General features: G+C 35.6%; 4 protein-coding genes across 7 annotated transcripts; 2 read left to right on the forward strand and 2 right to left on the reverse strand.

The window, feature by feature from the left end:
- Positions 1-28252: 28252 nt before the first annotated feature.
- On the forward strand, positions 28253-29964 carry LOC145580185 (large ribosomal subunit protein eL22y-like). The gene is made up of 3 exons (XM_081637577.1): positions 28253-28301; positions 28372-28638; positions 29687-29964. The coding sequence occupies exons 2-3, from the start codon at positions 28406-28408 to the stop codon at positions 29829-29831; spliced, it is 378 nt and encodes a 125-aa protein (XP_081493703.1). The 5' UTR covers positions 28253-28301; positions 28372-28405; the 3' UTR covers positions 29832-29964.
- Positions 29965-33441: 3477 nt separating this feature from the next.
- On the reverse strand, positions 33442-45337 carry LOC145580186 (uncharacterized). Of its 2 annotated transcripts, none has more exons than XM_081637579.1 (9): positions 45056-45337; positions 44797-44976; positions 44627-44702; positions 42511-42640; positions 42262-42397; positions 39728-39819; positions 35427-35496; positions 35245-35331; positions 33442-34751 (listed from the first exon to the last, which is right to left on the reverse strand). In XM_081637579.1, the coding sequence occupies exons 1-9, from the start codon at positions 45221-45223 to the stop codon at positions 34638-34640; spliced, it is 1053 nt and encodes a 350-aa protein (XP_081493705.1). In that variant the 5' UTR covers positions 45224-45337; the 3' UTR covers positions 33442-34637. The 2 variants fall into 2 exon arrangements, with proteins under 2 accessions (XP_081493705.1, XP_081493704.1); XM_081637578.1 differs by having other exon boundaries at positions 44797-44979; positions 45056-45336.
- A 5425-nt stretch (positions 45338-50762) lies between these two features.
- LOC145577947 (F-box protein At5g49610-like) lies at positions 50763-53777 on the forward strand. The gene is made up of 2 exons (XM_081635364.1): positions 50763-50841; positions 52620-53777. Exons 1-2 carry the CDS (start codon positions 50836-50838, stop codon positions 53775-53777), a joined length of 1164 nt encoding a protein of 387 aa, XP_081491490.1. The 5' UTR covers positions 50763-50835.
- A 1225-nt stretch (positions 53778-55002) lies between these two features.
- On the reverse strand, positions 55003-59508 carry LOC145579117 (uncharacterized). Of its 3 annotated transcripts, XM_081636390.1 has the most exons (7): positions 59374-59388; positions 58405-58517; positions 56580-56798; positions 56308-56481; positions 55997-56221; positions 55768-55896; positions 55004-55447 (listed from the first exon to the last, which is right to left on the reverse strand). In XM_081636390.1, the coding sequence occupies exons 2-7, from the start codon at positions 58465-58467 to the stop codon at positions 55214-55216; spliced, it is 1044 nt and encodes a 347-aa protein (XP_081492516.1). In that variant the 5' UTR covers positions 58468-58517; positions 59374-59388; the 3' UTR covers positions 55004-55213. The 3 variants fall into 3 exon arrangements, with proteins under 3 accessions (XP_081492517.1, XP_081492516.1, XP_081492518.1); XM_081636391.1 differs by lacking the exon at positions 58405-58517 and having other exon boundaries at positions 55003-55447; positions 56580-56742; positions 59374-59489; XM_081636392.1 differs by lacking the exon at positions 58405-58517 and having other exon boundaries at positions 55010-55447; positions 59374-59508.
- Positions 59509-65966: the final 6458 nt, after the last annotated feature.

Consider the following 65966-nt stretch of genomic DNA (forward strand, 5'->3'; position numbering starts at 1 on the left):
TCGTCAGAACAGCGCTGACCACTTTGTGGTGCCATTGCCTCCACCGGAGTCGATGTTGGACTCACGCTTGCTGGGAGAGCTGCTGAACAGGGGGGAGCGCTATACGTTTCCTTGGCAGGAGCTCGTGCGTATGGAGAGTGATTATTCCCAGGACTTGCTTCCTTCCTTGGCCCCTCCGCCTCGTCTTCCCGAGGTTTGCTTTTCTTTTAGGATTTTATTTTGCTAGTCTCTGCTTAAACCGTCGAATAACCTGATTATTCGATCATGTTTTAAACTACTGCTCGACGTAGGGGGAAGGTCGAGCTCCCTCCTCAGTCTGTTCGTTACCCGGGACCGATTGGCATGATTGAGGAGCATATTGCTGATGCACCAGAGGGTTTCAAACAGGCGCAGGAGTCCGTGCCCGATGAGTTTGAGCCGGTAAGCTTTTTGACATGCCTTTCAATCTTCTTAATATTGCTTGTTACTAATTTTTTTGGTTTCAGCTCACGCACTCGGATGTGATGGGCTTTATGAAGTTGTTTGATGCTTTGAAGCACTGTGTCATCAAGCTATGACGCGGTGCGAGTTGTCAGAGTGGCTCAGACAATGCTTATGAGGTATTTTCATCTGTTTTCTCATGTTTGCCTTTTCTTGTATCATTAATATCTTTTCATTTTGTGTCTTTCAGGAGCGACGGAGGTCTCGCTCGTGCTCGAGGCATAGAGGCTCGGACGAGGGAGAGCCTACTCACCGCAGACGATCCCCTGAGGTTCGTCGACGTTCTCAGACACAGCGGCAGCAGCCTCAGACTTCTGAGCCATTTCAAGGGCTCCAGACTCGGTGGCCACAGTCTCAGTTTTCTTGGCCATCTCAGGAGACTCAGTGGCAGCAGCCTCGGCCTTCTCAGCCATTCCAGCAGACTGAGTCTAGGCCGGTCATTACTCCTACGGACCAGGGTTTATTTTCAGTTCTATTGTCTAGGACGATGCCTCTACCGACGCTTCCTACGTCTTAAAGTCAGCCTACGCATTTTACCAGCTGGAGTTGTTGGTATTAGTAGGGACACTACTCCTCGCACTCGAATGATGCAAGGTCTTTTCTGTCCGCCATTCCCTTACACGCGATCTCAAGATGACACTAATCCCAGCTCTGGATCTGAGCAGTTTTGACCGAGGGTTTTTATTATGTACTTGGTTGATGACACTTGACACCATTTATGTACATGACTCACTTTGTACATTTTATTCACACTTTATGTATTTGACAGTATTTACTTAATTAATGTGGATGTTAGTATGTGCTTGAGAATGATTGTGTGTGGTTGTGTATTTATTAATGACGCGAAAAAAATCGTTATTTTCCGCAAGTGGAGGGAACCGAACTTCCCCAAAAGAAAAAGAAAATAAAAAATGGGACTAGTTTTACAACTTTCCCAAAATAAAATAAATATATAAATAAAAAAATGAGACAAGATAAAAAAATGTAAAAAATGGGACTAGTTTTACAACTTCCCCAAAAATAAAAATAAAAAATAAAAATAAAAATGAGACAAGTTTTACAACTTCCCCAAAAGAAATAAAAAATAAAAATAAAAATAAAAAAAAAATAAAGGGAGAATTTTATTAAGAATAAAACTCTCGAAAAATGAGATTGGAAGATAAACGGTAAAGGAAAAACAATAAAATCCGGATAAAAATAGGTCAAGGATAAAAATTTAAAAGCGCGTGACTACCGTGACACGGCAGAATGTATTGCGTCACGGCAAAAATTGCCACGTCACGGCATTTTGTCCCGTGACACAGTGGAATTTCCCGTGTCACGGCGCGCAAATAATGCAGCGGTGTATTTTGCGTGTGTAGCTGGATAGGTATTTCGCGTTTCTAAGCCCTTTTGGCTATAAATTACGACCAGTTAATTCACGATATGCATAATTACGAAACATAAAATAGCTAGAATTTCATATTTCAATAATACTGTCTCAGAATTTTGATAATACATTGCGTGACTGGTCATATTCTTTGACTAATGTAGACAAAAGAGAGCTAGAATTGTCTCATGTCAGAGGTTTATTAGCATTAAGGCATGTAGCAATTGAACATGATTTTCTGAGGGCAGCCTTAGATTATTGGAGTCCGGAAACTCATTGTTTCAAGTTCGATTATGATGAAATTTGTCCTCTGCCGGAGGAATTTGGTGCTATCTTTGGCCCTGCAAGAAATCTCGTTGCAATGCCTACTCTACGCGAATATTATTACCAAGATTCTGAACGTCATTTGAATCTAACAGATCCAGATTTAAATAAAATTGTGTGCGGTAATGAAGTAGATCTAGAAAAGCTTGCAAATTTATATTTTAATCGTCCTGTCTCTAAGTCATATCATGTATACCGTAGAAGGGCATATATTTTTTGCATGTTTAGCAAGCTTTTATTTGCAAACGGTAGAGTAGGACATGCTTGTTTAGCATCCGTGCTTGAACATGTTGAATCCAGAAGATCTCTTATGCCTACTTGCCTTGGAGAAACTTTGCGTGGTCTCGATGAAGCAAAATCTGACCGGAAAGCCATCAGGAAGGGCTCTCTAGTACTGTTGCAGGTAAAAACGCGCTCTGTCTGACTGCCGTGACACGTGGCAGGCACCGTGTCATGGTACAGTTTGCCGCGACACGGCGCTTTATGCCGTGTCACGGTGCTCCTCTGCTTTTCTTTTCTTTTTACGCAACTGGCCATCTGCGTTTTTTTTTTTTTTTTTTGCAGATTTGGTTGATGGAGCGTTTGGAACTCTTTGAAGCCCCTAACGATATTGAAAAATATGGTCCCAATGATCTAGTTCGTAGGAAGAAAAATTACTCTACAAACATGTCATATGATGATTGGAAAGTCTTCGTTGCAAAGAGGGAATTTTCTATTCGATGGGTGGTGCCTTGGTGGAGACTTACTAGGATGGTTGGGACGAATGATACACCATATTTTCGTGTTCCTAGTATGTCAAAGTTGACTTTTTATTGTCCTTCCCGATTGATGCGACAATATGGACTTGAACAAGTAGTTCCACGCTATAACGATAGTCCTCGTGAAGTATCTTTGCATGAAAGTAATGTTCACAAGTATGAGATCTATTGGATTGGAAAGCCTATGTGGACCGTTTTTGCGAGTAACCAAGCTCCTCCTCTCTTGTCTAGTGCATACAAGGCATGGTTGAATCCTCAAAGAAAGAGGGATCGAGTCGGATCACGCAACTTTGATGTGAAGGGACGACTTGGAAGTAAGAAGGCGCCTCCTAAAGATCGTCTAGGTCCGAGAACACAAGGAATTGAATTTAAAACTCCTATAATGCCTAAAAAGAAAAATTATGTAAAAGGAAAGGGTAAAGAAAAGATGGTTTATAGGGAGAAGCAACCTAAGAACTATAAAAGGTGAAAGGGATGAAAGTTCAACTAGAGGTGTGACGGTTTGGGCTACAAAAGACACACTAATGGTGAAGGCCGACCTAGTGGAAAAGAAGAAAGAAGCTTCGAAAATGAAGAAGGATTAGACTAATATTGCTTTGCTTTTATGCTTTCAATTTAAATTTTTAAATAAGGCGCATGATGCCAATAATTGTAGTCACATTTATTTCAATAATAATAGCATATTTATTTTTGCCTTAATTAAAAATTACAATGACATTTTTTTTAAATATTTTATTTATTATACATCCGAGTCAAGAAGTCGGACGCAGTGGAAGAATAATAATAATCGTCGAATAAACTATTCGTAAAATAATTGAAGTTGCAAAATCCTGCCATGTAGCGCCACGAAAAAAAATCTGTCGCGTCACGCTGGTAAATACCGTGACGTGGAGTTTGTCTGCTGTATTCTGTAGCTGAAAAGACTACCGTGTCACGATGGGAACTGACGTGACACAGTGAAAGCTGTCGTGGCGCAGTGAAATCTGGCATGGCGCGATGGAATCTGTTGTGGCGCGGCACTTTTTTTGCTGCAAGATTCTGCCGTGTCGCGTTTTGTTGCGCCGTGTCACGTCGAAATCTGGCGTGGTGCAGTGGCTACTGACGTGGCACGGTGGCTGCCACTGTGGAATTTCTTGGTTTAGTTGCATTTTGCTGTCTTGTGTGTTATACTTGGTCGACGAAGGAGGGGTTTTATTTTTAAAGTGGTCGGGCCCCCTTGAGGGGTTGCCTACGTATCCTTAAAAAGGAATAAAGCCAAACGCAGCTCTATCAGGTCTTGAACCCTTGCAACTAGACATAGAATTTCTTGAGTTGATCCAAATTGGTTAAATTGTGGAAACCGTAGCCATCCATGTCTACTAATTATGCCACTCTACCCAACAAAATGGACTTGACAATGTATGGACCTGACCAGTTTGGTCTAAATTTTCCTCTTGGATCTAACACATTTTTGCGAAATGCCTTAAGCACTAAATCACCTTCTTTAATATTCCTAGTCTTGACTTTCCTATTGAAATGTCGTGCCATACGCTGTTGGTAGGTTTGGACATGATGCAAAGCTGCCAAGCGTTTTTCGTCAAGTAAGACTAGTTCATCATATCTCGCTCTAATCCAGTCGACTTCATCTGGTTGACTTTCCAACGCGATTTGTAGAGAAGGGATTATGAGCTCTATTGGTTGTACACCTTCAACTCCATAGACCAAAGAGAAAGGGGTAGCCCCCGTTGATGTACACACAGAAGTTTGATAACCCCAAAGGGCGAAATGTAGCTTGCTTGGCCAATCCTTGTAATTTTCCGTTATCTTTTCAATGATAGTTTTCACATTCTTATTGGCCGATTCAACCGCACCATTTGTTTTTGGTCTGTAGGGTGATGATCTGTGATGCTAGATATGATATTCCTTTAATAGTTCTGCGCACTCGGCTTGGAAATGCGTTCCATTATCACTGATCATTTCATGAGGTACACCATAGCGGCATATGATGTTCTTCTCGATGAATTGAGCTACATGTTTCGCTGTGAGTTTAGCATATGAAGCAGCTTCGACCCATTTAGTGAAGTAGTCGATTGCTACGAGGATGAACTCATGTCCCCCTTGTCCTGGTGGCGTTATCTTTCCAATGATGTCGATACCCCCAATAAAGAAAGGCCATGGAGAAGTGTATGTGTAGAGAAGCGAAGGTAAAACATGCTGCAAATTTGCGTAGACTTGGCACTTCATACATTTCATGACATATTCGTGACAGTCTCTCTCCATGGTAGTCCAATAATAGCCTTGACGTTAAATCTTTTGGACTAACATTTTAGCATTCATATGCGTTCCACATATTCCGGCATGAAGATTTTCCATGGTTCTGTATGCTTCTTTCTTAGCTATGCATAAGAGATTTCTCCCTAATGCAGTCCTTTTGTGGAGTTATCCCCTGATGAGCACATATTGTGAGGCTTAGAGCCTCAAAGCACCGTGTGCCCTTTTATCAGTGTTAGGAAGGTGTAGGGAATATTTCAAGCATTATGATCCCAAACTTGAACCCCACTGTGATCATACACTAAAGTACGGTGGCGTTCCAAAGGGAAAGAAAAGAGAGCAAAAGAGTCGCCAACAAGTTTTAGGAACTTGTAAACCCAAAAGACAATCCAAAAGGACCACCAACTCCATAAGGTCTTGAACCAAACAGGGTCCGGGGATGAGGGTACGAATCCAATCTACAAAAGAAAAGACCCGCCCTATAAAATAGGCCTCTACTTTGTTCTGCTCGTATTCATGTGCGCTTCTCGAATAACATACAAACATCATATTAAACCTAACCTGTTTAATCTATGTTGGTTGAAATTAATGCACAAATAATTCTATTATTGGCGATCACTTGAGTTAAAATCACATTAGCCTAAACCAAATTAATAATTATCTTATTAAGCATGATTTCAAGTACAAATTCCCTTTAACAATCATAAAAGGTATGATCAAGCAACAACAATAAATAAAATATCAAGCAACATAAGCATCATAATAATAATATCATGTTAATAATAAAGCTTAAATATAATAGCAAGATCCTAGGCATGATACTAACAAGATTAATAACAACCCCTAGCATGTCACTAAGCAATAAAGATCGAAGCTTTAAACCTAACATGGTACTAACATGCCATTATAATATTAGAAATAAGTAAAGGTACCCTAAACATGATACTATAAAGCATTAAATAACATTCTAACATGATACTAGGAATTAAATACATCCTAACATGATACTAGGAATATAACAATAATAAACATGCTTTCTACATTGAAAGAGAGTAATAAGATTACATACTTTGAAGCCTCGTACCTCTTTCTAATAACAAAATACACAAGTTAGTAAACTTCAATGAAAATAATAAAGAATAATTAAAGAATTAAAGAATTAAATTAAATAAAGTTTTGACTAGTTTTGGACCAAACCCTCAGAAATTATCAACCTTGCACGTCTAGGGCGAAGGCAACTTCGAACTTGGCTAAGTGTTTCAAGATCTTGTGAATGCGGAATATTGTATGTAAAAAGCTAGTTTAGAAAGAGAGAGAGAAAGAAAGCATATATTGCTTAGAGGGAGAATAGAGAGAATTAAGAAAGAATAGATGAGAATTGATGAGAGTTGATGATAATTGATGATAATTGATCATTCTGAAAACAGGGATTCAGACCCTTTTTATAATGAAAATAGTCCGGAAAAACATAGAATTTGATAAGGAATAAAACTACACGTTGTCGCCAGGAATCGACTCTGTCGCGACGCGACAATGTCTGTCGCGCGGCGACAGACTTGTCGTTTGGCGACAACCTGTATTAGCGCGTTTTCTTCACGCGGAATCCGATCTTTAATCAACTTGATCTACGGAATCCGTACAGAAGATAAAATACGTATTTTTAAGATAATAAAATAATATTTTACTCCAAATAAAAGTCTATTTTAAAATAATTAATTATTAAATCTAATAATATTAGAATTAAAAAGAATCTTCTAGAAACTTCTAGGAAATTATAATTAATCCTAATAATTTTAGGAATAATAATTAACATTGGGCCCTCCTCTAGATCATTGGGCCGTATTTAAATAATTAACCGGGCCCAGTTTAGTATATTGGCCATAACTTCCTCAATATTCATCGGAATTGGGCTTATAATATATCGTTGGAAAGGTCTTTTCGAGCCCCATCCAACTACACCATTATTGGAACCTTATCATAGACCAAAATAAACTGAATTGGACGTTTTCATAAAATAGAGTGGGTTTTCGAAAACAGAAAGAAGGATTTTAATAAAAACTAACCGCAACACTTGACTTTTCACACTTTCACCTCATTCGATTATGGTTCGACGCGAAAGGTATTCATCACTGGGTTTGGTTTTGGGGAGACACAAATGGGTGTCTACAGAGGGTATTCTCCTTTGGTCACGTAGTTAAGGATATCTGTATACCATGTCTCTTCATCCTCTTCTTGTGATTCTTGTTTGTCATCAAGTGTATGAACATAAGCCGGCTCATATCTTCTTTCTATGGTCAATGGCATTCTAATTGTGTCTATTGGAATTCTCACCATTGATGCTAACTTAGCCAGCGCATCGGCAAACTGATTTTCTTCTCTAGGCAAGTACGTATATTTCACTTCATCTAGTCGCTCCGTGAGAGTTTCCAGATGAGCTTGATACGTAGCGAGACTTTCACTTATCACCTTCCGTCTCTTGGAGATCTGGTTGATGATCAGTGACGAGTCGCCGTAGATTCTGAGCTTCTTGATTCCTAAGGCCACAGCTGTTTCTAACCCCAAGATGCATGCTTAATAATGTGCGACGTTGTTGGTGACATCGAAGTCGAGCTTCATGGAAATTGGAATGTGCTCTTCGTTGGGTGATACGAGCAAGACTACTACACCACAACCCTTTTGGTTCGAAGCTCCATCGAAATAGAGCGTCTAGCTATCATCTTCGGTCATAAGTAGATCTTCATTAGGGAAATCATACTCTTCTTCTTTTTTCTTAACTTCTTCTAGTGGGAAGTCTGCTAGGAAGTCAGAAACCGCAGAACCTTTGATGGCCTTTTGTGGTGCGAATTTCAAGTCAAACTGAGCGAGGTTGACTATCCATCTTGATAATCTGCCATTGAGTGTTGCTTTTTCGAACAAGTACTTGAGAGGATCCATCTTAGACACAACATGCACTGTATGAGTGAGCATGTAATGCCTTAACTTCTGTGCGGCCCACACGAGTACGAGACACAACTTCTCAAGTGGTGTGTATTGGGTCTCATATCCTTGAAGCTTCTTACTCAAATAGTAGATTGCATTCTCCTTACTTTCGATCTCCTGTGCTAACATTGCCTCCATCGTTTCTCTTGTGACCGTAAGGTAGAGTCGAAGAGGAAAGTCTGGCATTACTGGTGCTAGCACTGGTGGATTTTCCAGGTATTCTTTGATCTTGTTGAAAGCTTTTTGGTAATTGTCATCCCATGTAACTGGAACGTTCTTCTTTAACTTCTTGAATATAGGTTCACACATCGCAGTGAGTTTGGATATGAACCTACTTATATATTGCAATCTTCCGATAAAATCCCGAATCTCCTTCTCATTCTTGGGAGGTGGCATGGCCATGATTGCCTTGACTTTTGTGGGATCTATTTCAATCCCTTGAGAGCTAATCACGTAGCCAAGGAGTTTGCCTGAAGTAACTCCGAATGCACATTTTGCTGGATTCAACCTTATGTTATATTTGCGGAGTCTTTCAAAGAATTTGCGAAGTGCAATGATGTGTCCTGGCCGATCTTTTGACTTGACGATCATATCATCAACATACACCTACACCTCTTTATGCATCATATCATGTAATAATGCTGTGGCTGCTCTTTGGTAGGTGGCACCCGCATTTTTCAACCCGAATGGCATTACCGTATAGCAATATGTACCCCATTGTGTGATGAATGTGGTTTTCTCCATGTCTTCCTCAGCCATCAGTACTTGATTATATCTAGCGTAGCCGTCCATGAATGATAGGAGTGCATGGTTTGTTGTGTTGTCGACCAGAATGTTAATGTGAGGTAGAGGGAACACATCTTTTGGGCTTGCTTTGTTGAGATTCCTGTAATCAACACACATTCTGACCCTTCCATCTTTCTTTGGAACTGGAACCACATTAGCTATCGACTCTGGATACTTGGACACTTTGATGAAACCTGTAGCCAATTGCTTTCAAATTTCTTCCTTGATTTTAAGAGCCACATCTGGTTTCATACGGCGTAGCTTTTGTTTGACAGGCTTCATACCTGGAATGAGCGGTATCGTATGCTGAGCTATATCCCTGTCAATCCTTGGCATATCTTGGTATGACCAAGCAAATACATCAACAAATTCACTAAGCAAGTTAATTAGCTCTTTGCCTTCATCTTGACTTAGTGTTAATCTGATTTTAACTTCTTTAAAAGTCGTATCATTGGAAATATTAACTGTTTATGTATCTTCACTAATTGTCGTTTTATTTTCGTGTTCTTCCATTACTTTTATTATTTCTTTGTCATTTTTATCATTAGCAAAGCAATATTGATCAAGGTTAGGGGAATGACATGCATCGTAAGCGAAGGTACTCATTTTATTGAATTCATTGGTCTTTACATCAAAGAGGGCAAGGTCAGCTGTGACCTCGCCGGAATTATTTGGGATAGAGGGAGGAGACTCAAAAAGAGGCTCAACACTAGGAGGAACTACAGAAGACTCAATAGCAGAAAGGGGGTCGACCTCAGATCCTAAATACTCATCTACAGACTCAGACTCGGACTCGGACCCAGACGATTCAAATTCATCAAACATAGGACCTTCGCCAGTGGTCACTTCCAGCTTCTCTCCACTTGGCGTAGTGATCTTCACCGTCTTGCGTCATCCCTTTAGAACACCATCAGCTGGGACAATTAACTCAGATGGGTCGAAATCTTTGCTCGATATGACAGCTTGAATGAGCTCAGAATCGTCATTGCTGATAGGCTTGGGTTCATTCTTTTCTAGTCCAAAAAGAAGATTAACGTTCATATCATCAGAGCTTGGACTAGCTGGTTTCTCAGCTGTGGAGAACCCATCTCCTTCGTCGATGAAATCACAATCTAGGAACATTTCAAAACCTGGCTCACGCTTCCCGTTGTGGGCGAAAGGCTCGGGGAATTCATAGCATGGGAAGTTTTCCCCTTCTTTAATGTACTGGCCATTAAGAGTGAAGGGATAAGGATCCATGGCCATTTCCATCTTCATGGTTTGAGCATTGTTGTGAGCCTTCATCTTCAGGAGAGCCTGTTTCATATCTTCTTTTGTTGGCTTGAATCCCAAGCAATCCTTCTTGGGTGCACCAAGATGGCCCCAAAGTTCAGCCATTTTCTTCTTGAGTCCAAGGGTCATTCCAGGGAAATGCCCTTGCTTCTTCATAATTTCTTTAATATTGGTATTTGAATAAGGATCGAAGTTGAGGTGACACTTCTCCTCTTCTTCGATCATGAGAACATCATCTAGCGAAAAACCCCAGAGATCCTCATTTTCCTCATCATGTTCGACATGGACAATGGGAGTGTCAATAACTTGAATGCGCATGGGAGAGGCATCAATGGTGATTGGAATTCCTCCAACTATGGCTTTTACCTTTTGGTGCAGCAATTACGGGATCGCCTTTAGCTCATGAAGCCAAGGACGACCTAACAGCAGATTAAAATAAGCCTTAATATCTACCACCTGAAACTTGGTGCGACGTTCAATGGCTTCAGTAGTTATGTTTAGCATGATAGTACCCACGGCTTGACGGTGAGTATTATAATAGGCACGAATCCCTTGAGTAGAGGGGATCAATTCTTCATTTTTTATACCCAACTTCTTTGTAGTGCGCAGTGGGCATACATTGATTACTAAGCCATTATCAACTAGGCTCATGGGAACATTCATCTGCCTACACACCATGGTGAGGTGTAAGGCCTTATTATGTTGATCCCCTTTCGGGGGCAGTTCCTTATCAGAAAAGGAAATCAAATTATTGGTACTTGGCAATTCAGTAGTGAGAAAGCTAACTAGCCCTTGAGGAGTCATGTCACTATCAACTCCTATTTTTACCAGAGCATTCATCACAGCCTTTCAATGCTCGTGGGAGGTAGCCAAAAGCTTCCATACATTCATTTCCACCTTAGTCTTTTGTAGTTATTTGATCACATCGTTGCTCACAGGGTCGATGGGATCAACTATTGGTTGTGATTGCGGTGGAGGTGGAGGTGGACTAGGCTGTTGCAACCGTCCATTTCTGGTGAGAATCTTGACCTCAAGGTCCCCCCAAACATCTTCACTAGTGCCAAGAGATGAACGGGCTATATCTTTGAGATAGACGTCTTCATCGTCACTATCCCAAATTCCATTCACTTCTTCGTAGCTTGAAACAAAGACTACTTCTGGTAGAGGATCATCCACAGGTTGAATGAGTAGTGATGGATCAAAGGAGACTTCATCTCCCATGATAGCCAAAGCATCAGAAAGGGGACCTGTTTGAATATTGGGCTTCTTGCCCCCTGGAGGGACAGGAAGCTGATTAGCATCAATCAGGTCTTGGATCGCGTCCTTCAACCTCTAACATTTCTCAGTAGTATGACCTTTGCCTTGATGAAACTTGCAATGAGCATTGGGATCATAGCTAGCAATTCTGTTCTCTGGTCGAGGTTCTGGAAAGGGTCCAATAGGCATGATTAATCCTTGACTATGCAAGCGATCAAAAAAAAGCATCATAGCTCATTCCCAAAGGCGTGTAAACCCTCCTTTGCATTTGGAATCTCTGAGTGGGAGCATTAAGAGCTAACACATCATTGACGTTGATGTTGTTGGTAGCATTATTGGGCTTGGAAGACGAAGAAGAAGGAGTGTTGTTCTTCTTGTTTTTCCAAGTATTGTTTTTGTTATTGTTGTTGCAACCAGCAGTCTTCATCAACTTATCCTTGATATTGATCCCAATATCGTACACAGCCTCAAAGGTGTTCAAAGGCAGAAACTTCAAGTGCTGCTTGTACTTATGAGTCAGATTTCCAATAAAGAGGTGAACCATCTCCTTCTCCTTGGGAGGATCTACCAAGAGTGCAGCTGTTTCTCTCCACCTGCTTAGATAGGTAGTGAAGCCTTCATTCTCCTTCCGTTTGAGAATGGAGAGTTCACGTTCAGAAGTCTTAGCTTGGATGTTACATTTGTAACGGTTCATGAAGCTTTCAGTAACATCCTCCCAAGTCGCAACATGCTTGGATTCCAGAGAGTATAACCATTGTTGACAGGCATGCTCCAAGGAAAGAGGGAACATAGTAGGGAAGAGTGCCACATCTAATCACTTAAGAGCCATGGTTGCAGAAAAGGCCTTCAAGTGGAACATCGGGTTATCAGTAAGCTTGAACTTGGGAATGTCAGCAATGGAAAACTTCTCAGGAAGCTTGTCCCTTATGGACAAAGAGGTGGCAGGTTGCTCCACATAGGTGAATCTTCAGAGATCTTACTCATTTGCTCTTTGATCTTGTCCATTGCAGCCACAGTGACATTGTTTTGATTGTCTTGCTCTACTGTGTTGACTCTGGTAGTGAGCGCTTGCATCATGGTAGACAATCTCTCAATGGACCTGTTAATGTTCTCAATACCTCCTTAGAAGCCATTGGTTGAAAGTAAACTGGAGATGGACTTTGCGGAGATGATTGTGGTGGTTTTCTTGAACGCCTCTTAGGTATAAGAGGTTGTTGTGGTAGTGACTCAAACCGTAACAATCTACCCCTGCTTCTTCACCAAGTGCTATGACATTGAAACAAACACACCTTCAATGACTAGACTTAACCTTGACCCATCCGGAAAAGAAAAGGCAAAAAAAAAAAAATTCAAAATTTTTTTTTTTTTTAGAAAAAAGTATGTATGGGAGGATGCCATCCGACTTACTCCAAAAAAAAACCGAAAGAAAAAAAATGACACAAGACCATCCTAAAGTACGGTTATAAACAAAATGGTGCACGACTCAAGGAAAAGTGTGTGAACTCGACATGACATGTGAGTGATTAAGTGAGGTTATGGACGCGTGTTATGACCGTACAGCTAGACATCAAACCGAACATACGAACCACATAAGCACGCATAAAGACCAAAAGAAAACTGACTGGACCAGTTTCCTGGGCACCGTGTCACGATGCTAACTGTCGTGACACGGTGCAGTGCACCGTCAGACGGTACAAAGCGTCGTGTCATGGCACTGCACACCGTGGTGCGGCAGAAGTGTCGTGACACGGTACACAGTTTCAGGTCTGGTTTTGTGTATTTTCCAAGTTTTATTCATTTTTAAGTTCGTACTAATTACTATGTGGAAATAAAAACCCTCGGTCATAGGTTAAACAAAATGAACAAACACATGTGGGTTAGCACTAAATAAACCACGTAGCACTTAGTCACGATGATGCAAAAAAAGTTCGCAACTTAAGGTCAAGATCTATGTTCAACTATTGGTCAAGCTTTGGGTGTCAAAAGGGTACCATGGTTAAGAGTTTGGACGCGTTAGCAAGGCAGCCTCCCTTGAGGGTGTATGCCAACGGTCGGCTCTGCGAGTTCGTGATGAAATCGAACTCGACTCCATGGTTTGGGTAGATTTAATAACTCGGATGAACCCTTATTGCCATGAGCGTTTTTGGGTTGATAGAGCTTAAATCCCCCGGGGCTAAGACGTATGTAGAACACACATGTTTTTTTAGAAAAACCGAAAGAAGCTGACTGTGAGAAGAGAAAATAAGCCACTGGAAAGATTTTAGGACTACCGCGACACAGCAGAAAGTACCGTGTCACGGTGCTGCACACCGTGTGACGATGCCCAGCGCCGTGACACGGCAAGATCTGTCGTGGTGCGACAGTCAGAAAATCTTACTGGTGCCCTTTTTTCCTTCGTTCCCAATTAGGTTATTCAATTTTTCCTACCGGACAAACCTAAATGCGACGTTAAAACGTCTATGCATATGCAAAAAATGCCAAGCTAATCACAGGATTATTTTTCAAGAATCTTTCAAGTCTCATCCACTCATCTTCATTAAATACCGATCACTCAAATCGATAAATAACCAAGAATCCTCCCAAGTGGAGTCACCAAATTGTAGGCGCCATTTGAAGTGCGCCTACGTTAAAGGATGTGTGAATGTGCTTGGCACTCTTAGGAAGTGGGAATTAACATAATACGATTAGGGACAAGGAAAGTAGGGAGCCGCCAACAAGTTTTTAAGGAACTTGTAAACCGTTCACGGATCATTTAAGGCAACCACGATTAAGGGACAACGAAAGGCAACAACGATTGACCCGTGAAGGTTACACCCCATTCACAATCCATGAGATTACTAACTCCATATGGTTTGGAACCACGAAAGGAGGATCGGGGATGATGGTACGAAGTGAGTCATGGAGTCACATTCGCCCGTATTGGCCTCTACTCGATTCTTATAGTGAAAAATGATTCCTGCGATCTCAAAGGCATGCAAAAAAAATATTCAATTTGCTCCAAACTATCATAGACTAAATTTTTTGAATATTAATGCAACATATAATTCTAGAATATTGTGACCACTTGATTAAACAACAAGATTAAAAAGGAACCTAAACCGGTTGTCCAAATTATCTTATTAGGCGTGATTTTCAATTACATATTCCCTTTAAACATGCAATATGGTGATCAAAAATAATAATAGAAATCAACATTAATATTGGAAGCAATTCAACAATAAATCCAACAATATAAATTGTTAGAAAAATAATAGAAATAAAAGGAACATAATTCTTACTTTGATTTTGTTTGCTTGCAACTATAAAACAATAAACGAGTTAGTAACTTCAAGGAATATTAATAAAATAATAATTAAAATTAAATTAAATTAAATAGAGTTGATTTGGGGCCAAACCCTCAAACAGTTCTACCTTTCGGGCCTTGGTTTAAGGACAAAACCTCAAGTAAAATATAGACTCCTTGGAGTGCTTAAGAAAGGAATTTTGAAAGAACAAGGTAGGCTAGCGTTTAGGCTAAAGCATAGAAGAGAGAAGAGAGAATTAATTGATGCCCTGTACATCAGAAATGAGGGGGTATTTATAGGGAAAATGAGCAGAGGGAACACACGGAACCCTAAAAAGGATAAAAACCCTAAAAACACTACCGCGACACGGCAAATTATGCTGTGACACGGGAAAAGCTTGTGTGACGCGAGACAGTCTGGAGTGACACGGGAAATAATTAACCTACGGAAGTTAAAAACGCATGAAGGGTTTACGCGGAGAAGACACGGAGCTGTCCCGTGTCACGGTATTGGCACCGTGTCACGGAAGAATATGCCGTGGCGCGGTAATATTTCCCGTGACGCGATAGACTCTGCTTCCTTTTTTCCGTCCAAATACATTTTTACCTTAATTACGTTCAACCTTTTTAAGTGCCGCTTCATAATTTCGAGCTATTTTGGGTTTATTATTTATTAATTGGGCTAAAATAATAAATAATGTGAAATGAATAAAAAGGTTTGGGCCAAAATAAAAATTGAACTATGCTTTGTCTAAACATTAGGACTGATCCGTTGACTATTTTATGAATTGAATTTGATTAAATATGAATTTTAAGCATTCCCGAGATCAAATACTAAACTCGACTAACAATGGCGGTGAAATATTGTTCATCATTGGATTTGGTTTCGGGGAGACATTTTTAGGTGTCTACAATAGTGAATGTCGAAACAATGGACCAGACGGGTTCTTACCTTAGCCTTTATTTCGGCTGCTTTAGCCTCCGCCAGAGCTTTGCGAATTTGGGCGGAGGACCGTTTGGGGGTCTTCTCGTCAGGAAGCATCCTCAAAGCCTCTTCTGCAAAAACAAACAAACACTCAGTTCAATAGCATAATTAACTGGCAGAGTAATAGTACAAACGGCATTTTGCCAGATGTGCAGTAAACATACGCTTTGTGAACATTGTGCTTAACCCGCAGGCGGACAAGAAAGCCTCGTCTCTTAGCCATGCACACATGGGTATCCAATTCTTGGGAACCTTTATTATGTCCCCGGTTAAGAGAGTCTCAGTGTTAAGCTCAAAGAAACCCGGCTCTATAATTTGTCATAGTCATCCTCTGAAATCCGGGGGAGGGCACATTTCTGACCAAGAAGGTCAGGCTTCTTATTATACCGGCAAAGTTTAAGAATTTCACGCCGAGTGGGGGCAGACAGTAGATAGAACCGGCGTTTCCAGTCGTCATACTTGGACACCTTGTCTAGGGTCATTTGATATTTGGGGTAAGTGGTCAGAGTGTACCAAGCCCTCCAACCGCCTAGGCTGCGGCTAAGATAGTACATGTGCACAAAAGCCTCCCAGCCGGGATTCAGACACTGCATCTCGCATGCGGCGACGTATCTAAGGTTGTTAGCCTAGGAGTTTGGGGTTAACTGCCAGACGCCTAGGCCATAGCCTCTCAAGATGGCTTTCACAGCATCATGGAGGGGGAACTGGAGGCCAGCCAGAAACGCCACCTCATAACAGCCAAAGTAGGCATTGGCGTTCTCCTGATCGTCTTTCTAGGAGACGGTGCCCAACGTAGGCGGCACCCGGATCGTATATCCATCCCCCAGGGGCCGTTTGAGTACAAAATTTTCAATCCCCTTCACCATGCTCTCTCTATCTTTGGTAGAGACGTGGATTTCGAAGGGGTCTGCCTTCTTTTCCCATTTTTTCTCTCCTCAACCTCACTATCCTCAAGCGAGGAAAGAGGAGCATCACTGCTATCCTCATAGCTAGACCCTGAGGCAGATTTCCCCCCGTCTCTCTACTGAGAGACTTCTTCACCGTCTAACCCCGAGTGACGCAGACTCATCCCCGTCTTTGTCTTCGGGGCCAACCTCATCAATTTCAACTTAGGAGACAGCTTCCTCGTCGTCTCTACCCTCAACTTCACCTAAAATTGTATCACTAGGGGTCCTAGGGATCCTAGACGGGGAGTACTCTCTCGATTCATCTTGCATCTCTTCCCCCTCAACCGGGGTCACTTCATCAAACGGCACTTCAAATGTACCGTCTCTTCTCCGCCGTCTGGTGGCTATTTGTTTGGTTCTAGCCATTGTGTCCTGCACAGACACAAAGACGGTTGGTTGGGGGGATGTACAAAATTGTTCCATACACCCAAAGCCGGCACTCCCAGTCATAGACTCAGCCGTACCAAGAGACCGGCTGACTACCGACCTAGGTCGTGCCGTGTGTGTTGGTGATGAATCCATTTATTAAATGAAAGTATACAAACGAAAAAGTAAGAATGAGCTGAATGGGGTAAAGACGGTACCTTTAGAATCTGACTCTGAAAGGGGACAAGCGTTTATCCGCTGCAGTAGGCTAGCTGAAGGTGACCTTCCTTGTATATAGCAAATGTGGTTGCTAAACCGGCTGGGCAGGCGGAAAAGAAACGACATTTGTGTTTTAACACTGATGGTAGTCAGACTCTCTCTCTCTAGAAAATTTTGACTTTCTCTCTCTAAAAAGCTTTTGGAAATGTCCAAAATAGGGAGGGTAAAACCTGTATTTATAGAGGGGTAAATACAGGGGCATTCTTGTAATTTCCCCAGAATGTGAAAGGTTAAAATTTCACAGTTAAAAAAATGGTGGCTAAGTGATACGTGTCACAGATGCCACGTGGCGCGCCACGTCACATCTGTGAGGGGCAAATGTTTTGGGGTAATTTTACCCATGCCACGTGGGCCAACCAGGTGGTGACACGTGTTAGACCTAGATTAGTCCAAATTAGACCAATCTCCATTTGACACGTGTTATTCCCAGTATTTGGGAGAAAAGGCGGCCTTCAGGGCCCAAATCCCGAGAAAGCTGTAATTTCGGCGCAGCCCAACAGAATTAGGTCAGAATGACCTAATCAGGGGCACATTTTCTAATGACCCTATAAACAGGGAGATTCCCCCCATTTTGGGGACATCTAAAATTTATTACAGCATACCCTACATTCTCTTACATCAGAGAAAATACCTGATCTCGAAATCTGAGAAGATCTCACTTTACTTTCCGCACCTTTTTACATTCTCTAGCACGTTCTAACTTGATCGTCGGAGGCGGAGCTCCAGCCCGTTGTTTTGCAGGTACAGGCGTAGTCGGACTAGTCTTCGAGCTGTAACTCTCCCAAGGGACAAAAACACCCAAAACAACTGTAGCCATGTGATTAAAGCATCTCTAGAGGTTTTCAACTAGTCATTTTTTAAAAAATTTCTTTTTATATAGTTTTTAATTTGTAATGAATGTTTACTTCATAATTAACATAAACTTTCGTACATAATATAGTTTATATGCCAAATTTAGCAAAATTGTAATTTTTTTTATTTAAAGAAATGACTATTCGTAATTAGCATAGTACTAGGCGAGTTACTAATAGTCTTTATTTAATATAAAAATAAACTATTAGCAGCTAGCCTAGTTCTACGCCAGTTGCAAATAAGTATTGTTAGCAGCTGTCCTAGTTCCACGCCAGTTGCAAATAAGTACTATTAGGGCCAGATGCAAATAAGTATCGTTAGCGGCTGGCAAGTGCCCGTTGCTAATAATATAAGCATTAGCAGCCCCCACAATAGCAGCCTCACATGCCAGTTGCTAATAGCGTTTTTTCCACTGATCCTGTAATATCTAACTTTCAATAATTTGTCAACTGTATTATAATTAAGTATAATTTATATGCATTCAATGAAAATATTTTAACATATATTTCATATATTTTATAATAGGTATTTTTCTATAATAAACAAACATATACTACATTTATAAGGTAATATTATTAGAATAATGTTCTAAACCCATACTCCGTATCATTCTACATCGTATTTTTTCCTTTGAAAGTTTTTGTGCTCCAATCAGGTTTAATACTTTAACTTTTATTATATATTTGTTGATTTATTTATAATAATAACCTTACAATTCAATAACTCTAAATAGAAGAAAAAAAAAAATCTTGATTGTTAATTGTCACAAAAAATTAAATAAGTCACTTAAATTTGTATAAAACACTTGTGCCGGTTAAAGTATGCTATAAAATATCGTGCCAGTCAAAACATGCCAACAAAATAGGGACATATGATGTATATAATAAGTACATTGCACGGGTTATAAATAACATCAAATATCATTCTTATATAAAATCCTTTAATCATGAAATTTGTTTTTTAAATGTTTAATGATCTATGTCAAAAAAAAAATGTTTAATGATCAATACGAGTAACTTTTGATATCAATATAACATAAAACTCAAGTTATGTTGGTTTTTTTTCAAGTATATATTTCATTAAAAATACTTTTTTAAATTATTGTTAAATTAACATAGTAATTCATAATTAAGTTTAGTAAAAATCGTGGGTTGCACAGGACTTAAACTACTTTTGCAAAAAAAATTAAAAAAAAATTAAAAAAAAAAATTCAAGGCTAAGTAAGATATGTACTTCTTATTCTAATAGCTTTTGCTTTCCCATTTTCAAGTTGGTTCTAAAACACAAAACCAAGTAATAGAAATTCTAGATATATCATTGTAGACACCCAAATGTGTCTCCCCAAAACCAAACCCAGTGATGAATGCCTTTCACGTCATTTGATTATCGAACGATGTGAAAGTGTGAAAAGTCTAGTGATGTGGTTGTTTTTATTAAAATATCTTTCTTTCTATTTTTGAAAATATTTATTTCTACACTCTATTTATGAAAATAGCCAGTCCAATTAAGTTTGGTCCATAATAAGGGTCTAATAATAGTGTAGTTGGATAGGGCTCGGAAAGAGCTTTCCAACGATATATTTAAGCCCAATTCCGATGAATAATGAGGAAGTTATGGCTTAAACTAAATTTGGCCCAAAATGAATTTTATATATGGCCCAATGATCTAGAGGAGGGCCTATTAATTATTATTCCTAAAGTTATTAGGATTGATTTTAATCTTCTAGAATAATCTAGAAGGTTCTTTTAAATTCTAATGAGATTAGGATTAATAATTATATTTTAAGAGTTTTATTTTGAATAAAATAAGTGATTTGTCACAAACCTGATTTTAATCTGATCAATGCGGAATTAGCTGCTTAATCGTATTAAGAAGAGGATTCCGCGTGCAAAGCGCGTTTGATTTCTAACTTAGCGCAAGACGACAAAGTTGTCGCCTAGCGCTAATAGCTGTCGCCTGGCACTAAGCCTGTCGTCTGGCGCTAACTCCTGTCGTTGGCGACAAGAGGTATTTTATTCCGAATAGGACTTTATTTGTTTTCAGACTATTTTTTCTATAAATAGGGCTCGTATCTCCCCGTTTTCAATCATTCACAATCATCATTCACAACCATCATCTCTCAAAAGCTAGAAGCTTTCTCTCTCTCTCTCTCTCTCTCTCTCTCTATTCTTTTTCTAAACCTTCCCTCTCACAAAATTCCACATAGATTAGTTCTAGACACACCTAGCCAAGTTCGAAGTTGCCTTCTCCCTAGACGTGAAAGGTTGATAATTTATGAGGGTTTGGTCCCAAATCTCTATTTCAATTATTTAAATTAATTGTTTGATTTAATATTTTCCTTGAAGTTACTAACGTGTGTATTTTGTTATTAGAAAGAGATACGAGGCATCTAATTAAGTAATTTAATTACTTTAATTATTATTCTTTTGATATAGAAATCATGCTTTAATTATATTAATTCCTAGTATCACGTTAGGATGTCTTTGTGCTTCCTAGTATCATGTTTAGGGTATTAACTAATATTTCTAATATCATGTATGTTTCTAGTATCATGTTTAGCTTGCTTCCTATTCTTTTTAATATCACGTTAGTATCATGTTAGGGATAAAGCTTTGATCTTTATTGTTTAGTGACATGCTAGGGTTTGTTATTAATCTTGTTAGTATTATTCCTAGGATCTTGCTATTATTATTATGCTTTATTGAGATTGAATATTATGATGATGATGATTATTATGATATATATCGTTGCTTTATTATTATTTTTATTGCTTGATCACACCTTTTATGCATGTTAAAGGGAATTTTTACTTGTAATCACGCTTAATAAGATAATTAATAATCTTGTTTAGGTTAATATGATTATAATTCAAGTGATCACCAATAATAGATTTGTTTGTGCATTAATATTCAACTAACATAGATTAAACAGGTTTAGGGTTAATCTATTGATTGTATGTTAGTCAGAAAGCGCACATGAATACGAGAAGAATAAAGTAGAGGCCTATTTTTAGGGCAGGTTCAATCTCTTTTTGGTTGGATTTGTACCTTCATCCCTGAATATCCAGTCATGGTTCTAAATCACTATGGAGTTAGCGATCTCATGGATCGTGAAGGGGTGTAACCTTCATCCTATGAACGGTTTACAAGTTCCTAAAACTTGTTGGCGACTCTTTTACTTTAGCTTCCTTCCCTTTGGACGCCACCATGCTTAAGTGTATGATCACAGTGGGGCTCAAGTGTGGGATGCTTGAAATATTCCGTACAATCATATAAAACCTTAAATGTAATATTATTTCTATTATAAAAATATTGTAACGTTTGCACTTTTAATACCATTCACATACTCTTATCATAAGTGTTATGTAACCATATATTGTGCTTTATACATCATGTATCTTCGCATCAATATTATAATTATTTTATTATTAATATGATTAAAGTTCTCTTAAGGTTTAATTTGTGCAATAAGAGACGATGAAATTACCTAATTTCCTCATGTTGCAATATTAAAGGTGTAATGCCTCGTATTTTTTATACGTATTTTAATTAAAATAAGTATTTTGAGAAGTATTTAATTAAATTGAAATATTTTATTTAAAGTATTTTAATTATTTATTTTAATAAGTTTGGAAATATTTATAAAAGAAAAGTTTATTAATTAATTAATTTAATTGAGTTGGGGTTTAATTTAAGGAAAGTTTTATTTTAGTAAAGTTTTATTAGGGATAGGATTAGGAAAATTAAAAGAGGAAAGTTTAGGGAGAAGGGTCTTAGAGAAGGGGTATAAATATCCCACATATGAGGCAAATCAAACTTTGCCCAGAGTGGAGAAAACCCAATGTAAACTTCTCTCTCCTTTCTCTTTATTTTCTTTCTTTTTCTTTCTCCTTTTTCCCCTTCCCCTTTTCTTTTTTTCAGCTACCCTTCACCACCACCGGCCGACCACCAGCAGCGGTGGCCGCTAGCAGCCAGCAGCGCCAACTGCCGGCAGCAGGCAGCCACCGGCACCGGCAGCAGCCAGGTGGCTGTCGGCTGCCATGGTTTCCGAAAAAAAAAATTAAAACTTTATCTTTTTTAAAAAAAAAACCTATTAATCCTAGATCTAAATATTAATTATGGGTTTTGTGATTTAATTTTTGATGTTTGATTATGAGTATTATGTTAATTAATTTTCAGATTATGTTTTTAATTAAAAAGCCCCAATTTTTAAAACCCTAGGTTCTTGATTTGTAAATTATTGAAGGATTATGATATATAATGGTGTAAACCTTTGATTAAAGTGTTTAAAGGCTAAATTACAGCAAGTTTTCATTAAAATATAGTGCTGGAATTTTTGGTTGTGTATGAAAAATCAAGTTTCTTTAAGGAATTTTAATTACCCATTAATTGGGATTAAAGTATGATGTTTTAAATATAATTTCAGCTTATTTTAAATAAATTATGAGGGGTTTTATAATAGTATATATTGTTGGAAATTTGTGTAGAGTGGATTTTAATACTCTTTTATGATTTTAAATTGTAGGAGACTTTGAAGTGAGCGCTTTTTATTAATTGTGGCGATATTAAGATCGTATGCAGGGTACGTTCGCGTACTTAGCATAATTATATTGATGTAGTAGCATGCTAAATGTGTTTGATTGATTATAAGTAGTATCATGCTAGGTCTGGAATGGAATTTATGATTTGGATGTTATTGGTGAATGGATTATGAGGCATGATTTATTTGTGATGGATTATTGATTGGAAAATAATAGTTTGGAGTATTATTTATGAACCTCATATTTATTTGTGGCATGTTAGAGAGCATGTTTAATTAAACTAAATGTTTAATTTGGTTTGGAATATTGAAAAGGAATTTTATTATGGTCATATAATTTTTATTGATGAGAAAGGAGCTATTTAAGTATCTTTGTACACGAGGAATAAGTTGTATGTTGGTGTCTTAGTGCACCTAAGGTGTTTTTAACACCGAGGGATAGGAATTGTGGCGCTTTATGCGTTTAAGGTGTCATTGGCACCGAGTTAGAATTAAAAAGGGTTCAACATTAAATATTATGTCACTAGTTATTCAATAATTAAATTGGTATATTGAATTGTTTGATTAATTATTGTTGATTGAATGATTATGGTTTGAGAGTCGTCACCGAGTTTAATAATCTGTAAATAACGTAAAGTGAAAGAGATTACGCACCAAAACTCTTGGAACGTATATACCTTGAGTATGAACTTATGGGGGGAGTTATGGGGTTTTATATTTAACCATAACTTCTACTAGAGTACAGGACGTTGTACATTCCTTTTATTATTATTATGCGCAGGAATTCCGCCACTTACGAGTGGTTTTGATGCTGGCACGGTTAGCTCCCGTGTCAGTAACCTCAATTTATTGGGGGAGGTTAGTGGGAAACCCGTTCGATGCGTAATCAACGCTAAATAAATTATTTTAGTGTCTAGTGAGAACTTTTATTGATTGTTGTAAGTTTGAAAAACAGGTGCAACGAGGTAAGTTGTGTATTGATAGGGAATTGTATGCTAGTGTGTTAATTACGCTTATGTACTCAGCTTTGCTGATTGTGTGTTTTGTGTGTTTGTTGGCCTTGTCTTTATCTTGGCCCTATGATGACCCATTTTTGATGAAGAGCAGTGGAAATAGGTAGAGATAAGCTTTTCAGGTGATGAAGCATTTTCATGAATGGGCATGAGTGAAGAGCGAATCATGCTAGTTTCTATAAGTATATGATGTGTTTATTGCTTTAATTATTCATGATATTATTATTATGCATGACTAATGGAAAGGTTTTGAATTTGGTTTGGTTTTAATAAGGGCCTATAATGGTTCCAAGTTGTAGGTTGATTTTATTTTACTTCGTTTGACTTTGGTTTGACTTTACTTTCGTTGATTGTCTTTTCAAGTTGACTTGTTTTGAATGGTTTTGAAATTTTTCTTCTGCTGTCTGTCTTTGATAGTTGCCTTAGCCGTTTTCACGGTGGCAGTAATGTCTTAGATATTCCTATTGAAGGTTTTAAAAAGGGCAAAACATGTATTTTAAAAGAAAGGAATTTCTAGGGTGTTACAAAAGGAATGCATGATGTGGGTTAACTTAGCTATATAAAATAAGAACTACAGAGTAAAAAGTCAAAACATTTCGCATGCATAATTAAAACTTGAATAATATCAATCGGCATTTGATTTTGTAAATAATATCCAATTTTTCAGTTATATTAAAGTTTAAAAAATTTTAGACCCCCATTTTGAAATTTCTAGATTCGCCACTGATAATAAGGCTAAAGTATGGCTAATGAATGCACAAATAGAGGATCTTGGAATCACTTAATTAAAAGGGACAATTATTGTATATAAGTAGCCTATATTATTTCACTTAAGTACTTTTATTAAAGATAAATTGAACTTTGCCTTATATTGTTTGTAGATGAGTAGTAATATAGTACCAACAATATGCCAACTTATAGATTGGAAACAAAACTCAACATAACCACCTTCAAAGACTAGGAAACTGAGCTTAGAAATCTTCTAAAGCAAGGCTCATGAATTGGAGCATGCTTTAGATACTCCAATGCCCAAGAGGTTTGCAAAGGGTATGACAACAGATTCTCATGCAAAGATTTACTCTTACTAAGACATATTGCCTTGAACTTCATGTTGAACTCCATTCCAAAGGGCTGGAGGAGAAGGTTTGCAAGCTATGAACCATACATGGTTCTCAAACAATTGTTTGACACATGTAGAAGAGTGTTTCGGGCCTATGTTAATGAAAATTGTGATGCTAATGTCGAAAAAATTGTTGCTTCAATAGAGAGAGCTGGTGATACATAGAATCTAAACTTAAGACTTGAGCTTTAGGAAGGAGACTCTATCCAAGCACATGTCGTTGAAATGATGATGAGATTGTTTGAGCGTATGAATATGCTTGAGGAACCATTAGAGTCAAAGAGCTCATAATTGCTTGGTTTTTTCACTTCATAATGGATTTGATAAAGTCAAGCTACTACTTTAAAAGAACTTCTCGAATTAGTTAAGGTCACTGTGTAAACAAGAGCTTAAGATTGATGGAGAGGGTGGTGTTGACCACGATGGAGACTATCCCATGATTGAAGGTAAGGAGTTACCAAATATCTATGTTGTAGAAGTTAATATAACCTTGTCCTCTACTTGGCTATTTTATACTGGTTGCGGTACTCACATTGTTAATGATGTATAAGGAATGCAAGTGAGTAGGAAGCTAGCAAAAGGAGAAGTAGAGGTTCATGTGGGGGATGGTGCAAGATTTGTTGCGCTCGCCATTGGAAGCTACAATCTACGACTCCCTAATAGGCTTGTTTTAGTTCTTAATAATTGTTATTTTGTTCCTAAGATTACCAAGAAACATTATTTCAGTATTAGTTGTAGACACCGAGGGTTATAATTTTGAGATAAGAGCAAATGTTGTTTTATGTAATAAAATAACATGTTTTATGCTAGCGTGAAGCTAATTAATGGTCTATACATTATAGAAAATTCGACACATGTTTACAACATAGAAAGCAAGAAAAAGAAATCGTATTGAATGATTTAAGCTCTACCTACCTATGACATTGTAGGATGGGTCATATTAACCAAAGCGCATCCATAAATTAAAAAAGGATGAATTATAGGTCGTTCTACGTATGTGAATCATGTTTGTTGGGTAAAATGACCAAATCACCTTTTTTATTGGAAAGTGTGAAAGAGCCAATGATCTCTTAGGATTTATACATACAAATAGTTGTGGGAAAATGAGCTCTAAAGCTAGAGGTGAGTTTAGCAATTTCATTACGAGTACTTTTATTGACGATTTAAGTCGATATGATATGACAAATCTACTGAATGAAGCAAAAGTCTAAATGCTTAGAAAAGTTCAAAGAATTCCAAAATGAAGTACAAAATTAACTTGGTAAGACAAGCAAAGCACCATGATCTGATCGTCATTTGGGTAAATATTTGAGCCAAGAATTCAATGATTATTTACGGAATTGTAGAATTTTTTCAAATTAACTCCACCGGGAACGTCACAAACAAATGGTGTTTAAAAAAGGAGAAATCGAACATTGTTAGATATAGTTCGATTTATGACGACCCCTTGTTGATATTCATATATCATTTTGGGGATATGAATCATATGCTCACATACTAACAGCAGTCCGTCAAAGGCAGTAGAAAATACTCCATTTCAACCATAACCCGTTATATCCAAATCGTTAACAACCAACAACTGATCTAATCTAAACCAACTCGACTCTCAATTTTGACCTGACTCGTTTTTACCCGCTACTCAATTAATACTACTTGTTTAAAGCCCGTCTCAATTTTGACCCAACCTGTTTCATCCTACTACTCACTCGATAAACCGAATTTGTTTAAGAATTAACTCAAATATACCTGACCCATTCCTATGCATTATTTACCTGACTTGATAATGATTCAACCCGATTTTAACCTGATACTCCCTCCGTTTTTATATACTTGCTCCACTTTTTTTTTTTTTTTTTTTTTTTTTTTTTTTTTTTTTTTTAAATATTTGCTCCATTTCTTTATTTGGAAAACTATTACAATATTGAATTTATTTCTCTCACCAGTGGACCCAACACAAATCATATTTTATTAATTTCATATTCTCTCTTTTAATCCTATCAACTACTTTTACTTTTTATAATTTTTTTTCTTTCCACATACCCCCACTACCTCCATATTTTATTACTTTCTCCAATTTCTCCTAAAACTCCGCGCATAGAGAAGTGGAGCAAGTATTTCAAAATGGAGGGAGTATGATTTGGACCAAAACCTGCTCCAAATTAGGCAAACTCGTTTTCAAACCGACCTAGTTCCACCCAAATCAATAATGACCTGACTAGATTTTAACCCGATATGATTTGGACCAATACATGCTTCAAATTAGGCAAACCCGTTTTCAAACCTACCCAGTTCCACCCAAACTGATAATGACCTGGTCTGATTTTACGCGGTCTGTTTTGAATCGAAACCTATCTTCAAACCGACCGATTATGAGCTGAATTGATAATGACCTGACCTGATTTCACCCAATCTGTTTTGAATCGAAACTCATCTTCAAACCTGTTTTCAAACAAACCAATTTCAACATACTGATTTGTTTTGAAACGAAACCTGTTTTCAAACCAAACTAATTTAACCCAAACTGATTATGACCCGAACCGATTACTATCCGACCCAATTAGTCCCAAACCCAGATAGAAATTGCAATTAAAAGAACCAACCAAACCGACTCGATAATTTTCTAACCTAAGTTGACTCGCCAATCATTTCAACTCGTTATAAGCCAAAATTAATTTGATAAACCTAATTCAGAACTAGTTATAAACTTCGTATGTAAAAATTAAATACTACTTCAGTAGTATTTATAATCGACGATTTCAATAAATACTGAGCAATGACAATCTTGATCCAAACCCGCTATCCCGACCCGAATTACCCGACCCATGACCCAAAATTAACCTAAAAAATCGACCCACAAAATGACTCGAAAGCCAAAATTGACCCGACCTGAAAATGAAGATTGATCCAATCCAGACTCGACCTAAAGTTGACCCGAACAAACCCCACATCCAAAATTAACCCGAACTGATCTGATATCCGAAATGTCCCAAACTAAAATTACTTTTTAATTGAATTAGAAATGTTTGGTGCCAAAAATAACTCAAAATTTTCATCATCAATCGTAGCCAAGCTTATAAACTGAATTGATAGTTCTTATTATATCAACAACAAAATATAAAATTGTTGGTTTGAGCTTGATCCACAAATGGAACAACCCGAACATGACTTAACTTGATTTTGACTCGACCCGAAGATGACCTAATACATAACCCGAAATGACCCAACCCGAATGTTTAACGACCCGAAATTGACCTGTACCTGACCCGAATGACACATTTGTATATTTAACTAAAATACCCGTGTAAAATGATCTGGGTCAACAAGTCGGGTTACCCGGATCGGGTACATTTGAAGTTTTGAACGCCCAATTCCCTCAACTTATAAAAACCTAACCCTACTTTTGTTCCTTCTTCTTATCTGGCCGCTCAGAGCTTCACTTCCGGTACTCTCTTTTTCTCTCCTCCCTCTCTTCAATCCTTGACCACCGCTTGTACTGACGCTTGTTATTGCAGATCGACGATAAAGCAGAAACCTAGGAGAGTAAAAATGAGTCGAGGAGCAGCAGCAGGAGGTGCCAAGGTCAAGAAGAAGGGAGCTTCCTTCACCATCGACTGCGCTAAGCCTGTTGAAGACAAAATCATGGACATTGCTTCCCTTGAGAAGTTTCTTCAGGAGAGAATTAAGGTCGGTGGTAAGGCCGGTGCTCTCGGTGATTCCGTCACTGTTACTCGCGAGAAGAACAAGATCACAGTCAATTCCGATAGCAATTTCTCCAAAAGGTTTCATTTTTTCCTCTTTTATCTGTGCTATTGATTGATTTTGATTTATTTTTTTTTTTTTTTTTATTTTGATATTGGTGAGGTTTTAGCCTTTTAGGGTTTTAATTGATTTTGATTTTGGTTTTAGCCTGTTAGGGTTTTATGGTTTCGTTATTGTTAAACATGTTTATATTTATTGGTAGTTTTCTGAAATTGGTTTAACATGAAGTGTTTGTGATGCAATGTATCTTAATGTCCTGTTATTCAGCTGGTATACATATTTGAGAAGTTTTGAGCTAATATACGAGCTACTTTTGACTTGATTTTATTTCAGGATTTATGCAATTGGTATGTTAGGAATTTTTGTATCAACTTTTGCATTTAATCTTATTAAGATAAATTGCTGAGAATATGCTGCTTTTTAAGCTTGCTGAATATATGCTGCATTTTAACTTATTAAGATTGCTGAATATATGCAGCAGCGAGCCTGGTCATTTAATTTAGGTTCATATCATCAGCTGTACCATTTTTATACATCTTCCTTACAATGAGTTGTGTAATTGATGCTGGTGTGTTGCTCTTTTTCTTTTCTGTCTAGTTTAGCGGTTTGAAATGGTATTTAAGTATTGAGATACATGAACTTGAAATATGGTTGATGTATTTCCTGTGAGTGAGAAACATCTTTTTATTCGTTTTTATGTTGATCACCTGCTATGTTGTATTACCTTGAACTTCTTCTTGACCCCTGTGCTTGGTATTTTATGAGTACGGGTGCTGCTCTTTTCGCCTTCTTTCTAAACCAGCTGTTTGAAATGGTGTTTAAGTATTGTGATAAATGAACTTGAAAGATGGTTGATGTATTTTATTACCTGGAACGAGTACGCGTCACATTGCTTGAGTTGTTTTTGCATTCTTTTTGGGTCTGCTGTTGTAGAGTTTACACTTGAATGAACTTATTCTGTATTGTAAAAGCCTTTGTTAGCCTATATTAAAAGTGGTGTATGAACCGTGATAGGTGAATGTGTGTTTTAACTTTTGAGTAATCTTGGTTTGAATTTTTTATTCTCAGGTACTTAAAGTATTTGACAAAGAAATACTTGAAGAAGCACAATGTTAGGGATTGGCTTCGTGTCATTGCTTCTAACAAGGACCGTAATGTGTACGAGTTGAGGTACTTCAACATTGCCGAGAATGAGGCTGAAGAAGAAGATTAGATCTTTAGAAACAAGTTTTGAGCTATGGTGATTTTCCTTATGTGAGATCTTATCTTTTTTGGGAGTAAAAAATGACTATGCATTTGACACCTTATCACTTTGAGATATATTTTCAACACATTTTTTGTTTTTATTTAGACTTATCTGCATGTCTTAAGTTTTAATTTCTGGAATCTCCCATCTGCGCCATTCTCTGTAGTTGGAGTTAATCGTCTAAAGCATATGCTACTTTCAGTAATGTCCCCTACGCAATGTAGCTTTGTTCCTAGAAAATTTACAGACAATATCATAAGTGTCCAATATATGCTTCATATTATGTGAAAGAGGCAAGGAAAAATTGGGTATATCCGTATATGGCAATTAAGATTGACTTTTAAATAGCATATGGATGATTGTACCGGTGGAGTTTTGTAAGACATGCCTTAATGGAGCTTGGCCTCTCCCAAGGCATGGTGGACTTAATTATATGCATTGTGCAACTTTGACTAGTCTTCAAATTCTTTGGAATGGAGAGCCAACTGGTAGTTTTACACCTGCACGAGGCATTCAACAAGGTCCCTTTCACTGTATCTATGTGACTAGTACGGATAGGTTAGCCCATGTAATTTCAAGAGACCCGAATTCATTCTGCAAGAGCGTTCCCCTATATGCAAGCCATGAGAATTCTCTTTTCCCTGAATATGTTATGGAACATGTCTTTGTTGCTACATAATGTTTCCATTTTATATTTAACTAGGCCGTAAACTTCTCTTGGGAGAGCCAGACAGCCTTGTAATTTTGGCTTTAATCCATTAGTAGCCTTTTTTTTTATTTGGTTATCAATGGTAGCCAACTAGCCATCGATGACGGAGGAGAGTGTGTTAGGAGAGTAAAGTAGAAATCTTAAGAAATGAGGTAAAAAATAAGAGTCTTTGAGTCTTGACAATTATCCTCTTGTGTTACCGTGTTAACTCCTTTTTTCTTATCAGGGTCAGTGTATTATGACTACCTTCGTTTCTTATTATGTATAATAAAAGAATGTTTTATACCTCACAAACAATATCTCTTTGTTGCACATAATAAGAAACAAAGGTAGTATTGACAAAGAGGCATTAAGTTACGTACTGTGCCTAGAAAAACATATCCGGTTCACTGCTTCTCTTAAAGATTTTTAACAGGACAAACAATAATAGGTGTGATTGTTGAATTGAAGAATGAAGCTAAACGGATTTGATTTTAAACCGTTTTGGAGTAGTATTTATAACGACTCACTTCTGCCGCAGATTTGTTTTAGCGTGTAAAGATCTAATCTGATTTCAATGTTGACATACAAAGAAGTGAAACAGTTCGAGAAGAGGCCAATCATATGAACTGAATGAGTACAATTAACCACAGAAATACATGAACATTTTATAAATAAATCAAAGTTAAAATTTTACAATTTCGACCAAAGAAATTGAAAATATTTCACACGATGAATTAAGTCAACAAGACAAATATAAAGTCTTCGACAATAATCACACAATAAGGCCAGGAAAAGAGAATGTGTGGCAAGAGCTACACATAGCACACAACAATGAGCTCAATCTACATACAACAATATGCATATGTTGGGAAGGACTCGCATGCATATATAGTAGAGTGGATAGACGATAAATTGTATATTGCGATCCAATCACATTTAGAGGCATTGGTAAACACCTTCAAAAAGAACGCAATTAAGATTACTCTTTGGGCAACATTCAAATAGACCAGGATAACACTCATGCCCGATGTGGTCTTCGCAAGGACACTCAGGCGTGATTGGATCACAGGGGCCGTCTTTGCATTTGTAAACCCCAGGCTTAACTTCGGTGCAAATAAAATTTGGATCATTACAACAAAGCGTTCCAGGAGAGAAACACGGATCATCATATTTGGCGGGACAACCTTCTCCCGCATGAATGTGTTGCATCATCACTTATATCATACAAAAAAAAGAAATGAATTAGCATTGTTAGGACATATATAATATCTAACACAGTATTTAATGATACAGTAAAAATGTAGATACACACGATGTACGACTGTAAGAATTTTGAATGATAAGATGACAAATCTAATGCAAAAACGACAAAGGATACTAGCATGATTCTTTTGGAGGATGCCTTGTTTTCCATTTTTAGCAAGTGTGGAAGATTGGAAGGTTAACTTGGATTATTCAAATTGAACCTTTTTTTTTGTTGTGTTCAAACACTGACTTCTTTTATGAGTTTCCATTACTTGTTAAGTTTCTTGCTATTTATACTACTATAGCTTTCTCTTCTTATCTGATATTTTTATGTTTTGATTTATTAAAATGTCACCACAATGTGTACTTGTAATGGATATCTTATTCACTTTGCTTATTATTTATATAATTTACTATTTATGGTGATTAGGCGCAATAAGTATATGGTTGGATACACGTATATACACTCGTTTAATACTAGTAATAGTTAAGGAAATTTTCTCTACTTTTTCAATATACTATGTATATGGTATGCTTTCATTATGTTGATATGAAAATATGAGATATTGCTAATGGGATGATACAATACAGTTTAATACTCTGCTTTGACTTTTGTTTACAATTTAATTCCCCCAATAATCAAGTCACCTTATATATCTAGGTCTCGTCTCAATGAGTATTAGAAAATGTATCAAGATAATTGACATTTAGTATCGAATTCCGGATGTTTAAAGTGAAAAAAAAAAAAAAAAAAAAAAAAAAACACACCAAAAATCCCTTCAATTTTTGTAAGGTTAGTGCTAAACTTTGATCAGCGTGTAATTAGTATATTTACTTAATTTAATAAAATGTTATATAACGATTCAGTTTGACATATATAGACATAATATAACATTACTCAAGTTTGAAATTGATCTTATCCAACCCGATTTTACCAAATCCAACTCAAACACCAATATTCATTTGGGCTTCTTATAGGCGTTTAACACTAATGTATGAAATCATAAAAGCCTATAACCAAGTAGTTGAGATTTTCAAAAAATATGTTGAACTCGTTCAATTCGTAAACAATTTCAACGGCTTAAAAAAAAATAATAATACACAAATCAAAATATTTCTTAATACGCAAAATGAGATAATTAGTTTTATTTTTTTTATATATTTTTTTTTTAAATTTAAGCTCAATTTAGATCCATAAGGGCCAAAATGGCTCTCAAAACTTATAACGGAACATTTTTCAACACACATCGAAAAAAATATCAAAAATAGGTAGCAAGCTCCTTGACGGTGATTAAACAATATAACAGAATTTGTTAACAGTAGGATTACGACAAGGTCAATGTGTTATTACCAATTATACCCGAGGGTTACAATGTTTAAATTTCAAAAAAAAGAATCACAACGTAGAAAATGCAAAACTGAAGGGTTATAATATAGAATTTCCCAAAGAATTAATAACAAAAAAGGAAGTATAATATATATAGTCGTATAGAAATTTACACAAACAACTCGTATATGTTATAATTCATCTTTATTCCAAGTTATCCTTTTAAAAAGTGAATAAAAAACACCGGAGTAGTTATTTGTCAAGAATTGTTCGCTAGAGTTTAGGAATCTGACTTTAAGTTTAAGACATCAATATAAGAGCCCAGACAAAAGAATTGGTATTAAGTTTTGAGAAAAATTAATACGTCAGAGAAATTTCCAGGAATGTGAATGTGAATAGACCAATATAATACGTGATACGTACTTATGCCTTTGAACACATGCACCATGCTGAGGCTTGCACTCACACCACCCCAGTCCAAGCGCAACATCCGACATCTCAAGAGTTTGTCTTACCTTTCCATCAACAAAAATGAAAATACAAAACAATAGTTGTAGAGTACAGTTCTAACAAAAATAGCAGCTGATCCTTTAGTTCTCTCTCGCAGCTAATATACAGTTTGCTTACAAAGTTGAAACTACAACAATTAATCCTAACCCAAAAGAACTTCCCCAACAAAAACAGCCTAACAGAAGCCCGCAAGACCATACGAGTGCTTTAACTTCCTATTCAATGTGCTTTTGCATAAGGAAACTTGAAAGACGATATATCATCCCAAAAAAAACCCCAAAATGATCTTACCTAGTGGGGCTGATTTCCAGAAAATGAGCTGCAGCGACCATTCAAACACAAAGCAAAAATATCATTAGTCACTGATTGGAATAGCCTGCATGATAACAAGAGCACATTTTCTTAAATTTTTCCAGCAAAAAAGCTTTCGTCGAAGAACCTAAACCCTGAAATATATAGCTTATCTCCTGTTTCAACCAGTAGATATGATGGATTGATAGGTCGATGATAAATGAAAGATGAACCCAATGATAATGGCAATGGATTGCAGAAGCAATCATGATCAGTGACGTGAGCTCCTATGCTTCCTTTACAATATTTCATGCCCATGAATGAAAAACATGACTACAAGAATATAAGTTTCAGCTACGTGACTTCGCAGTCCATCTATATTATGTCAAATTGTCAATCAACAGCATGGTCAGTATGAACATCAAACACACACATCCATAATACTACAGCTGGAATGCATCAGTCCTAGATAACGGTATGATATTTATGATGTCATCAAGGCAATTAGAGGTATGCTTTTGCAATGCATAGCTTGGATGTCAAGGCAAAACATGGCCCAATGGTACATTCATGATGTCATTATGCGCACTCATTCACATAAGAAGAAATGCTAATGCTGATGAAATGGATGTGTGCAACAGCTGCATGATGCATCCTATCATGTAGTTGCAAATTTGGACCATTTAAAATAGAGTACATCCCCTTCAGACTACTGGTAATTCATAGGTGGGGCAGGTCCACTCATGCCATTCATAGGGGCAGTGGCGGCGGCAGCAGCAGCAGGGTGATTGGAATCCTTCCTCTTACCAAAGGGATTCTTTGAATATGTGTCAAAAGTCAAGAAAAACAGTTATATGAAGAACAAATTACAGATAACAGAAAGCACATGACATAAGCAGAACAAATTACAGAGCAGAAAGTACGTGACATAAGCAGACTAGTGAACTAAAAGTACTAGCAAAATCGAGTGAAGATAGTCTATTTTAAACAAATTATAAAGCACTAATTGACATTAGAGAGAACAGAAACTTTAGGGGGAAAATGTGGAGTAAGTTTTCAAGCATTCAAGTAAAAACTTAATTTATGATCATGGCAGTGCAGCCATGCCTTCAAACAGAAAGACTTCAAGCAATCAATTGGCCTAACCGAGTACAGAAATAAAGTTGCTACAAGCAAGCTACCAAAAAATACTAAAGATTCCACACAGAAACAGAACAAGCACAAGGTATTAGTATAATATGCATGAAAAGACCAAAATTGCAGAAATGATAATGTAAGATAATCAAGCATTGTATGCATGATCAATAAAAGAAAGGATATTGTATCCGCATGCCAACAGAGCCAGAACTAGGAATAACTGCCCCTTGCAGATTATGATGAACATGAGAAGCGCTATTTAAATCCTGCATAGAGAGGAAAAATGAAAATTATTTCAAGTAGTGAAACAAAAAGAAAATGATGAAACAAGAAACCAATTAACCACTAAATGTACACTCACTTCAAATTCAATAAAGCAAACAGTGTGTCTTTCCTGTCTCAGGACCTTCATTTGTTTATAGCCTGGTTGACTGCATCATGTGAACCCATGATCAAAACAGATCAACATCATAATTTGAGCAAACACACATTTTACAGAAAAAGAATTGCAATACTTAAAAACCACACAAGATATCAGCAGCAAAGATAACCTTAACTAAAAGTACGAAAATCAAAGCAGCTAAAAATAATGTGATTCTCACATTGTCAGACCCCAAGATCACTCAATAATGAGAAATAAAGTTAAGATTACATCATATTGGCAGATTGGGGAAGGAGAGGGGGGAGGGGTGGAAAGATCTATTCCATCGAAAAGGAAGAGCTTCACAAGTTGCAGAAACAAGTAGTACATACTCCATTCCCTAATGTTGCACCTTGGATGGGATTTACGCATCCCAATGCACATGTTCGACCTTAAGTGTATCTCTCTGTTTCATAATATTTGCAACAAATGTTTTCTTTCCTTTTTAAGTTGTCATTTCTCTCTATCTCTCTCCTCATCACATGCATCTCTATCTTTCTCTTTCCATTAAACAATCACACACAAATTTGACTAGGAGTCCGTGTGACCCTCTAAAGTTGAAAATAATAAGAAACAGAGGTAGTAATACAAGAGTACAAATTATATTTAAAAAAAAAAAAAAAAAAAAAAAAAACTTTATATAATGGAAGTGTATACAAAGACAAATCAACAAGACCCCACATAACTTTATATTTTCTTCTATATAACCACGATATGAGGTTGAATAGTAATGTTTGATGTCAAAAGTGCAAAAGTTGCAATATTTATACATCAACAAGAGATCTTTCAGGAAGACAAATGAAAGCCTCACATTTAATGAAAAGCCACAAGTACCAAATAACAGTAAACTCAGCTTTTTTTTTTTTTTTTTGAGAAAGAGTAAACTCGGCTATATATTTAGTTCTATCATAATTAAAAAATTAGGCAGAACACACAGAAATTAGCTACTTTCATTCACTGTCTAAATTATAAATCTATTCAGGTACTTCATTTCTTTTATACAATAGGTTCAGACAAATAAGTCATCCATAACAAAGAATCCTGAATACCAGAAAATTAAAGCAGTTTTGGATAATCTATGGGCATGTGCCCATTGCTGCCACATTGCTTTACTGATGGAGTGTCATGGATCCTGTGTATAGATCTTTTATCAAATCTTAATTCTACTTCGTCACTCACAAAGAAAAAGGTGTATATCCTTTGAGCAAGATGTGATACCCGAGTGTAAATTGTCCAGCTAGACAAAATATGCACAATGCGGAGATTGGCACTGAAAGTAACTAAATTCATGGGGTAAGGAATTGAAGAGGTCCTTGTAAAGAGTACAATGATTCCCAAACATCATGCAATATGCATGTGTAAGAAGGGAAAAGCAACGATTCAAACTCTATTTTTCCTATAATACAATAACGAATAAACTAAGAATATCAAAATATGATAGAAGAAAAACAAAGTGATCAAATCTTAAATAACTGAGCACCCAGATGAGGAAGCTGAGAGGAAAAGGAAAAAAGAACGATAGGAACCACATTAGGTGGAAAAAATGGAATTGGGATACTAAAGACAAAGGATATTGCTAGATACTGTCCATGTAAAAACTAGTGTGTTTCAACTTCCAATATAGCATAATTAAGGAATAAATCATTAAGTTTGATTTCATCTCTCAGATAAAGCCCAATATTAGACCAAATTCACTGTCCCAAAATCAATCTCACTGTCCTCCTCTTATATATGGAGTACATTATTTATATGAGATTACCTGCTATTGCTCCCACACCTCAAAAGAAAACAACAATACCCACTGGCAGATCTTGGATTAATAAATTGGGATTGCACAACTTATAAGGACCTTTTTCTGACAAAATACATTGGTCATTGACCATGGGCTCAATGGGTCCAGTCCAGCAGCCTTTAGAGTTTACACTTCCAATCCAAATAGTTAAAAAGAGCAAGTTGCTGTCAAGTTCGGGGCTGGCAGGAACCATTTATCACAGAGGATTTACAGTTTTGCACACGTGAGGTAAAAGAACAAGTTATTTTTATGCATGACAGCATGAATAAATTGCTTATTATAGGTTATGACCTAATGGAGTTGGAATACATAAAGTAAAGGATATTACAGGATATAGCCCCTGTAAAAACAACTACAGTGTTCCAACTTCAAATATAGCATATAAAAGAGGCAAATCACTAAGTTTGATTTTTATCTCTAAGACGACCTAAAACCAAATTCCTCATCCCAATATAAATCTAATCCTCCCATTTTACAGAGCATTCAAACACATGGGAAAACCTACTACGGCTCCCACACTCCATAAAGATACCTCAAAACCCATTGGCAGATCTAGATTTACGAATTGGGAATGCACAACTTTTCAAACCTTCCTCTATGACACACATACATAAATTGGTCATTGGCTCACTAAATCCTGTCCAGCAGGTTTAGAGTTTAGAATAGCATAAGATTAGAATGGTAAGTTGTTGTCAAGCATTGGGCAGGAAGGCACACATATTTGTATTTCAAAGTGTTTGCACACGTGAGGTAAAAAGAACAAGAGCTTATTTATGAGCCTGAATGCATCAAAGCATGGGTAATTGAGTATTAAACTCCTTCCATCCCCAAATGAAAGTCCCATGTGCCTTCTGAACATGTTTTTAGGAAACTGAATTTACAAAACTCTGATAGTGAGGCTTGGAAGCTTGGTTGATTAAAGGTACATACTTCAATAAACTAGATATTTGTGATTCCATAACTTTCAATGATGAATTTAAAATGATGATTAGGTGAAAGAAAGAATGATATAGCAATTATTTGATTCGAAAGCTGAATCACAGGGTAAATATACAATGTAAGGTCCTACAATGCAAGTGAAGTAGTAACTCTGCTTCATTACAATCATGTAGGTTTACCTCTCCCTTAGATGTTTTTCTACTCCAAAGTCCGTCCACATTCGAAAATGAGATCACTAAACATGGCATTATATGCCCAAGAAGTAGAAATTGCTATAATTTCTATAACATGATACTTGAAGTAGAATGCTTCCATTCTTAAAATTTTTACCTTGATGCAATATTAATTAATCTGCATGATTAGATTATGAATTTTAATTGATAAAAACACTAAAATATGATTTATTGCTAATTAGTTCGAAGATATTAAGTTTGCAAACATATATGCTCCTTCCGTTTCTAAATAATTAACATGGTCAAATTTGGCACACATGCCAACGTACTGGTTTGACCTTAAATATATATAATTAAATATTAGTAAAAAAAACTGATATCATGACTCTTTATATTAATACCTATTTAACAAAATACTTCATGATAATATTTTTTTTTTTTAACGTTACTAAAAAAACAATGGTCAAAGCTAGTATATGAATATTGAAAAGAAGTCAGACGTTTCAATATTTAGGAAAGGAGGGAGTAATGACTTTCGAGATTATACAAAAAAAATAAAATCAGATTTCTTGTATGATAAGATCTCACATAAACTTGTTTATATGACAACAATATTAGAATCATTATGTTGACCGAATTATATGTGCTTTGACATAAATAAATAAAAAATAAATAGCTGAATAATAATAATTAAATAAAAAGCTGAATAATAATAATTAAATAAAAAATATGGGGTTTGGTTTAGTATATGTGAATAAATATAAAGGTGGAATGAAACTTAAATTTAGGGACAAGATTTTTGGGCAAATAGTAGCAGACAGATATTAGCATTATCATTATCATTATCATTATTATTATTACTTAATATTTATTTTTAAATATTAATTATTATTATTAAATGTTAATCATTATTATTATTATTAAATATTAATTATTATTTTAGAGCATAGCAGAACAACTCAAAAGAACAGGGCCTAAGAGGGTACAAAAACAGAAAAATAATTTATTTTTACTTTTTTAGGGGTCTTATGATTAAACCTTTAAAGGCATATGCAATTAAGCATAATATGTCTCGTATAGGGTTTCAACATGAGAGAAGAGTCACCATTGGAACTGACACAGACATTGATCCTCATAACTCATAAAGACCCAACCATAAATCGATAAGCTTCAAAGGGAAGAATAGAAATATAATTATTAATAGATAGATAAAATAAACACCAATTCCCTTGTCATAACTCCGCAAATGAAATAATTCAATGGCTAAACTAAACTACTGCTAACCCCACCCACCCCCCAATAAATATTGAAACAAACCAAGGAGGAGACATGCTTACATGCTAAACAAACCCCTCAGCTCATCCTCATTGATGTTCTCCCCAAGGTTACCAATGAATAGAGTATTACAAGGAGGGTTATCCTTTGTGTTCTGCACAACAACAACAAAAATATATACATTAATGAGAACAAGAGGAATAAAATTCAGTGCTGAACTATGCAAGGCAAGATATACAAAATCAAAGAGATTAAAAAACTTTAATTAATAATAATAAAAAGAAATAAAAATACTAGGTAGTTCCTAATTTCAAGAAGCAATAAATAAAAATGATTTGCATAAAGAAAAGTAAGAAATTTCATATTTTTGGAACAAAAAATTTAGGAATATAAAGCGGATTGTATGACAAACAAAGGATATTCAGCACAAAGACAACCCTTAGTCAAAAACTACAAACCGTGACATGTGGCGCCACAGAAATAAACAAGGTCAATCCATTATATTATGGCTATTCAGTAACGAATTCTGAACCTGTCAGTCCATAAGGTAGGTGTGAAATGAAAATAATGTTACAACTTCTATTATAGATTTTTGGTTCACTATACTAGCTTTTGTAAAACATTATTGAACCAACATTTGATACAACTTTGGGAGTGAGTAATAGAACAAAGGTTAAGGAGAAGTTTAAATATTTTAATAAATGGCTATAGGAGATTTTGAAATATTTTGCATAAAAGAATAAAGATTAAACCTAAAAGTTTAGGTTTTGACTTTACACTCACGAAAAATCCTATAAATACCTTTAATGATCCTCAAATCATCTTGCCAATGAATCCATAAGGCTAAACAACCTTTGCTCTTGATATTCGTTTGTTAAACTAAAACCCGATAACCTAAAATTTTGGAACAATATTCTGATTGGATTGCATGAAGATCAATATAACATAAAAGGTAAGACTTGAAAGAAATTTAGCACAAAGATAACACCTATTCAACAACTAAGTTGAATAATCAAACAAACAAAGTAGATTAAAGAGGCCAAGGGTTTGCCAGCAAGGAAAGATCACAAAATTCTGATGTTTCCACGAAAGATAGTTAACAAAGTACCAAAGAGAGGAGTTTTCGTATCTTAATTTAACAAAAAGCATAGGGGCATGTTCCCTCGTAAATTATAATTACAGGAAGCCTAATATAACCAAGAAGTGACCTCAATATAAGGGCCATTAGATTACAATCAAAAGGCTAGGATCAAAAGCTAAACAATAAATTATCATTAAGAAAACGAAATCTTGATTGCTAAATAACAAAGGAGTATATATAAAACAATCGAGTAATATACACAACCGTAGGGTGGAACCTGAGAATATTATTGGTGTGTTGCTTAATCATGCTGACTGCTCATGCAGATTTAGGCACGAGCATGCCATCTTTCATGACCATTTGGGACTAATGTTGAATATAAACCTGTCCAATGACTTGCATGACTAGCACAAGGCTGAATGTGTTCATGTTAGCTTCAAGATTCATCCTTAAGATATCCGATTATCTTGCTAACTCACAACTAAGCCTTAATGCAATTTGGCCTCACGCAAAACATGAAAGTAGACCTAATTAAGGGCAAAGTATGGTAATTGGTAACCATGGAAATGTGGAGCTTCTATCATCTCATCATCAACTAAGACTTATTGTTTCTGCATCAAAAGAATCCCATAAAGTCCTACAGAAATTAGTTGTTTCCGCATCAACGATCACATGTAGCCACAAAGGTAACAAATAACCATGATATGTAGAGCTTGTACCACCTCATCATCAACTAAAGGAGATTGTTTCCACATCAAAAGAACTCCATAAAGTCCTAAGGAAATTAATTGACATTCCAAAACAAACAAAAAGAAAAAAAGCTTAAGCATTAAGATTAATACGTAAGAACTAAGAATACAAAAAAGCGTTTCGTATGACTTTAACATCAAAGCTTTAACATTTTTGAGTCTTCAGTTTAGATAGTTGGATAAAAAAATGTATATGCAAAGAAACATTACTCCTAAAAAATTAAATAAAACAAAATAAAATAAAATAAAGCAACAAACCACATTTAGACTCTACAGTAGTATTAAACAGTCTACATATTCACCTAGATATGTCAATGACATTAAATTAGGCACCACAACAACAACAAAAATAAGTTTTTTTGTATTCAAGCAAGATAAACAATGGTCGCCGTTCAAGAAGTTCAAAATTCTGATTAGCATTGCATTTATATGTGCAAACTTCAATGTTACGGAGTACAATCATGTGTTCGTCCATAATTCATACTGCATAAATATTTCTTTTGGGAGAGAGGGAGGGGGCACATTTGACATTCCATTTGTCTCAGCATTAAATTATGAAAAAAAGACATTTTTAAAAGTTTACACAGCTACGCATAGTTATATACATTGTACTTAAAAGGGATTAGTAGCTAAGAATATTCTTATACGTGAAGTTCAATATTATTGGTAAGCATATTTATTATTGTAAAGACCTTAACTTGAAAATCCATGCCACTGTCCATATTATTCAGTTTCATTCATGAGATAGAAGTCAAGGAGAAAGTACCTGCACAGGAACATAACTACTTGGTGCAGGTACAGGAGCAGGAGCAGGAGCAGGAGCAGGAGCAGGCATTGGCACTGGAGGTACAGGATATCCCCCATACGCATCGTATGGTGGAGGAGGAGGGGGAGCCATATACCTAAAACGTAAAAATGAGTATTATTATTGTCTCCTAGCAATAAGAAAACTTTCAGCTGAACTAGTATGTTATTCACAAGACAGTGTTTTCACTGAGAATCAGAGAAACTATACCCATGTGGTCCCCAAACAGGTGCTGGAGGAGGGTGAAATGGTGATGGACTGGCATAACCAGTATGCGTAAAGTCACCACCAGTTCGTAAACGTTTACTTTGGTCATAAGCATTTGCATCTGTTACAATGCCTATTACAATAAGAGAGAAGAAGACATGAAAATTGTTATACATCAAACAGCAGTCCTCCAACCAGACAGGAAGATAAAAGGACAAAAGACGCAGAAAGATAAAAGCCTGAATAAGGCAAGTAGTTAACAACTATAGCAAGTAGAAATAATTATAAATGAACAGCAATTAACACAGCTAAAAGCCAGTACACTGCACAGTCTGCATTCTTAAGTAAAATATGACACAAACAAGATGTATATCTATGTTGCTCAGACTCAGATTTGGGTGTCGTTTCTGACACGGTGTTGACACTCAAGATGACTAGATTTAATAAAATTTCATACAAGGCCACTGTATATATGGGTGTCATGTCGTTTCGTATCGTATCAAAGGATCTGACTCACGACACCTGAAGTACACGTGCGTCGAATTCATAATATCAACTCTTTATAATTTATACTAATATACAAAGTTACAAATATTAATGGTCAAAGTTATTTCTCAATAGATGTGGCAGTCGAATGGTTGCATTTAAAAAGAACAAAGGTAGTATAATTTAATGCTAATAAGTAATAACTGCAATTTTGTCTAATAATCAGATTGACTAAATACCTGAAATAGAAATCAAGCATTCAAATATGCTCCTAATACCTCAAAAAATAAGAACATTAAGTTTTACGAAAGAAGAGGGGGGGGGGGGGGGGGGGGAGGAATGAAAGTGTAACTAGGTGTTGGGGCATAATTTAGGTAATTTGTAAGAATACCAAGCCCAAGATGGGAGCTAAGAATAATTTTAGGTTATATAAATAGGTGATTAGGTGTTGGGGCATAAAGTAGTGTTCTTTGAAAAGAGTCTCTCTATTGATAAGATGGGGGATAACATATTAATATCATATTACACATACACCAATACTTCAAAGATTATAGAAATGGATTGATTTTAAACCTCCAAGAAAAAAAAAAAAGGCTAAGATGGTGGGCTGTAAACTCGTAATAATGGATTGACTCATAAACCTTCCTACATTCCAAAACATTAATAAAAACTTGAATATGATTCATTTATTTTCTATTGTTTGTGTTGCTTAAAATTCCCAATTACACATTTACCAATACTTGCTCTACAGATTTTAGAAATGTGATGTGTCATACTGTGTACCATTATCCATATTAAGATACATGCAAATCCCAACAAAAATATAAACAATTATCACAGTTGTGGGAGCAGTTGCTACCTTGCTATCATTAATATATTACAGTATTAAAATGAGATGTATTTAACAAGTCATGTCACATTTCACTACCAAGAGTATTCATACATTGCATCCCCATGTCATTGCATCATTGGTAAAAGAACACTCCTTTTCTTCTCCACCCATCCAAAAAAGAAGTAAAGTGATGCATATACTTTTGATAGTAAAACTAAAATCTTATATTCGTTTTAATGCTTAAATTTCTAAATAAATAAAAGGAAATCAAGCTAGTCTCAAGATCCTTAGTGTCATGGTATTGGTAGGGGTTTACACTACAAAATTCCCCGTTGTCTGACACATTGACTATGTCAATTGGGCATTACATATATAGTTCAAGTGCAAAATAACTAAACCCATTTCAAGTATTTCCATTTAAATTTTCGACCTTGAGGAGGGCATAGAAAGACAATACCAGTCATCATTAGAGCTCCACTAAATACCAAAGTGAAGGCAAGCTTTCCAACGTCAAAGCAACCCTTCAACTAAGCACTTAATCTTTCTAAATCATTTAACTTCTGAGCTGCATACCACTCTAAACCTAACATACACTTTTTATTACAACACAGAAAAACAGGTGATCCAATCTTGATGCCTTCTCAATTGAATAATACACGACAACTAACGCTGATTCTAATACGAAAACTCCCTACGTTTCCCCTCAGCTACTCAGCAATTATAATCAAAATCAACTAAACATTTACCATTACAACAAAACAGACTAAACAACCAAAATAAATAAAAATCAAAAACACAAACCTCTCTTCACAAACAAATTCTTCTTTGCCATCTCTGTGTGCAAAACCGCCTTCGATTCAGCATCAAAAACCATATTCTACATACAACAGATCAAATCAAATAAGCAAAATCAATCAATTCAACAATTTGATAAAAAACAATCTAATGGCAAACGAACAAAAATTAAACACCTGAAGAGCATCTTTAGCAGCGTGAGCAAACTCAGGCGAAGAGAAAAGAGCAAAACCCATAGGATGTTCTCCTTTATGATTAATTTGCGACGCCTCATAACCAGGCAACCATCGCAGCAAATTCAGCAATTCTCTCTCCTTCACATCTTCCGGCAATCCAGATATAAATATCGTCCTCACCTGCTGAAAATTTATCAAAATAATTCATCAAAAAACAAATCAAAACCCTAAAAATCAGACGAAAGTGCAAAAAACTGACATCATCGGAAAGGCGATTATCGAGGGAAGGTGGTGGCATGGGGACGACGGAGTTAGGCGGCGGAGGCGGAGCAACGGCGGCCGGAGCTGGTGGAGGTGCCGGCGTTGGCGGCCATTGTTGGTGTTGGTGTTGGTGGTGGTGATAAGGATGAATTCCAGCACCCGCCATTGTTGAAGAAATCGAAGGTTTTTTTGATGAATGGTTTGGAGAAGTTCGTGCGATGTTATAAACCCTAATTGAAGAAGTGGTTGCTTAGTGCAATGCCACTCATTAGTAGTAATGAGGCTCATGATTTAAGTTTAAGGAGTTTTAAATGAAGTGCTAGTCTTTTTTTATAAGAAATAAAATTAGGGGTTCACTAAAATTACCACTTGGGAGTAAAATTTGTATATTCGGAAGATTGACTTGGTATTTTATAGCCTATTACATGAGTTGACATTATTTTTGGGGGTTGAAGTAGTTGACTTGATATTTTACAGGTTATTAGATTTGACGAAATCTCTTAAATCATCTAAAGAAAAAAAAAAAGATGTATTTGGATAAACATTGATGAGTTGGTTATCTTATCATATATGAATATGCCCGCCAACTTTAGAGAATTTGCGGATTTGACATAATGCCATTAGGGACACAATAGCGGACAAAATACAGTCCAGCACAACTATCACCATCTCTTTGTCTTCCTGCCAATCTAATCGTATATTCGACGTCCTCCTCTTCTTCTTCCTTCCTCAACTACAATGGCCTCAATCCCTCAACACTGCTTCGTAGCGAAACAAAAGGACACCCTACTAGCAAAGAGTGCAAAATATGACAATACTAACTCCTTAGGAAAAGCATCTTCTTCGCAGCATCATCTCTATCTCAACAACAATGATGGTGAAATCTTGAGCTGCCATGATTATGGTGATTGGTGAGAGAAGGGAAATGGAAGAAGAAAGGATTGAAACACCATTGCCTGATTCTCCCAAAATAATTCTTCTTTTCAAATATTCCTTAATAATCCAATCTTTGCTACCCATTTTCACCCAACAAAACAAATGTGACCGGTTACCTTAATTTCAGGTAAGTTTTTATTATTATTATTTTTTATTTATTTTTCCTTTTTCCCCCTCTTATTCTCTCCTCCTTATTGACATCAATGGATAGCAGCCTCCTCTAAACACCAGCACAATACAACAACCCCACCCTCCCAACAGTTGCCACCAACACTCACCGCCCTTTCTTCCTCACCCCATCACCCTTACCTCGATCTTCTCTCTCTCAATCCAATTTCTCTCTCTCAATCCAATCTTTCTTAAATTAACCACCACCAGCCCATCATCAACTTTCCTCCGTGAATAATATTATAATAAAGCACACATCTCCGATACAATATTTTGGAAAAATAACATAAAAGCCTATCACCACACTAATTGAGTTTTAAATTTAATTTGTACGTGGGTGCTTTGGGTTCGTGGTGATGGTAGAATGTGAAAAAGGGTGGTGAAGTTTGTGGTTCGTGGTGCAGTGTGGCACTGTGGCAATGTTATTAGAACCGAGATTCTACTTTGAATCAAAAGAGAGGGGTAGAATCGAATCGTAAAATCGAATTGTTGACCGATTCTACAACTTTTGCAAAAATATGAAATAATACTCAAATGTTTCACCAATCACCAATTTACTCATTTTATATGCATATGAAAGAAGGGTTTTAGAAATATGTAGACTATGTACGGTGAGAAGAGAGAAATTTAATTAGCCTTTTATATGGGCTATGACCCAATATAAAGTTAAACACATTTAAGATTCCAATTTCTAGGCTTTAGTCAGAATCGCTAAAATTGTACAAAAATCGTGATTCCATCGATTTTATGGCCAATTTTGCAATTTTACTACTGATTCAAGTTGTTTGCAAGATTTGAATCATAGAATCATGGGCTTCTACGATTCAAATCGCGATTTTAATAACATTGCAGTAAGGTTTGTGTGTGATCTGAGTGGTGGTGATAGGTGGCTCATGGTGAGTGGGGGTGGTGGTAAGGTTTGTGTTGATGTTGGTGTGAGTTGTTGTTAATTGGTGGGTAAGTGGGAGGTGAGGTGGTAATTAGACCTAACAAACAGGTCATTCGAATTGGGTTTGGATCGGGTCGATTTTGGGTCAACATATATTCGGGTCGGGTATAGGTTGGGTTGGATCAATTTGGGTTTTGGGTCAAATTTAAGGTTAACACTTTGGGTTGGGTCATTAGGGTCAATTAATTCGGGTTTAAAGTTGGGTCGGGTCACTTTGGGTCGGGTCCAGGTCAATTTCAAGTTGGGCCATACGTTCAGGTCACTTCGGGTTGTAGGTCACGTTCAGGTCAACTCCACTTCGAGGTTCGGGTCAATGATTTTGGGTCAATTTTTAGGTATGGGTTAGGTCACTCGGATGGGGTTAGGATTACCAAATCTAGTGATAACTTGTAATAGAGGAAAATATGAAGGTGGTGGTAATGGAGGACAGGAGGAAGACCAGGAAATGAAGGGAGAGGAGAGAGAAAGAAGTAGGAAAGGGAAGAGAGAAAGAAGTAGGAAAGGGAAGAGAGAAAAAAGGTTTTTTTTTTGTTAATTTTAATTACCAAAATAAAATAAATTTGTTTTAAATTAAAAATTTAAAATAAAAAAATTTGACCAATAAGGAAGTGACACATGAATTGGCAACCTGTTGTAATTGGTATTTGACTTGGTACAAAGGTTGTTATGTAAACTCGGGTGCACGGTTCATCCAAGTATTTTTTTTATTTTTGCTTATTGTATAGGGATATTTTTACCCCCTTTTATAGACAAATGAGAGGCCGACAAGTGACCCAATTATAAGCCGACATGTGGCAATTGCTTAGATAAAAAAGACCAATATATATGAGCATGACACGTGGCCTAAAGAGAGGTATGAGAAAACTAAGGGCTCAAAGCCCATTAAAGGGAACATGCCTTAGCATGAAGCAAACCCTAACACACGTGTCAACCACGTAGTGAGCCGCCAATCTTTCTAGGTTATGAAATCTTATGAGCATGATCTCCCACTTCCCTATAAATACCCCATAAATCCATGATGAGAACAAGAACACACAATTCCAAAAGGCATTCTGCCTAAAAATATGCGCTCACTTCTCTCTAATTTCTCTCTCTAAAATTCCGTTTTCGGTCACTAACTTGATCGTTGGAGGCGAATCTCCGATAAACTGGAGATTCGTTGTTTTGCAGGTGTTCAGGCTGTACGAGTATTGCATCCCGGATCTGTCTCTCGAGGGAATCTATACCCCCCTTCAAGATATTCCAATCCCTGAAACACTTATTCTGATGATTAAGTTAAAGGATGGTTATTGCCCATTTTTTTGGGTTTCGTGATGTCCAACACCATGCGGAAGGAAACCTGCCCAAAATTCTTACATAAATTAAAGCAACTAAGCATGCATTAAAACCATAATCACGTAATTAACAAGAAGAGAGAGAAAGAATCATTACCCTCGAAGCGTGCTTCGCTCTAACTTGAACTCGGACTTGGAAGCCTTGAGTACCGCAAGTGCGCGAACCTCCAATAGCTAACACCCTCGCTACCGAACCGAGCCGGCCCCTACCCCGAAGCTTAGTCGGGACTAGACCAAGAAAACACTTAGAGTATTAGAACAAAGGTATTCTCACTTTTGGAGATCCCTTCAAGTTCACCAACTCAAGTGCTCTTTCCTAATGCCAAATGATTGGTATTTATAGGGAAAGAAGCCCTTGAAATCTCTTCCCCAATCAATGTAGGAGAGTTGGTAAAAAGGCAAAATACAATTTAATTTAATTCTAAAATTAAATCAAAAAGCCAAATGAATCACCAAACAACAAGTGGCAAGAGGAGAGCAAGGGGTTAGGTGAGGACTATAAGGGGGGACCACCCTCCCCCTTGCTCCCCAAGCAATCCCCAAAAAAACCAGGTTCCCTTTCTCTCGGCCTCTCACCACGTGCCAGCTGCCGTGGCCAACCTTGGGCTCCAAGGCTGCCTTGCTGGCGGCCTAGCCCCTTGGTTGGGCCTGCTAGCCAATCGCACACACACACAGCCCAACACGTTACGCGTGCTTGCGGGCTATTGGAGGCCCAGCGAGCTTGCTAGCATGCTAGCACGCATGGCGTGCCAGCTATGCCAACCATGCTGCGCCAGTTGCTAGCTTGCGATGTTAGGCATACGCGCATTGCTAGCTTAGCTCGACATGGTGCGACTGCCCAACTAGCATGCGTGTGCTTGCATTTGGGCTTGTGGCCATGCCTTACATGCTAGTAGCCTTGGCTAGCAATATTGCCCTAGCCCTCGGATGGCTCAGGCAATCCAAGGCTAGGGCTATACTTCTAACTTGTTGTTTAGTTGATTTTTGTCTTCGTCGATTCCTAAAATCGATTTGACTTATAACGATCGGCTTCGACGCTCTAAGCTCGGAATTTAACGTGATTATTCGTAAATCTCTATTGACTCATTTAATCATTCGAATTAATTTGTTTTTTCAGTCCGGTTACACGATTGGATGTGACCAGAAAGGGTTCAGTCAAGATTGAGCTGTAATATTAACTATGCATTAATATTAGTGATTGGAAGCGGCCTCTAGCTAGGCATTCCGATCACTTGACCTCACTGAATAATTATCTTTCTAATAATTTCGAATCCTCTATTAGAATAATACACTTGTTCGAAGGACACCTTCTTTCACATTTAATTATCAAAAATAACCTTGGTGCATCTTGTACCCGAGTGTATAAAGTTTTTAGGAATAATCGAAATGTAAGATAATTTTGTGTTGATGTGGAATGATGTTATCCCTACTCATATTGTTGAACTTGCTTTGTCTTATTTAATCAATTAATTACTCGTATTTAATTTAGCCCTTTATAAGTTTTTATAGAAAAAAAGGTAAGATTATTTTGAGTGAATCAAGCAAATGTTGAAATATTCTTTTGATATTTTGCTTAAAAAAGCGAAAAAGGCAAAATGTTGCAATTAATCGCACTTTCTTCGTTTCTTTTAATTGCAAATATCAAAATAGTTGTATCACATACCTTTTTTGTTAATATAACTCTCCTTTTCTCTCTCATATCACATAGGTCCAATTTTTTTTAATTGTATATCTCTCTAATTTCAAAATATTTTCCTCAAAATCTGCAATTTGCTAAGTGATGCAACTAAAAAAACGGAAAAAGTATACAGAAGTTGAGATACTCCCTCCGTTTTTTATATAATACATGACACAATCAAACATTGCACACATGTCAATGTATTAATTTGATTTTATTTTTATATAATTAAATATTAATGAAAATTATTTTAAAAATTATACTACGTATTATAAAACTTTATATTAAAATCTATCTAATATGTTTTAAAAATATATATATATATATATATATATATATATATATATATATATATATATATATATATATATATTTTTATTATATTAATAAAAAATTATGCTCAACCTAATATATAAATAGTAAAAAAAAAAAGTATATCGTCTCAGACGGAGGGAAATTATACAAAGAAAACACGGACAAAAAATACATTTACGTGAAATGGGAATGTTCTGGTCCGAGGAGGACTATAAAGGCGAAGGCGAAAAGACAACCAAACAAAAAGGCAACAAAAAAATAAAACGCTAGAACACATAGTGATAGTGGCAGGGACTGGCAGCTTTACATAGTGCCAGCCTTTTGGAGTAGCTCATTGCTGCAAAATCCACTTCTTCCTTTCTCTCTCCTCTTTTTCCATTAACCCCAAATCACCTGCTATGGAGGTACTAAGCTCATCATCTTCAATATTATTTCATCTCGTTTTCCTTGCGAGTTATTTTCAATAAAGCATTTATCTGTTTTTATTTTGGGTATTTTTTTCATTTTAGGTGAAAGTTTGATATATACTACTAGGTGTTATAATAAACTCTTAAAAGTGTGATAAAAAGGGGAAAAAAATGTGTCTTTTATAAATTTTACCTTGTTTGTTTGAATATAACTTTTAAAAAACAGAGTTTTTTTTTTTTTTTTTTTTTTTTTAAATAAAAAAATTAAATTTTTATTATTTTGTGTGTGTGGGGTTGTGCAAGATTTTGAGGTTTGGCGTAGAATGTTTTACGAAGTCTGATTAATTGATTATTGTTTGATTGTCCGGAAAAAAAAAATTTATTATTGTTTGATTGTCCGAAAAACGGAGTATTACATTTGCACATTAATATGCCATTTTGTTTGCACCAAAAAAAAAAAAAACTCGTAAATTAATATGCCATTTTGTTAATTGGTGACATTCTCTACCGAGTAACTTATGTACCCATCAATTTTTAAACAATGTTTTCATTTACATTTATCATTGCAAATATCTTTAATTATACATTATTAAAATTAGATATTAGTAGTATTACTTTTTTTTTTCCCTCTTATACATAGACAAATATTACGAGTAGAAGATTTTTATACCAGTATCATAAGATTTTATTATTTTTTTTTTTTTGAAGCAACTAGTGTCATAAGATTTCAAATGGATGAAGTATTGCTTATTTATTTATTTATTATTATTATTATTTTTTATTTTTAAATACTCACTTTCCATTTTAATTCTATTTTTAAATTTAATGTTACTCTTTCAACTCTGCAATAATGATATATTTTTACAATTTTGTCGTACTTTATTTTACACAAACCCACATTTTTCAATATTTTTCTTAAATTGTGCATCTATAATAAATAAGTAGAGCATAAAAAAACAAGTCTTTTTTTTGACTTAGAATGGCGAAATTGTTAGGCATAACACAACATTAATTTCTCCGATGCATGATTAGCTAATAGTACCAATTTAGTGAATGTATAATGCTAAAACCTTGAACGTTTTACACATAGATCTTTGTTGTAGGAGTCTTCACAATTATCAACAAGATATTATATTCTATTTGCATTGCTATTTACTAGATCTTAAATAGGACTACAATGAATGGAAGGAGTTTAAAAATTATCCTTTTGCCACCCATGTTACTACTAAGGTTCTAGCCCTTTTGTTAATCAGGAATAAGGCATGTATATCCAACATCATCAAACTCCGTTCAATAAAGTAGCGCGATCATTAGAGGCATTGGCCGTTGGGGTAGCTTTGTTTGGATTGATGAGAGTTAATGATGTCTACTTTAGTTCTTAGTCATGGGTCGTGTTTCATTTATTGTGCATGTTTTGTGTTAGAGTGAATGTAATGAGGGGACAGTGAAGTCTCACATAGTAAGTGCTAAAGAATAGGATTTTGAAGATGCAATACATTTGATCACTTAACTAGAGCACCGTTAGTCTTAGTGCACCAGCATTAATTTTTCATTCAGCTGCTTAATATGCATCTTCTAAGGAATGTATATTACTCAGTCATTTTATTAAGAGCTAGTAGATCTCTGTCCTAACCCTGAAAATACTCTTGCATATCTTAATATATACGAAGTACTAGCTAGCACTTGTTAATTCTTTTTTATATGTTGACAGTCTTGATAAGAAAATTTGATTACTATCAGATTTTTGTCCCTGAATATTGCAATGTACATTTCAGGATATGGATCTTTGTTTACTGAACACTGATATCTCATATAATATACTGTCTCGACTGCCTGCTGATATATTGGTCCAGCTGAAGATGGTCTCAAAAGGGTGGCAGCACTTCATTGCAGATCCTGATTTCATGCGCTTGCAGATGAAGACGGCAGAACCAATTTCGATTTCAGGATACTTCTTCCAGGAAAAGTATCTGTACTGTGATATCGATGTTGAAAATCTCAGTTACATTCCCATTAAAGCCAAGGAAACCAAAATTTATCAGAATATCCTAGAGTTTTTGCCTGAGAAAGTTACTATTTTGGGATCAAGCAATGGTCTAGTCTGCTGTAGGAGTTGTATCCCTTCTCCCGACCCATTGATATACATCTGCAATCCCGTGAGTAAGAAATGGATGACTGTGAAGTGGGATAGAATCAACAGGAAGGACTATATTGCTTTCTCCTTCGAACCATCTTCTACTTCCTCCATGAATGAGAGCACATTCTATAATCTAGTTAGGGTGTTTGAAGTTGATGTGCATACTCCTGGGAAGGAAGAATTCTACTTCACTTTTGAAACATACAATTGGGAAAGAAGGGTATGGGTTAAATCTAAGGAAATTTGTCACTGTGAAGATTCTTTGTGCATCACCAAATATGTTTTGGTTAAGGGTATTTTATACTGGCTGACAGATGGTCACATACTTCTCATGTTCGACATTGCAAATGAGCTCTCTTTGCTCATTACTCTCCCTATTCCTTTCACTGAAGGTAAGCTCCCTGAAATTTGTCTTGGAGAATTTGATGGAGAGCTGCATTGTGTAGTGGTATCATCGGAAGGACTAATGATTTGGGCCCTTGAGGATTGTTTCAGCTCCAACTGGGACCTCAGGTCGTTCATATCTTTCAAGGTGATGGAGGAAGAAAATCCACAATATCTATGCAATTTGGCAGAAAGAGTTTCAACATCTGTTGGAGAGAAAGTCCCATGGATGCAACTTTTGGCGTTCAAAGATGGAAAACTGTTCTTAAGGGTCTCCAATTCTGCCTACTCTTTTGACATTCAGACAAGGAGGATTTGTTTTCTGTGCGACATGTTTGATCTTGGTCATGAATTTGTTGGTGCACCAGTGGTTCCTTATTCTGTCACTATGGCATCAGTGGCTGATTCCTAAATGGTTTATCTTCCCCTTCTTATTTTTGGGTACATGCATGTTGCAACTATGCAATTGGTGTTACTAGGTTCTTCCTGTTAAATAGTTACTAGCTTTTTGTTCCAAAAATACTGCATATGGCTGCCAAAATTCTGGTGAAAAATCGTAGTTTTTCAGAGAAGTCACAGTACATTTAGTTGTAAATGTGGTTGATGCAGTAATCTTATTGTTCCAGAACATACTGTATTCGGCTGCTGCAAAAAATCTGGTGTAGAATTCGTAGTTTTTGAGAAAAGTCACAATACATTTTGGTCGATTAATGTGGTTGATGTAGTAATCTTTTGCAGCCTTATCTATTTTAATGGAATGCTAGACTTAAATTTGAAGTGAAACATCGTTGTAACAATCATGCTCATTTCAACATTCACTTTTATGTTAACTAACAATGAGTATGCATGTCTTAATGTCTGCATGTAACCCGAATGGACATATATCTTTAGTTAGTTTGCTAAGGGTTAAGCTGCGTTGTATGCTCATTACTAAGCATTGTCTCATTAAGATGTTTTACTGATGATTATGTGTTGTAAGTGTGAAGTAGTAGTAAACTTCTCTAAATGTCGCTGATTGCTGACAATTTATTTTCCGTACATCTCTTGCAAACGTTCATAAGAATGTCTTCTGTTAGTTTTTTTACTCAATTTTGCTAGCATTTAAACAAAAAAATGATGCATCAGTTTGTTCAACATCCCTTCTCTTTTTCTTGTGGTTAAAGATAAGAATGACAGACATCGACAGTATGTCGTCTGCAGACAAGATTTATGGATATGGCACGAGTATATTGCAGAAGGGTGAGTACTCCAACTAGTAAACAAGCCAATTTCATGTAATATGAGTGAGGAGAGGCCTCACATACTGGTAGGATTGTGATCAAATAAATCCCAAAAGCCAATTTCTGCCTAGTCTTGCTAATATTTCAAATTTTCATAATGGTTTAGACTTAGGATTTATGCATTGACCACAGGTACACATTCAGGTGTCAAACTTACCACTTCTTGAAATTCTAGAATTTTGTATCTTTCAAGTGTCGGTGCTTGGTTAAGAGTATTAAAATACACCAAGAAGAGTTGATATGAAATCAAGAGTCCAAGACGATGGGAAAAAGAAAAATGGTAACCAAACAAAGAAATCGATTATGATCATTTTTGCAACCATTACTAATCAAAGTATACACACCAACTCAATACGAATAGCAGAAACTGGTTAGAGTTATTACTATACACAAGAACATGCACCTTACTTGAACTGTTGAAAAAGAGAAATCACACATTATCCTAACAGAGAAGGCCATTTAAGGCTTAGATGGCTAGATGCTACCTCTTCACTGTAGTCGAACGTAAAGAAAGAAGAAAAGCTTTATTTTTATTTTAGTAGGGATTTAACAGCACTTTTCTAACATCTCAGAGAGAAAACCTTTCTCTATCATGGGGTGCAGAGTAGTCAGTATTTGGGCCTTGAGGAATGATCCCATAAGGATTAATGGAAGGATGACTTCCATAATAGTGCTTCTTAATGTGATCCATGTTCACTGTGCTGCTCATGCCAGGAATTTGGAAGATCTCTTTTGTGTAATTGAACAAGTTTGGGTACTCGCGCAGCAATTTCTTGTTGCATTTGAAGTGAACAGCATACACCTGTGAACAAAGTAAATTTAATTCCAAGCGAAGCGCAACTCCAGACAGAAATGAATGAATGAAAAACATTTTAAAGATCTACCAACAACATTTAAATTTACATCAAATTTACATTTGTTAATGAGAAAAAAATGGCTTGGTCACCTTTATCATTTTGATATATGGTAGCTTTGGAGTATGGAGTACATAAAATTCATGCCTCTAAATAGTACACAATTTTGAAAATTAACTAATGATGATACTCAATGAATTAAACATGAAAGGCAGTAGGAGTGTAGGACTAACATTGATGAATCATCTGCTACGCATAGTCAGTTTACCTCATCAAATCTTATTAAGGTTACGAATAAACGTATATCTGCTTCAGTCAGTGAGCTGCCACATAAATATCTCTGTTTAGCAAGTATCTCTTCGCATTTGTCCAGCGCTTCATACAATTTGTCAATAGCCTAGGCAATGGATCGAAATCATCAGATTCAGGACACATATTGGAAGCCAACAAAACAAAGATGGATCATAGGTGACATTAAAATAAGGAACGGTGTTTACCTGATCATATGGTTCTTGCTTTGTGGCAAATCCACATCTGTAGACACCATTGTTGATTCTATCATATATCCATTCGTTAACCTCATCAACTTGAGCTCGCAGATGCTGGGGATAAAGGTCCAAATCCCCATTCTCTGCTATATCATTAAACTCAGAGTTTAACATGCGAATGATTTCTGCGCTTTCATTGCTTACAATTGTCTCAAGTTTCTTGTCCCAAAAGACCTGTGGAAACCAATTAGTGAATCAATTGACAATTTGACACGGTAAGAGACCTATCATAAAGATGTCATAGAATGAATGATACATACAGGCACTGTATATTTGCCAGAGTAATTAGCACTTGCAAGGTCATACAGGTCTCTGATATTCTTTACACCATTAGGGTCTGGCTCAGCACCTGGTTCTTCTGTATCAGAGGCAGAGAAAACCCATCCCATATGTGCATCACCTTCCTTTGTTCTTTCCCATTTGGGTTTGACTGACTGCAAGTGCAAAGAAATGATATGTTATACTAAGCTAGAATACTTGCACTAACAGTCTAACAAGCAATTGTTTTAGCAAACATAGACGCCCATGTTACCGTGAAACTTATTGCTTTATCAAGCCCTTTTATCTTCACGAAAGAAAGGCACCTGGATGCCCAAGGACAAGCATAAGATATGTATAGATGATATCTTCCAGACTCAGGCAGAAAGGTCGACCCTTGATCTCTTGAAATAAAATTACGAAATGTTGAAGGAGACCTAACAAAAGCACCAGATTTTTCTATCTCATCAACTGCAGTTCGGGCCATAGTACACTGAAGATTTATAAAAACAACTAGTTAGCAGTGTTTCTGACATTTGAAAGAATACAGTTCACTTTGGCCTAAGTATGTGAAAAGAGAGAGTAGATGTGGAGAGACAAAATGGACAACTAAGTTGCAGTACAAGAAGAGTTAGTTCATTGTTTTAAAGATTCAGTTCATATTTTGGTATTCTGTACTATATAATTGAAGCACACTACTCTACTGCACACATAATATGAATAGCAAGTACAAATTAACCTATTCAAAAGATCAGGACTTGAGGCATGCACAGAGCAGGGCAACACGATCATTCTACAATCATAGCATGGTACTAGTACAAGGTTCCTTTCACTTCTCCCTACTATTAATGTATTTGCCCCTTTTTCTTACCTACTTTCATCATGAGGCAGCTCGGATTCTAAGCATTGTACCCACCCCCCCCCCCCCCCCCAAAAAAAAAAGGTGTACAGTTGAGCTTCTATTTAGACCTGAAAATCAAACAAATTACTGTAGAAGAATGTAGGTGAAATTTTCATTCACTCTGTGCAATTGAGTCCAGCAGCATGTATCATTAAACTAAAGAGGATCATCTACGAGTTTGTCATAAACTGGTTATATGTTTGACTCTCTAACTAGACAGTATGGCAGTATGCAAATGAAGAAATGATTGTTTAGTAAGTCTGTCTTTTCTCTAAGTCAGGTGTAGTGTACAGTCCAGCTCTAATTAGGATACGCTAGGAACAATTAGGATCATGCATAAGTGCATAACCCACATAAGCACAATTAGACAAGATATTCAACAAATTTTTTTCAGAAAATGAGGGGAAATTTTAACCCTCCCGAAGCAATCAAAACATTAACTGGCAACTGCAGCATGTTTTGCTGGTGTATGTGTTTACAAGTTTAAGCACTTTAATCAATTCCAAGCAGCCTGGACCAGGAGGTAAGTAGAAGAAATGCGATATTTAAAGCTGATCGCTTTTACTTCATTCTAATATCTTCATGATGATTGCTTTAAGCAATGTGATCCTGGGTATAATGGATAAGTGACATAGAGACACAGTCAATTAATTACTACTATACCAAGTTTGACCTATAGCTGATGAAGTAGATGAAAATCTCGAATCTTCTATCAACTCAGCACAGTTAGATCAATCTCGTAACTTTCAACTCTAGTATATACCTAAAGTCTATATAAATTTATAATTTATATATTGCAAAGTCGCAACCAATTATTTCCATTCATATAAATCATATTGGCTAAGGTCTCCATGATTAATCAAGTTTGAATACCAAGTACACGATAAGGAGGATATCACGTACTCTACAACTATGGGTAGAGGTACTTCCTCCAAAAACGATGCCTAAAATAGAATACCACAGCAATTTGTCCTTTATGTCAATGACTTTTCAATTTCATATGAAGGATAAAGTGGTTATAATTTTCACTTTAGAACATAATATATTTTTAGGTTGTATTTTGAACCAGCTAAAATGGTTTCATAGCATTTCTAAGGCACTCTGTAGCTTTTCGTACAGATGATTGAACGCGATAGGACTAAAGCAAATATAGACTCAGTGCCTATACACGCCACTGATTTGGTAAAGGGATTCTTACCAGGGATGGCCTCAACAACCTAGGTGTACCCAGTGGAAGAGAGAGTCTTACAACGGAGCTCATTTTCTCAAGCTGTCCTCTAGGCGTTCAGTTTACACCAAATGTCTACAGTCCTACAGATAGACTAGGATTAATAACACCCCCTTATCTGAGAAACACGGCAAAATGTTGTAGCAACTAATTAGAGAAAAGGCGGAAGGACAGCAACTTTGATGATCAGCCAAAGTTATGCAGCTAAATTATAACCCGTCTTAAAATTCAGAATTCGTTGTTACCCAAGTCGTATACGAAAGCATTGGGGTTAACATTCTCATAGAAATTGGGTTTAACATTGGGGTTAACGTTCTCATACGAAAGCATTGGGGTTAACATTCTCATACGAAAGCATTGGGGTTAACATTCTCATAGACTCTCAATTCTCATAGAATTGGGGTTAACATTCTCATAGACATCTAAATTCTCATAGAATTGGGGCTAACATTCTCATACGAAAGCATTGGAATTAACATGCTCATAGAATTGTGACCTTCTATTTACTGCCGACCCCACTTAAGGGATTAAGGCTTTGATTGATTGATTGAATGATATTTACAGCAATAAATGATACAAACAAATCAATTGTTAGCTCAACCCTCTAAAACTCTAATGCAACAAAATCAGCTAATAATCCTCCAACGATCAAGAATTTCGATATCTTGACAGCAATTTAGTTACATGAAATTCCTGTTTTACACCATAATCTTGTATTTTTTTTTTTTTCGCAGTAGTAAAAATTAACTGATAAATGATCAGACATAACAATAACAAGTATGCAGTATGTTTATAATCAATCAGAGCAATAAACAGATAATAAGCTCATATAATTGAGTAAAATTGAGTACAAGAGCAAACAGGACAACCCAAAAAAAACTTAAACAGAAACAATCAGATAGCAGTTGATTTAACAAGAATGAAAGCTTAGAAATATACCCAGTAAAAATTCTGTTGATCTTTTCTGGTTGCTTTTCCAAAACAGAGGGAGCAAGAGGAGGCTTAGGAGAGAGAGGAGAAGAGTTGATAGATAACTTCATTAATTTGGAGTCATTTTATATTACGGAGTACATGCTGTTAGGCCGCCAGTGACACTGTTTTTGGTTTAAAGGAAGCTGCTTTTTTTGAAGGCTAAACTCAAAAAGGAAGCTGCTTTGTCCCTTTCATTTTTGACTTTCTGATGCCCTTTTTCTGTTAGAAATTTTGATTGCTTGAGGTCATTCATGACACAATCCTTTTTTTTTTTTTTTTTTTTGGCAAAAGGAGCGTTACGGATTGTACATGTCTCAACGTATGATCATCTCTAAGGCCCCATTCTTTAAATCTGCTCTACTCTGGTCTGCTAAAATCTGCTTTACTCTGGTTAAAAATAATACTTAGTATTGAATTAATATAATAGTAATTAATATTTAATAATAATAACAAATAATTGATATTTAATAATAATTAATATTAAATTATTATAATAATAATTAATATTTAATAATAATAATAAATAAATAATATTTAACAATAATAATAATTAAAAATTAATATTTAATAATAATAATTAATAATTAATAATTAATATTTAATAATAATAATAAAAAATAATTAATATTGAATTATAATATTAATAATAATATTAATATATAATAATAACAATAATAGTAATAATAATAGTAATAATAATAATGATAATAATAGTAATAATAATACTTATTATTAAAAATAATAATAATAATAATTAATTTTTTATAATAAAAATTAATATATAAAGATAATAACTAATATTTAAAGATAATACTAATTATTAATTTTTAATACTATTAATAAAAATAATAATTAAATAATATTTAATAATAATAATAATAATAATAATGAAATTTGCGCTGCTCTACTCTCGGTTCGACTCTGCTCTGCTCTGTTTCAATCTGCTCTGCTCTGCTGAAATTTGCTCTACTTTGCTGACTCCCACTCTGCTCTGTTCTACTCTGCCCAGAAGCTCAAAAGAAAAGGGCCCAAGTCGTCTAGACCGTACCAAGGTTGAAAAGTTATCTTGAATTCTAGATCAAACTTTCTTAACCATTGTCTAGCTTACGAGGACATGTTATGTTAAATTGTAAGAAAAAAAAACTTAGTTCTTTTAATGTTATGTAAACCAAATTGACAATTGAGGCATCATGGTGAACCACTAATCTAAAAGACGATTACGGGTTATCTCTGGTACAGTATGCATAAAGCTGTCGCCCTCCAAGATAAATGAGACTCAGAACACTTATCCTAAAAACAAAAAGGATAATTGTATTTAGAGAAGAGAGGAATTTCTTGTTTCATTGAGTTTTATTTTTTAGATGTGAGAAAGCTGACTTATAATATAGAGGAAAGGAGAAACGAACGATCAACAATCAAGAAAAAAATAAAATGATAAAATAATGCTACATTGAAAATGACAAAACAATGTCAATTTCATATTTTAGGGTTTTAAATTTTGGGTGAAATTCAAACTGAAATTTGGTTTTTAATTGAAAGTGGGATCCAAATTGGTGACCATTAAAATGTTGTCAACACATATTGTATGTGGGCTACCACATACAACCATTGTATGCGTAGCCTTTTTTCACCCACTCGTTACATTACCTATGTCCTAAGACGGCTAGGTTGAAGTAGAGTGCATCTTGTCGCATAGTCTCTATATGCATTTGTTGATATAGGAGGACAAAAGTGGAAAAGTGCATTCAGAATGGTATTTTTTATGGTTTCAGTGGTATATTTTTTGTACTATTATACATGTATATTGTATTTTTTTCCTCCCTCCGTTTTTAAATACTTGCTCCATTTCTCCATGCGCGGAGTTTTAGGAGAAATTGGAGAAAATAATAAAATATAGAGGTAGTGCGGTAGGTGGAAGAATAAAAAGTCATAAAAAGCAAAAATAGTGGAGAAAATTGGAGGAGAGAGAATATGAAATTAATAAAATATGATTTATGTTGGGTCCACTAGGTGAGGGAAATGAATTAAATATTGAAAAAACATTTCAAATAAGGAAATGAAGCAAGTATTTAAAAACGGTCGAGAAAGGAAAGTGGAGCAATTATTTAAAAACGGAGTGAGTATCATTTATATCTTAGTAGTACTATTATATCTCATAGTAGTATAATATTTTAATGTACCATATACATACTTATTTGTACTATTAGCATAATATTTATACCCCTATAACATTTAATGATATTATTTACCTATTAAATGGTACTTTATACTCCCACTACAACTTCACTATTACTACATTGTCATCCTATATGCAATGTTTGCATATAGGAACTATGCGCTAGACCTTAAGCCTTGAGACACATGTGGGGTACAACAAGTTAACAACCCACCTCTCACTTTATTCCCAACTAAGTTATTCATCCTCTACAATAGAGAGCTACTACACATACACTAGGTGTATGTAGAGCCTACATACACTTCCAATTAATAACTGCCACCTCACCTTTCACCAAATAAAAGAGAGGAAAAATTAGGGGGAAAAAATTCAGCCTTTTACCGCCAATAAGGACTTTTGGGCGAGAGTATTACTTTGGTGCCAATGTTAAAAAATTGTGGCCCTCACCTATCCCACCCATTTTCATAGTTTCATCATCAATTAGAAAGTAAATAGTTACTCTCAAGGGAAGCCATTGACGGTGGCAACCTTTTCCGGAGATTTTTTTTTTTTTTTTAGGTTGTTGTTTAATAAAATCGCTGGTGTTCAAGATCGTAGTTATGTATTTCATAATCTTGATGTTCAAGATCCTAGTGTTTAATACTTTATGCTCCATACTCCATCTACAAAACATGTTATATGAACAGTAATGTTATAAAATTATTGAACAATAATGTTGTAATTTCAATTTTTATTGTTAACTTTTTTTTTTTTTTTTTTTCTAGTCCAACAATAATTGTAGTATTTGTTTAATTTGAATGTTACAAATATTTTTTGTTATTTAAATCAAGTGATTTGATTTTGAAAAACTTCTGGAATTGTACAAAGAACATGTACTCTGGTTAAAATCCACTATCCTGGTTCGACGAAGAAGAAGAATCGAGTTCTACGTGATGTTAAAATGATTTATATTGACTAGCTTTTGGACCCGTTCTAGTTCTACGCACGGGTTGTGCTTTAACTGTAGGGTTTTAGGTACTTTAATGCGGAATTTCACGAATCCTATTCGTTTGCACCTAAACAGGATCTACAAGCATAACACATAAAGAATCACATAATACATACCTTTGATGCGTGATTTCCACAAGCGATTGACTGACAATAAGGGAGATAATAGAGCCCCAAGAATTGCTCCTCTACTTAGTCCATGGGATAGGATTGAACCTCCACTACTGCTAGGTAGTTGGGCACAAACATTTCGAACCACTTTCTACGGAGAGGGGAGGAAAAACCAACCACGAACACCACCACACCACCACTGTGCACCACCTTGCACCGGGAGGCCGTACGGCGGTACGGACGGGAGGAAGGGAGTGAGAGAGAGATTTCGTGAAGCATTAGGGTTTGGTTGCTAGCTTGTCAATTCACAATTGACTGCTAATTGTGTGTTATGTCAAATCCTAGGCAAGACCTCTATTTATACATCATATATATAATTAGAGCCCAAAACAAGCCCACAATATTCCCCTTTCAATCCCATATGGTTCGCCACTCCATGAAGCTCAATAATGAGCTTCTTTCTTTTGTTCAATCCAGCACCCTTTTGTGTGACCTTATACGATCCATTCTATTGGGCTTTGGAATATTTGACTAGCCCAAAGATCATTGATCATGTCTAGCAACAGATAATGACGACCCAAAAGAACGAACTTAATTATCTCCATAATTTGATCCATTATATATCTAGTAATTGCACTTGACGAAGACATAAATCCTTCATTAAATATTAGTTTTATTAAAAACTTTACAAATTACTTGAATGAGTTCATATCATCTTCTTTTGACATGTCATAACATTTTATGAATTAGTAGTAATAATTGTAGAAAATATGGCTTAAAATTGTAAAATCAAATCTCTATTTGCATGATAGTAAATCAACATTATGTATAAAAAACTAAATACCAAACACTTATTATAATTTTACATTTTTACATCAAATATGAAGGCATGAAATTCTTCTTTATCAATATATTTCTTTTATAAAGCGCTTAATATCTTGAAAATAAAACCCTATAACATGCAAGCAATGTTATCATATGGAATTTCTATAGTATTCTTGCATGGAACTCTTCATTTTTCTTGTTAAATTCAAATTTTCCTTCTTTGCCGCCTCAATATTTTCCTTTTCAATCCTCATCTTAATTGTTGTACAACTTTTACATAGAATTTTAAGAGATGTTTCTCTAATTTTTTATGTTTTGGATTTTTTTTTTTTTGGAATTTAAGTGATGCGAAAAAACTTTATTAAAATTCCATATTTATATTAGAAGAGAGGGAAGATAAGGGGTCAAACAATTGAATGATGAATGTGAATAAATTGAATTGAAAGATGAAGGGAGAAGAGGAGAATGTATAGAAAATTTAATTTGTTATTAAATTATAATAGAGATTATAAAATATAAAGAGTCATTGAGAAATAAAAGGGGGAGATGAAGAGAATTTCTTTGAAAACATAAAGAAAGAGGTTAAGGAAAGAGAATGATTATAAAGAAAGGTGGAAGAGAAGGATGCCATGTGTTAACTTTGGTTTGTGTTTTTAAATACTAAGTATAGATTTAATAACAAATACAATTTTTTAGTATCTTAAATATTATATATTAGTAACCTGATAATGACACCTATATATTCTCTGCAATATAATATCTACACTTACTAAACAAATGATGGAAATACTATTTAAATATATACTATAACTAAACAAACATTCAAAAAAATAAAATAATAACAACAACAACAACAACAACAACAACAACAACAACAACAACAACAACAATAATAATAATAATAATACTAATACTACTACTACTACTACTACTAATAATAATAATAATAATAATAATAATAATAATAATAATAATAATAATAATAATAATAATAATAATAATAATAATAATAATAATAAAGTGGCACTTAATTGACAAAGATAAGATTCGAACTCGGGACCTAAATGCATGGAACATGATTTGTACATTGCAGTTGTAACTAAGATTGCGGATTTTCACCACGTTGACAAATGGATGCTTTAAATAATTATACTATACATCGTCGTTATTTGCAAATTATTATATAGGATTCGAATATTATTCAAATACATACTGTTACTAAACAAATTTTAACAATAAATAAATATATTTTATTTGTGTAAAAAAAAAAGTGGCACTTATAGCAAACATAGGGTTTGAACTCAAGACCTAAATGCATGGAGCGCATTTTAAATGTTGCAGTTGTAACCAAAATTGCAGGATATTCACCATGTTAACAAATTGATGCTTTAAATAATTATAGTACACATCGCTGTTATTCGCTAACTATAATATAGGTTTCCAATACTATTAAAATTAATATTGTTACAAAAAAAAAACAAACTTACAATCATTTCGTTAATAATATAATCGAAAATTATTGCCCATAATATGTTTTAATTTCAATTTTTGTAATCATAATAATGGACTTCAAATGTTTCATGCATTGAAAAGCCTAATGATTTAATTTCAATTATCATAATAATGGACTTCAAAACCTTAATGAGATTCAATCATATTATGATAATTGTTGATTTGTGACACGAACTTTCCCATTGTCAAGTTTTTCCCGAGTAAACCTGCCTTAGCAGAACTCCATATTTATCGTAACATTGCGGTTGGGAATTCATGACAAAACTCTGGATTTCTTAATCTTCGGGGTGAGGCATATTCATATGTCGAAGGATCTTCATTCTTTTGCTTCTTATACATAGCCCTAAGGGTTATGTGTGTCATTTAAGATGTGTCTGATATCTATCCTTAACATTGATTGTATATTATTCTTTTTAGTTTTTTTAATTGTATACGAGGTCCTTACAACATATTATACCTTGTGCAAATAGCGTATCATAGAATCTAATACAAATATATAATCAATAATCTCACAAATTTCTACATTTAATATTTCGTTGGTTGAAAATTCTCTTATATGTTTTTGGTTAAAATATGATTATTGCTTTTGTTTCTTGAATTGATACTGTAATTTTGTGTGAAATTTACTTACATTTTACTAATAGTTTTCACATAAAAATAGTAACTACAAAAGATTTTTATGTAACATGTGTTGAAATAAAAGTTCAATTTAATAAAATCTAAATTAGGGTCTATTCTCTTCATCTTATTTTCAGTTCAGTTTAGTTTCCAATTTCCTTCTCTCATAAAAATATTCAGTTCAGTTCAGCTCAATAAATCAGAACAAGCCCTTAATAACATCGAATTGCTTATTTTGAACTCAAAATTTGTGTTTAATCAGTTACTAGGATAAAAAAAAGAGATCCATGTTTTATGATTATGATTTTTACAACTTGGATCTTGTGTTACT

This window comes from Chenopodium album, chromosome 14 (assembly GCF_948465745.1).
Source record: "Chenopodium album chromosome 14, dcCheAlbu1.1, whole genome shotgun sequence".
NCBI lineage: Eukaryota > Viridiplantae > Streptophyta > Magnoliopsida > Caryophyllales > Amaranthaceae > Chenopodium > Chenopodium album.

Coding starts and splice junctions, on each gene's coding strand:
- LOC145580185 (XM_081637577.1), top strand. CDS start 28,406: ATGAGTCGAGGAGCAGCAGCAGGAGGTGCCAAGGTCAAGAAGAAGGGA. Junction 28,639..29,686: donor GATAGCAATTTCTCCAAAAG/GTTTCATTTTTT, acceptor TTTTATTCTCAG/GTACTTAAAGTATTTGACAA.
- LOC145580186 (XM_081637578.1), bottom strand. CDS start 45,223: ATGGCGGGTGCTGGAATTCATCCTTATCACCACCACCAACACCAACAC. Junction 44,980..45,055: donor ATAATCGCCTTTCCGATGAT/GTCAGTTTTTTG, acceptor ATAAATTTTCAG/CAGGTGAGGACGATATTTAT. Junction 35,332..35,426: donor TTTGCTTTATTGAATTTGAA/GTGAGTGTACAT, acceptor CTCTCTATGCAG/GATTTAAATAGCGCTTCTCA.
- LOC145579117 (XM_081636390.1), bottom strand. CDS start 58,467: ATGAGCTCCGTTGTAAGACTCTCTCTTCCACTGGGTACACCTAGGTTG. Junction 56,222..56,307: donor CTGGCAAATATACAGTGCCT/GTATGTATCATT, acceptor TGGTTTCCACAG/GTCTTTTGGGACAAGAAACT. Junction 55,897..55,996: donor AGCAAGAACCATATGATCAG/GTAAACACCGTT, acceptor TCCATTGCCTAG/GCTATTGACAAATTGTATGA.